The sequence below is a fragment of the Equus quagga genome, chromosome 1, assembly GCF_021613505.1.
Source record: "Equus quagga isolate Etosha38 chromosome 1, UCLA_HA_Equagga_1.0, whole genome shotgun sequence".
In the NCBI taxonomy this organism is placed as follows: Eukaryota; Metazoa; Chordata; class Mammalia; order Perissodactyla; family Equidae; genus Equus; species Equus quagga.
The window spans coordinates 139,456,094-139,528,182 of record NC_060267.1 but is presented as its reverse complement, the minus strand read 5'-3'; the positions used below and the strand labels follow the sequence as shown (position 1 = coordinate 139,528,182).

At 44.4% G+C, this 72,089-nt stretch overlaps 2 protein-coding genes across 2 annotated transcripts; one reads left to right on the top strand and one right to left on the bottom strand.

Moving 5' to 3' along the window:
* Positions 1–353: 353 nt before the first annotated feature.
* On the bottom strand, positions 354–6,655 carry LOC124234684 (C-C chemokine receptor type 1-like). The gene is made up of 2 exons (XM_046652042.1): positions 6,350–6,655; positions 354–2,848 (listed from the first exon to the last, which is right to left on the bottom strand). Exon 2 carries the CDS (start codon positions 2,783–2,785, stop codon positions 1,718–1,720), a length of 1,068 nt encoding a protein of 355 aa, XP_046507998.1. The 5' UTR covers positions 2,786–2,848; positions 6,350–6,655; the 3' UTR covers positions 354–1,717.
* Positions 6,656–31,058: 24,403 nt separating this feature from the next.
* CCR3 (C-C motif chemokine receptor 3) lies at positions 31,059–45,638 on the top strand. The gene is made up of 2 exons (XM_046642923.1): positions 31,059–31,167; positions 44,210–45,638. Exon 2 carries the CDS (start codon positions 44,221–44,223, stop codon positions 45,298–45,300), a length of 1,080 nt encoding a protein of 359 aa, XP_046498879.1. The 5' UTR covers positions 31,059–31,167; positions 44,210–44,220; the 3' UTR covers positions 45,301–45,638.
* Positions 45,639–72,089: the final 26,451 nt, after the last annotated feature.

The following is a 72,089-nucleotide window of genomic DNA, read 5'->3' as shown; positions in this document are numbered from 1 at the left end:
GAGAAGCCAGCCCAATGGTGTCACCGTGCTGTAAGGGGACATCCATCCACTTAGGGTGCTTTCTCACTAATGGACTCCTTCCTCCCCTTTGCTGTCCTGGCACCACGGACTCCATAGCAGCCCCACCCATCCATCCTGGGTTCTGATGGCATCCCTGTGCCTGTCAACATCACAGAACGGACATCCCACCTGCATCTGTGTCTCCCAGAGCTCAGAGAGCTCACTTTGAACGGAGCAAGTCCTCAGTCGTGGTTGCTGGATTGAATTGATTTGTGCAAGCAATCAGGCGGAAATGGGTGGAGTAAATCAGGGTGCCTCCCTGGTGTGGAATTCAGTGCAGGCACCAGAAACAATGCTTTGGAATGATTTATTAGCCTGGAAAAGTGATCTCAACATACTAGTACTTAAAAACAACAACAGCAGAAGAGTGAGTACAATTGGAGTCCATCTTTGTTACAATCATAAATATGCATAGGAAAAAACTAACTAAAAGAAAATACATTAAAAAATATACAGTGGTTGTCTTTGGGTAGTGGGATTATAGATGATTCTGCTTTTTCCCCCCTCTGTATTTTTAAGCTTTTTTGGAAACAATTTTTGTTATTGGAAAAATAATTTTAAAAGAAATATATGTCTGAGGAAACAGGTAACAAAGACATGATAAATGAGAGATCCTTGGTGAGAGATGAAGTGTTAAGGACGCTAGAGTAAATAAGTTCCTTTGAGCTAAGGGCTCTCTTATCCTTCTTAGAGATGGAGTCCCCAGCCTTCCTGGTAGGCATTCTCTTGCTTCCCAGCCTCAAACACCATCAGCCTGCACACGAGGCAATTTTTCGCTTATGGGTCCAATGTGGCAGCCCGAACCCTGATCCAGAAAACCAGAAGGCTTGGATGGAGAGCCAGAGGAAGAGAATCAACTGTCTCCTTTTGCCTGTTAGTGATTTCTGCAATAAAGCTGTCAGAATTTACTGCCACATCACCCAACTTATAGGGAAGGGAGATTCTGAAAAATATTCAGAAACAAAGGAATGGTAAATGGAAATAATGACTCTCTGTCCTCTATAGCTATTCAAGAAGTACGACACAATATATATAAGGGCTGTGTCTGGCCCGCTGCCTGAACTGTGGGACTGTAGTGAATATAAAAATTCTCTCTCAGGGCTTTCTTAGGTCTACCACCAATAGCAGTTCCTCAATCCTGCTTCCCATTAGGTCTCGAGCTCTTCCATTATGAGTTCTGTGCTCCTCAGGGTTTCTGAGAGCCTGACCCTGCAGTGGGGTTGGGGTGGGTGGGTGGATGGAGGTGGCTGTGGCTTCTGATTGGCTCGGGGCTCAGAGTGGAGTCAACCATGGAAATCACTGCTTCCGAAATCATTGGTGGTAGGGTAGGGTCAGGGGACGCTACAGTGGCTTTGTTTACAAATGTTAATGTTCACAAATTTGAAATCCTGTTTGGGCCCAAGACATTCCCTGGCACCTCTTGTCCCATTTTGCACATTTATTTCCTTTCCACCGGGGAGAAGTTCGTGGCGAGGACTCAAGCTCCAGAGGCGGTTTAGTCTAGACCACCTTTAAGCTTCCTCAACCCTGGGTGGTGCAATTCTGTGCTGCAGCAGGTGTCGGAATCTGGCAGGGACAGCCAAGCTGCCTCCTCTCTGGCCAGCATGCCTGGCAGGTCATTCTCGCAGGGTACTGGATGGGCCTCCAAGGGCCTGAGTCAGAACCCAGCAGAGAGTTCATGCTCCCCGGTGGAGGGGGACATGGAGCTGGCCCTGTCCAGCCTCTCTATGGAGAGGAAGGGGAGCCACTTAGCCAGGTGCACGGTCACGAGCCTGTGGAACAACTGGCGCAGGTACTTTCGGAACCTCTGGCCGACAAAGACGTAGATCACAGGGTTGACGCAGCAGTGCGTGTAGGCGATCACCTCTGTCACTTGTATGGCCAGGTCCAGCTGTTTGCTCTGCTCACACTCATTGGTGAAAAAGAAGTTTTGGAAAGCAGAAACAAACACGGTCAGATTGTAAGGGGTCCAAAACAGGAAGAAGATGATCATGATGACAAAAATCAGACGGATGGCTTTTGCCTTCTTCTCATTTGGCCGTCTGAGCAGAATCTTTATAATCCCTGTGTAGCAGAAGATCATGACCAGCAGAGGCAAAACCAGCCCTAAGATGTTCATCTTCAGAGCCTGGAACTGTTTCCACCCTTTTAGGCTTTCAGAAGGGAAATGAAGACTGCAGGTGTAATGAGAGAATTCCCCCTGGGTCTTGGAAAAGCACAAGCCAGGGATGGAAGCCAAGAGGGCCAGGACCCAGGTGATGATGCTGGTTACGATACCGCAGGTGACAGTCCGGGCCCGCAGGGCAGACACGGCATGGACGATGGCCAGGTACCTGTCGATGGTCAGCAGGATGATGAAAAGGATCTCGCTGTACAAGCCTGTGTAGTAAAGCCCTGAGAGCAATTTACACAAGCCATCACCGAAAACCCAGTTATCCTTCAGCTTATAGTCAATCCAGAAGGGCAGCGTGAAGAGGAAGAGCAGGTCAGAAATGGCCAGGTTGAGAAGGTAGATGCTGGTCATACTTTTGAGCCTCTTGTATTGCATGAGGACCAGGACCACCAGGATGTTGCCGACCAGGCCAATGACAAACACCAGAGAGTACAGGGGGGGCAGCAGCTGGGCCCCAAAGGCCCTCAGCTGTTCCTTTTGGCATGGAGTTGCAGCCCCGTAGTCAAATTCTGTTGTCATATCATAGTCGTTTGGGGTCACTGAAATTTCCATCCTGGCTTCTCCAGGTCAAGAAAATGGTTTCTGTGTTTACTTTGTTGATAAAGGCGGTGGGCTCTGGACAACAAAGACAAGGCAGTGATTACATGTCTTCAACCACTTGACAACTGCTTACTGAATGCCTATTGTGTCCTGTGCCCTGGGACGCAACGGTAAGCAAGGAGGGCCCAGATCTTCTCTTCCCTTGTGGAACTTATAGTCTAACTGGGGATGCAGGCAATAAATAAATGAGTACACAAATCATTAATTCAATTGCTTTGGCAATGAGTGTTGTGAAGGGAAACTCCAGTGGGTGGAGAGCATAAACAAAGGAAGATCTCACCACACTACTCATAGCCAACATTTCCCAAGTGCTTCCCATGGACTCGGCATTGGACTTAGTGTTAAACAACCCTTGGAGGGGTGCCATTATTGTTCCCCATTTTAGAGGTGATGACATAGAAGTTTGGAGTGGTTAGGACACATATCTGGTGAGAACAAGAGCTGGACCTCAAACCTAGGTGGGTAAGCTGTCTTGTGCCCATTCCTGAAGCGACTTGGCTTTCCTGCTTCCAATCACAGAGCAATGGCTTTGCACTGTGGGGTCCACAGAAGGATGCTGAGAAGGAAAAAAGTTCTAACTGAGGGTTAAAAACTTACAGATGGATCTTGATGGCTTTTGGAGCTGAAATGATTCTCAGCCAGGGGTGACATAGCTCCAAGAAGGTACGTGAAAATGTTGTGTGGGCATTTTTTTTCTTTTTGGTTGTCTCAGAGATGGGGGCAGGTGGCAGTGCTATTGTCATTTGGCAGGCAGGGCCAAGGGTGTCCTGCAATGCAAAAATTATCCTACCCCAAACATCAATAGTCCTGCCATAGTGAAATCCTAGAAGGCCAACTCCATCCCTTACTAGATGAGGACACTGAGGGCACCAGAGTGGGCTCAGCCTGCCCCACGTCACATTGCCATGAAGGGGCACAGCTGGGTCCACTGGTAACTCCGTAGACCTCCTGTGAGAGCTGTGAGGAGGATTCAGAGGAAAGTACAGGCCAGGTGGAGTGGAGCGGCCTGGTGAGAAGAAGTGGGGAATCCGGGGAGGAATAGCACAGAACAACCTTGAGCTCAGCGACCAGGCGGTAGCCAGAGTTCTGCTGAAACAAGCTCTTAGGTATTTTTACCTAGGGCTGCCTTGAAACAAACAAAAAAGAACCACTGGATAGCTTGCTTTTGTAGGACTTCCCCCAACCCTTTCTTTTGAGCACTCATTTTCAATTACTAATTGAATACACCTCCCCAAAGATAGCATGGGCTTTGGTGTAACCTACCAGCTATGAGACCATGGACAAGTTAATCTACCTCTCTGAGCCTCAGTTCCTCCTCTGTGTTGTGGGAAAGTAACTCTTACCTTGCAGGGCTACTGTAAGGTAATGTAGGAGAAAAGTGACCCCCTGGCTCTTACTGGGCCCTTAGTAAATATTAGGGTACCTCCTTCCCTGCAGTGGCCCTTCTCTGAGACCTGTCACCACCAGGAATGTCCCAGGTTCCAATCCTATTCTGGCTAATCTACCCCACTCCCCAAGTCCCCCCACCAAGTCTCTCTGTAGTTAATCTGGAAAATGAATGCTACTTGGCAATGATGGACAATGACAATCCCTCCCATGTGAGCTGCATTTTGAAATTTTCAATATATTGCCATCAGTCGGAATTGATTTGAGCTAAACGTCAATCAGTAAAGTAGGTGGTACCTACATCATAATTCCCATCTTGAACCTGGAGTGTCTAGTGCTCTTCCTTCTACACTGCTTAATGAATGTTTCCTGCTTAAAAAATTCACATTTCTGCATGGGTTGTTGGAAATTAGGCACATGAGGCACATGAGGAGTGTCGGGCACCCTGGCTAGGGGACTGTCATTTCCACTCAAATCCATCCCTATGGCTCACTCCTCCATCCCTGGACTTGCTTCTACCTGATCAGCTCTCTTTCTGGAGAAATCCAGGCTGACAGTCACTAACCAAGCTGCGTTGGCGATTTCTGATTTCTGCTTCCTCTGCCAGTGCTGACAGTTCGGCTTGGCGGTCAGCACTTTTGGGTGAGCTGGCGGGTTTATCATGGAAGCAATAAGCAGCTTGGAGGCACAAAGTGCAAATGGTGCAACAATGAGCCTGTGGGTCTAGTTTCTGGAGAGTTTTGGCAAAGGTGAGGGCAAATTGAGTCAGCATTGTCAGGCACTGTTTGAAAAGAGAGTCTCCTCCATACCCCCTAGCCTCCAACTCCAGTCACTATTTTCCCAATTTGTCAGGCACCACACAACAACTCCAGGGTACGCTGCTCCTAAAGGGAGATCACTGGGTTGGGACCTTGGAGGAGAGGCCAAAGGACCATGTTGCCATGCAATCTGCCAGCACTGTTGTAGTCTGTGGCAAAAGTCTGCCCCAAGGTCACTGCACAGTGATCAGCTGTAGCCCTGGAGCCTGGAACCTTCCAGTGTCAGCATCCTTTAGCATAGGAGTGGGTGAAGTCTCCGAGTTGAGAAAGGACAGTCTGTGACGGTGGAGTGCCGAAGCTGGCTTACACTCGTTCATAAGAGCCAACAGCGGGCATCTCTTCCCACTTCTGCATTCTGCATGATGGTAGCTTGAAATTAATCCATGAATATTTACAGAAGGAAAACTGGCAAACATTAGAAATTAGGGCTCTTTTTTCAACATTGACCGGTACGTCAATGGCCCGCAGTCTGAATAGCCTAGAGCTGTCCTGCTAGTCAGCATGGGGACTAAAGGGTCAGTGAGTGGCACACAGCCTGGTGGCAGGCTGTGCAAACTTCTCGGAATTTCTAACTCTGAAAATCTGAGACCCTCCAGATTTTGTGGAGAAACAGTAGCCCCCTATCCCTCTGTCTTCAGAACAAAATTCTGACCTGCCTCTTTGTTAGTAGAGCAGAATGCATGCATCCCAAGAAGCCATCTGGCCAGCTCCCTGCCCACAGGTGGGTGAAATTCTACCTCCTCCCAAGACAGCCCACAGTCCTGATTTTGAGGATCCTTGGTTCTAGTTTTCTTAAGAAATTGATTCAGTATCTAATCATCCTTGCCTCTGAAAAGTTTTTTCTAATTAGTATTTCCCTCTTGCTATGATTTCTTCATATACCATGTTTGGTGTTCATTTACATGGGGAAATTTGTCAAGTAATTTCCTCTTGAGTAGCTTTCCACAGAAATTGCCTCTTGTCCCTTAATACTGGGCTGACTTTCTTAATCAGTCACCAGCAACCAATCATTCAAGAAAGCTCTCCCTTTTTTAAGCAAAAAACCTCTTATTTTGCATCTGAGCACACAGCCTTATAAATCCACGCAATCTCAGTCTTGCTATACAATTAATTGCTTCACAGATGCATCAATGAGCTCCTTAGACATTGGCCTGGCCCTCCAAGAATTCCCCACCTTTGAGGGGACACACAGGTAGACAAGTAATGCCCTGCGCAGGAGAAGGATGACAGCCTTCCCCAGCTGCATACCTGTCTTCAAAAAAGAGTGCCCTTGACAGCAACCAACAAGACAGAAAAGACAAGTGCCACTTACTCTGGTTTCAAAGGATTTTGTCCACGAAGTCTCTGTTTCTGGGGCTTTTCGAGCCTGTATGACTTCAAGGCTCAAAATCCTGATTGAGTAGGAAGTGCTCACTTCCTGTGTGATGATGAAGACAGGACTCTGGGGTTCTCAGTTTTTCAGAATGACAAGAAAGGAACAAAGTTCTTCTTTCTGTATGGTTGGATGTCCTTGAATGGCCACAACACCTACCAGTGGCCAGTTCCTGGAGGCCAAGTTCATGCCAAGGCTGTCTCTGGTCACTGGGCTGCACTTCTCCCTGGGAGCTCTGCCTTAAGGGGATTGGGTAGGATGGGGTTGGGTGGAGCTGAGTGGGCTGAGGCGATGACAATGAGGAGTACCAGAACTTGTGAAGCAATCAATTGAAGGCTAGAAACGTGTGTGGGGGTGGCATGGGGGCAGGGCATACAGTTCTTGTGATCAGTGACTAGCCTTTTTTTTTTTCTTTTAAAATTGCAAATGAGAGGATTTAAACATAACGCTGAGTCTTGTTCCTCAAAAAGATCTGGCTGATACGGTCTGAGAGAGGCTGCAGCTTCTCTTTGGCGCCCCCTATGTCCTCCACCTCTGACCGCTCTCTGTCCCCCTCTGCTCCCTTGTGTCCACCCCCCAAGTCCCACAGAGCAGTTTTACCTCGAGGAACCTCCAGCCTGGAGTGAGTACAGGGCTGTTGGTTGGGTTTCAGCCGTCCCTCTCTGGTCCCCGGCTCCTGTTTTATGCAATGGTCCGACACAGGCCGTGTTCACATCCCAGCTCTCCGCTGCAGACACGGGTGGATCACTGTGGCTTTCTCAGCCTGGTTCCCGCTGTGTCAAATGAGAGCACTGACTCCTCACACTCAGAGGAGGAAGCAGGAGGTCAGCTTGTGCATGAAAAATGCATGAGTGCCTGGCACGAGGAAAAACGTCTGACGAATGATGCTTGTTATGATTCTACCCAGAGCTCCCAACACCTGCTCTGCCCCTGCGCTTGTGTCCCTCTGTTTCCATTTCCTTTCCTGTAAAATGGAGACTCTGCCAACCTTCCTCACAGGATTGCTGCAAAGCACCATTTCAGAAATCATGCATGTGAATGTGCCTTGAAAATGTCACATGTCCTTTCCAGGCTCAGTTTCCTCATCTGTAAGATGAAGACTTTGGATGAGGTGGCTCCATGTCCCCTTTAGTGGACCATTCTGTGAATCTTCAGGGTCGGGTCTCACCTCTTTGTCAGCCTGTCCACAGAGAGATGGTGCAAGGAGGAGGCAAAGGGTAACTAGATAGACAGGCAAAGGGTAACTGGACCTAGGAACTGGCTGCCTTTGCGCAGGGAGTAGAGCACGAGGAGAGCACCAGCGATGGATGAGCCTGGCAAATCAGACAGTCCTGTGTTCAGACCCTAGGTCTACCTTTTACTGACTTTGCACGTGTTATTAAAGTTCTTGACTGTCTCTTTCCTCTTCTGTAAAGCGAAGTTAATAATGTCCACTTTATAGAGAAGATTAAACGAAGATTATATACGTACATGTGAATGACTGATTTGGGGGAGTGCTCGAAACATTAAAGATGCCTGTCTTAATTTGGGCTCTCCCTTCCAGATGCAAAAGCTGAGACAAGGATGCAGGTGCAAGTAGTGTATTTGCAGGGGATCCCAGGAAACACTGCAGGGGATGGGAAAGTGGGACAGGGAAAGGGAGAAGCTGATGAAGGGCGTGTTATTGAGCCCCTGCCACTGAAGGCAAGCAGAGCTCCATCCTTGTGGGGAACTCAGGGGCCCCCTCAGAGTCGTCCCAACTCCGGGGCCAGAGGGGTGAGGACACCAGGCGCATATCCATCAAGTCTCTACCCACCCGTCACTGGTTGAGAGCTGCTTCTTGTGGTATTCTGGCTTGCTGTCTGCCCTGGCTGTGGATCAAAGCTGCTCCCCAGGCAAAAAGCCCCATGTTTTCAGGAAGCAGCCTCCGGGGTGTAGACGTGCGTGTTAAGGGATGTGGCCATGGGGCATTGACAGCCTCTATGGTGCTCAGGAAATTGAGGTGCCTGCCAGTGTTAGCACAGCTGAGCTCCCAGCTGCTTCCCCACCAGGGGACTCTGCCAAATTGACCACCTCTCAGCCCCGCTGCCAGGAGTAGTAAATGGGAGGTCTGCAGGTGCCCGGCTTCTCATAGTACTTTGCCAGCAGGTCAGTTTCCAGAAAATGGAGGCTTATGAGGCCTGCCTCTTCCTTGGTCATGTCTAAGGTGAGAGACGTGGTCAGTACCTCTAATCCCTGACTGGCCTTCCAGCTCTGCTCTATACTTCTGTGGGGCCCACACGACAGAGAGGACATGCCAGGTAAATATGCTTGTTCACTTAACAAATACTTATTGAGCGCACACCATGTGCCAGGTGCTACATTAGATGTTAGGGGTCTGGCAGTGACCAAGAGAAGCAGACACCATTCTTCAAGAGCTCACTGCTTAGCGAGGCTCACAGACTAAGTAAGTCACTGCAACAAGAAGCAACGTTTGTCACGGCCTGGGAAGTACCCTGGGCTGAGGGAGGATGCATCTGGGTAGGAGGGGATGGGAGAGCCCTCTAGAGCAGAGGTTCTCAAAGTGAGGACCCTGGACCAGCAGCACTGGCACCCCTTGGAAATTGCTAGTGATGAAAATTCTGGGTTCCTGTCCCAGACCTACTGAGTCAGAAATTCTGGGGTGGGGCCCAGCAGTCTGTTTTAACACACCCTCCGTATGATTCCGATGCACACTCAGGTGAGGGAACCATGCATTAGATTTTCGCTGGGCCTTTGGCCCAAAGTCCTATGTGATCTCTGTTCAGGAGAGCTGGGCTGGACCAGATGTGAGCTGGGAAGACTTCTTCCACTTTAAGCTTGAAACCTAAACAAGAGGCTGCTCAGTGGCCTGTTCTGTCTCACCTTCCCAACACCCACACCCAGGTACCCTAGGGCATGCACACGTGCACACACACGCACACAGCCTTTTTTTTTTAAACATAGGCGGGGCATATGATAGACACTGTTTTCCATTTGCTTTTGTCACTGAACATCATACACGGGAGAGTCTTCTCCACAGCACACAGGCCCGAGCATTTAGGCAGTGGCGTAGCGCCTGATGTGGTGGGCACAGATAGAAGTATCAGTAAGGTGCACGCCTTTTAACCTTGGCTTTGTCCAGGGCTCTGGCTCCTTAATTTGACATGCCCTCCAGTGTCAACCCCATGGCCTGGCCTGCTGGCCCCTCCTTTTTCATCTCCTACAATTCCTTTTTGTGCCTCATCTAAGAAACCGGACCCTGACTCAGCCCTGTTTCTGCTTCTCCTTTTCTGTGTCAACCTCTACATCCCACAAACTCTTGTGTTCTGTGTAACCAGGACAGAGCAGGGCTGGCTCCTTGATTGCGTGGGGCCTGGTTGTCATCGAGGCACACTTCAGGTTCGGCTGCTACACCAGCAGGTTAATTTCCAAGAGAGGGGACACGGTGTCATGATCATGCAGATCTCTCTGTTGCCTAATCCTGGGACACCCTGTCTGGCTACACGGCAGAAGAGGCTGCTTCTGACCCCTGGCCACTTTTCAGGACATGAAAGCCCAATTGGTGAGTGTCCCACAGAAGGACAAGGGGGGTTTTGGGAGACATAAGCAATTCCTAGGCAGTTGCCCACCCTGCCCCCTCCATACCACCTCCTTTTATCCGCTCTCACCCTCCTACCCCATTCCTCCCACCTCATTTAATTTCCTTCCCAGCCTCTCTTTCCCCCACCCCTCCCCACTCCGTATTTCTTCTATCCAGGTGGTCATTTTCCCTCCTTAATCTCTGCCTCTCCTTGCCCACCTGGCCTCTCCCAGGGTCTCACCCCCCAGCATTTGACAAACCAAAGGAAATGGGTCCAATAGTCCTTTGTCCCTCTCTCAGTTCTGCTCAGCTGCCCCATTGTGCTGGGTCATGTCCCAAAGTGAAAGAGGGTATTGGGCACATCCATGTCGGATTCCTTGCATCCTGCCTGGATCATCCAAGAAGCCACCTCCTCCCTGAAGCCCTCCCACCCTCCACAGCAGGGAATCAGTCATCCATGAGAGGCAGACAGTCTCTGAAGGTCTAAGCTTTTTGGGGGTGGTGGAAATTCCTTTGTTCATACCTAATGGTGTAGATTGGACACTTTTGACAATAAATAACAGGGCGATTCACTCAAAATAGCTCAAAAGAATAGAAACATTTTCTCACAAATCTAGATATTAGCTGTGGTCTTGTATTACTCTCTAACACTCTGTTGTAATAATTCTTGATGAGTTTACTACCCACAACATCTCTGTTTGTCTTTGCAACCTAATAACCTCAAAACTTAGGGGCTTAAATGACATTATTCTGTGATTCTGTGGATTAGGTGGGTGGTCCAAGGTGGCTTCGTTCCCATGTCTGGCAGTTGGTGCTTGTTGTCCATGAGACTGCCTCAGTTCTCCACGTGGTCGCTCATCCGCCGGTTGGTCAAAGTGGCTTCTCTGCACGATGTCTCAGACATAAGCAGAAACTGCAAAGCATCTTAAGGCATAGCCTCAGAAGTCACATAATGTTACTTCTGCCACATGCTATCAGTCAGAGCAAATCTACAGAGCCAAGCCACAATTAGGGAGTCAGGAAACAGTATCTACCTTTTCAGAAGGAGTAATAAAGTCACATTATAAAGGGCTATGTGTACCAGGATGGAAGGACTTTGAAGCCATACTTAGCCTCTACCCAAAAGGCTAAACCACAAGTTTCCTCTTGCTCCTTCACCAAGGGGTTCCTGGAACTCCTCTCCTCTAATGGTCTTGTTTTTCCACTTTCTCAGCCACTCACTCCCATGATCCTAACCTCCAGATCTTACCATCACCAACATCTGTAGCCTTCATATCTCGGCTCCTAGCCTCTAAGCCTCCGACCCCACCTCCACTTTACTGCTCACTCTCACTAGCACCTTGGTTCCAGTGGTTCTTTGACCCCAGTAGGACCACTGATATTTCAATTTTCCACAGATCCTCAGCCTCCTCGTGCCCTGACTTTCCATCATCCTGAAGTCCATGGGCCATCATTACTGTCCCTCCCTTACATACATCCTCAGTTCTTTTACTCTTTTCTGATCTTGCTGTGTCCACCTGGCAAAATTCCAGGCCTGGTGAGATCCAACTCCCCACCTGCACCCATGAGGTTGAATGCAGCTGGAGAAAACCACACGTGGCACTGACTGGGATCACTCTAAATTACTGATAGCCATATTCAAAGGGTCCTTGATGCCCACCAACTGCATTTTCCTCTCAGACATTACTTCACACCTTCTGCCTTTTCCTTGAACCTCCAAAACTACCTCTGTCATCCTCATTCTTCACTGATGACTTCGTTTCCTATGTCACCAGGAAAATAAGAGCCGTCAGAAGAGAATTTTTATGTGTCCCACCTCCCCTCTTGCCATCCATGCTTTCCCGGGAACCTTCTACTCTGTCTCCCTCTTGTTACTTGGATGGATTCTCCACACTGCCATCTAAGTCCTTCCATCGCCCTTTGCACAGGATCCCATCCTCTCTCACCCACTAAAGGACACTGCTCTAGCCATTTGCTCTAGTGATGATCAGCAGCTTGTCTTGCTCTCCCGGATTCTTCTCATCAGCACAGGCACACAACTTTACTTCTCCTATCTTAAATAAACAAACAAAAAAACAAACGAGCAGACAAAGTCTTCACTGATTCCACTTCCACCTCTGGTTACTGACCTGCTTCTGCAGTCCTCTTTATAATAATATTATTTAAAAGAGTTGCCTTTACTTGCGTCTGGTTCCACTCCACCCACGCTTTCTGGAACCCACTCTCCTCAGGCTCTGGCCTCCACCATGCCACTGCTCTTGTCAAGGTCACCAGTGACTTCCTTGTGGCTAAATCCAATGGGCAATTTTCAGGCCTCATTGGACTTGACTGCTCAGCACATTGACACCATTATCTCTCCCTCTTCCTGACAGTCTTTCTTCCCGTGTGTAGGACATCATACTCTCCTGGTTTTTCTCTTATTTCACTGGCATTCCTTTTCAGTTCCCACTGCTGGTTTCTGCTCAGTGTTCCAATTTCTTAAACTTGGCATGATCCAGGGCAGAGTCTTTGAACACCTTCCCTTTCCTATCCACACCCATCCCTGTGGTGGCACCCTTCTCTCTCATGGCTCCAAACGTCAAGTTCATGCTGAAGATGCCCAAACGTAAATCTCCAGGCTTGCTCTCCTCCCTCAAATCCAGGCTCACATCCAGCACTCTGTTCAATGTCTCCACTTGAGTTTCTAAAAGGCACCTCAAATTGAACTCCTGAAATCTCCTCAAAACTCTTTGCTGGCACTGTCGTCCTCATCTAGAGGTAAATGGCAACTCCATCCTTTTCCTTGGTCCTACCAAAGCCTTGGAGTTGTACTTGACCCAACTCTTTCAAACCTGACACGTAGTGTCTTTGCAAAACCTGTTGGGTCTATCTTCAAAACGTTTAAAGAATCCAGTCCCTCCTCATTATATACGCTGTCCCTACTTTGGTCCAAACCACCGAAGGCCACAGTCTCTTTCCAACATAGCAGCCAGAGTGATTCTTTGAGAGTTATTTCAGGTCAGGCTCTTCTCCACCAAGTCCTTATATTGGCCTACAAGGTGGCGCACCACCTGGCCCTCATTCCCTCTCTGAACTCGTCCCCTGTAACTCTCCCCTTTGCATACTCTGCTCCAGCCAAACTGGTCCCTGGGATGTCCTTAAACACACTAGGTGCATTTCCACTTGAGGGCTTTTGCATTTGCTCTTCCCTCTTCCTGGATACTCTTCCCCGAAATGCCTGCAGAGCTTGCTCCCTCATGTCCTTCATTTCTATACATATATGTAACTTTCTCAGTAAGGTGTTCTCTAACCATCTTATTTAAAATCAAATCTCCTCCCCCGCTGCCAGACATCTAAGACTCCCTCCATGACTTACTTATCACCACCTCATGTATATGTATTTACTTAGTTAGTGTTCACTGTTTTCCTCCAATGTAATGCCAGCTTCCTGAGGGTTAGAATGTTCCCTCTTCTGTTCATGGTTCTATCCCCACATATTATGTGCTCAATAAGAATTTTTGAATGGATAAATCACGAGAGGTTCAGAGGTAGGAGGCTACAGAGTTGGTTAACTTAGTGGCTCTTCAGCTTCATCCAGGACCCTGGGTTCTTCCCATCTCTTGGATACACTCAGACCGGTTCTGCTCACGACTGTAAGATGGCTGCTGTGTCACATCCAGGCATGATGACATCTAACAGAAAAAAGGGCTGTTTCTTCCTTTTGTCAATTTATAGGAACAAGGAAGCTCAGAAGGGTCCTGGGAGGAAACAGCCACTTGAGAGGTGGATTCTCTGCAGTGAAACCTGGAGACGGCCCCTCCACTTGGCCTTCCCGGGCAGAGCGTGAGTGACAGTGACGCGGGGGAAAGCTCTGCAGTTCTTCTGCCACAGGAAGATGCTTAGCAGGAAGCAGACACTGGGGGGCAGGATTTGAGAGCCTACGAATGAAGGAAGAGCACATTATCTCCTCCCAGCTTCCTCACTCCCCCTCTCCCACCTGCCCAAATATGAGAGTGGGAGGGTGGGGGTTCCTGCTGGTAGAGAGCCCAGAGCATGGCCATTGAGCCTGCAAAAGCTCATGCTAAGGGCTGCTAAACAGACCGTGACAGGTCAGCGAGCCAGGGGCCCACAAGAACTGAATAGTGGCTCATTGTGGGTTGAGCCTGGTGGGAAGGCAGGGAGGAATGAAGAGGTTGATAATGATCCTTTGTACTTCAAATCCAAGCTGCAGACAGAGACGGGTACAGTATGCACCTGTTACCTCTGCTTTCTGGTCTGAAAGCTCCAAGTGACATGGTTGGCTCATGCTGGTATTCGTTCCCTTCTACCTTACTCATCACACATCTATTAAGTGTCCTCTCTCTCTGTCAACCATTGGTCAGTAAAAAGATAACTCAAAGATAAGTTAGATAAGTGGCTAAGTTTTCTTAAAAGTGGTTTAAGTTTCTCAAGTAGCTGTTTTCTCAGACCCATCAGAGCTTCCTGAAACTGGTGTTGGCTCAAAGTGAGGACTGTGGGCCAGCAGCATTAGCAACATCTGGGAATTGTTGGAAATAAAGATTCTCAGACCCCATTCCAAGACCTGCCGGAACACAAGCCCTGGGAGGGTGTATTGGACCCAAGAAGCTGTGTTTGAACAAGTCATCCAAGCATTTCTTATTTATCTTATTTATGGCTAGAGTTCGAGAATCCTTGCTAGACTCTTGCTGTTTCACGTGTGATGGTGAGACCTGAGCGCTTATCAGGAATGCTGACTCTCAGGTCCCACCCCGGGTCTACGGAATGAGAATCTGCATTTTTACCAGATTGCCCCAGGGGTTTACTTGCACATTACAGTGTGAGACATCCTGGTCTAGAAGGTGACGGTGTAGTGGGTGAGACTCTGTGCAGAGTTCAAGAGATACGCAGAGGGAGGTGGGTGGAGTCAAAAGTGCTTTGCAGAGATGTTTACCCTTAATCAGGGGCTAGAGAGGAGCTGAAGTCTGCCGGAGGACCAAGGGCAGGAGACGGGTGAACGATGCTGCGGAACAAACAGCTCGACACACTCCAGTGCCTTTCAGAGTGTAGATGTGCAGTAAACATTGGTTGATTGGTTACTGGGTTTAGGGAGCACATTCGCTGGGCTGCCCAGGTAGATGGAGACCTCTAAGACCCACACTGAGGCTTAGTGGGGACGTCGTGGGTGCTGGAGTCAGACCCCCGACTTCATATCTGGTTCCCACGCTGAGTTGGTGAGGCTGTGGAGAAAAAGCCATGCCTGCTCATTGCTGGTGGGAGTGGAAGTCGGGTGCCCCTCCACGGAGGGCTGTTTGACCATGTCTATCAGAATTCAAAACGTGTACATCTTTTGTTCTAATTCCGCTTCTAGGAATTTATCTTACAAATACATGCAGCAGAAGAGAGAGGTTACAAGGCTGTTCCCTGTGGTGTGGGGACTGGTTCAGGCCCATGGAATACTATGCAGACTTCTGTATTGGTACGAAATGCTCCCAGGCTGGAGTGAACCAGCAAAGGCAGCGTGCATGTGCAGGATGCTGAGGCAGGTGACCTGGGGAGGCTCCAGTTGGAGGGCTCCATGTCTCTGGATGGAAGCACGATGCTCTGCCAATACTTGTGGTCTCCAGTGAGAGAACTGGATGGCTGGAGGAGAGACAGAGACTTATTTTTCACTGGATGCTATTTTTTACCATTTGACTTTTGTACCAAGAGCAACTGTAATCCATCTAGCAGCTTAAGGACCCCTGGGGGTCCCCAAAACCCATCCAAGGGGTCCCTAATGTCTTTCTTTTTCCAACTATTATCTGTGTGAGGCTTGTTTTCCTTCATAGACTTCAACCAAAGCAATATATCACAATGGGCTGGATGCAGAAGCAGCTCTGGGGATCCAGCTGCCTCCTATTTAGCCAGGCAATAGAGGTTTGCCAAAATGGAAAAACAACGCCACTCTTCCCACTAAAACTTTTTCATTTTGGAACACATAATTATTTTCATGGAAGTATTACTTATGTTAACATGTTACAGTTTTATTATTGTTATTTTAAGTAAATTACTGAATTTTTTGAAGTTCTCAGTTTTAATTTCTACTGTAGTAAATCTTAGTAATCCGAATAAACAAAAATTCTTTGGTGTCTTCAATTATACTTTAGAGTATAAAAATTCCTGAGACTGAAAAGCTTGAGAACCACTGTTCTAGGGCAGACCAGTATATTTAATTTATTTTAAACTCCTGGTTCCACCAATTAGTACCCACTGACCCAGGGGAAGTTAACTATTTTTCTGAGCCTCACTTTTCTCTTCCCTGAGCAGTAATAAACGGAGGCACACAGAGCATTTAGCACATAGTATGAACTCATTGAACGTCGTTGCTATGGTTACAGAAACCCTGCAGGACACTCAGGCTTCCAGCTCTACCTTTGGTGACATTAAGTTGGCAGCTCGAGCTCAGCCACGGGGATCTTTATACTACGGAAACTGGGAACAAGCAAATGCTACACTTCAGTGCCTTTTTTGTTTTTTCCTCCCGGAGAGTGGATTGTTAAGCGTTAACTCACACACCCCCCCAGGGTACCTACTGACCACGAATGTACAGGGACGATATCTGCATCGCTTTAATCTTAAATCCTTGAGGGCAAAGGGATCTGATAACATAAATTTTGCACCTGAGTTTCCACAAACCTTTGGTTCGGGCACAGAGTAGCTTTGACTTAGCCTGCCCTTTGCACAGCAGCTGGGGCCCAGTTCCCTGACAGCAGGGGAATCCCCTTGCGTTGGCCATGTGCCCACACACAAGACTGCCACGAGCCGTGGGCCCTGCCCTGCTGCCACCTTGGGTGGGCTCTGGCTCCTGTCACACAAACAGAACTTCAACCTGCGGGTGTGTGCCCTCGCTTGAGGCATCTTGCACCCACTTCATACTTCCCTTTTCTGGACTTTCTAGTCTCGTTGCTGTCTTCCTTTTCCCTCTGTGGTTTTTTTGCTGGCGGAGTGAGGAAGGCGGGGTTGGTGTTTTGTTCTGTTTTCTGGCCTTCATCTGGGCTGCTTACTCTCCCCGAAGCCCCCACTGGCAGTTTGCCTGTCACCGAAACACACGTTCAAAGTTTTCATCTGATAATCCTGTATTCTGCCACCCTTGCAGACCAGACTTCCCCGGATCACTGAAGACAGCGCAGGGGCGGGTCCGTGGAGGGGTGCGTCTTCTGGGGCCCCTGACCAGCCTCTTCCATCCTGTGCCTAGCTCTGCCGGGATTTCCTCCTCCAGGGCACCCCCGGTGAGCACCCCCTTTCTGCTCCAGTGCCTCTGCCTCCCTCTTCACTGCTGTCCAGACAGTGCTTCTTTCACATCTGTAATTCCCATTTTGAGCAACCATTCCTCTTTCTGATACTTCCAGTCATGCCTGTTTCACGATGTCTCTGTAAAGGGGACCTGGAGCCCCTACAAAGGCCTTTACAAAGACGGTCACTGGGGGACCTCCACAGGGTGGGTAAACTTGGCCTCCTTACTCTGGGCTTTAGTTTTCAGTGGCCTTGGTGAAAGAGAGCACTGGAGAGGGCCTGCTCTTGGGAGAAGGAACAAAGAGCTCTGGTTCTTCTTCCAGAAGCTCAAGGAGGGAGTTCTATCAGTATGGCCCACTGGGGGTCTGACCGCTAAACAAATTACCACACAGGGAACTAAGACAGGGTCAGTGGACTGCCCCTCTCAGAGCTGTGCGTGGGGTAGAGAGGACAACAGCTCAAGGTGCGAACGGCCATGACTGCCAGCACCTGCCATGACCCAGTCCTCCCCAGGGCATTCTTGGGCCTTGGCAAAAGCTTTCTCCAGAGAATGATGTTCAGGATTCCTCCTGAGGTCTGGACTGTAGCCCAGAAAGTCAGAGAGGCATGGCCTCCCGGGCTGTCCCTCTCTCTGGGAGAATGGGGGTTGGCAGTCTCCAACTCAAAGGGCTGACGTCTGAATTCCTGTTTCAGAACAGTGAGACAAGAAGAAGCAGGACTGGTGCCACACCCCCACCACCAATCCACGCCAACACGGCAGCCATGGCTCCACTGCCCACGTCCCAGAGAGTGGCACGCCCGGGGCATTCTGGATAGACAAGGTGGATGTGGGGAGATAGAGGTTTCACAGGGGTAGATGAACTTCCAGGTAAGCTGAGCAGGTGAGAGATCTGGCATATAATTTGGGGACGTTACAGGGAGAGACACTGACTGCCAGCCTGGCTGCATTACTTTCTCTTACCTAATTTGCCTCCCTCTTGCTGCTGCCTTGTCTTCTGAAGCCACCAATCAGGCAGCCTTAGGCTTCCTCTTGAAGGGCAGCCCAGGCTGGCAGAGAACTCAGGGGAAAAGCCTCCAGGGCCCCTCTCTCTCTCTGGGTGCCGCCTCATAGATCTGGTACCCCAGGGCCTGGGCTTTAGCCTCTGCCATCATGAGTGTCCAGGCACACTGTGGCCTCCCTTTGTCCGAGCAACAGGCAATGGCACTGTCTCCTGGGAAGCAACAAGCACCCTAGCATGGGTGTGAATCACGGCTCCATCAGACGCCAGCCACATGACCTTCGGCGATTTTCTTTACCATTGGTCTGAGCCTCAGTTTCCCCACCTATAAAATAGGGATAATAATATTTCCTTCTCAGGATTGTTGCAAGAATTGAATATGGTTTCATATGTGCCTGGCACTTAGGCATTCAGCTGATGGGGGCTATGTAGCCATCTATTTCTTCATCCCAAACCTCAGTGAAACTGCCAAATACGCATTGAGTGCCTCCTATGTGAAGGAAAGCTGTCCAAGATGCCCCTGCCCACCCCGTGCTGAAAAGAGGAAGGAGAGAATATCTCAAGGAAGTGCTCTAAAAACTTCCCGTCTGGCTCCAGCCCAAATTAGCACTTACGGTCTTGCATGCCTGGTTTTAAAACTCTTTGATTTTGAACTTGTTTATATACCAACATGCACTATTTTATTATATCATGTAACTTGTATTACATCTTTTCTCTCCAACTAGATTGTAAGTTTCTTGACAGCTGGACCTAGGGGCATTCCTTCTTTGCAAATTTTCCACAGCGCCCAACACTGAGCCGCTTGCAGAAGAGGTGGTTGATATAAAAGACTTGCTGGTTAAGGTTGATGCTACTGTGTGTGAACACAAGTGAGAGTAGAGTCTGATATCTTTTATTCAGAGTGACAGACATTATCATGCAGCTACTTGATATATTCATTTTCCCTCTTCATCCTGCCTCAGTTTGGTTAGAAGTGAAGGGATAAATGAGAGAGGCATTTTGTATCCTGTGGCGGGCCCAGAATTTGGCCAGGGGCAGTGTGGCGCGAGTTGGAAACATGGATGGCGGTATTGGAGAATGGCTGGAGACTGGAGCACGATTCAAAAATGTAAGCCCAAGGTGTTTGCAAACAGAATCACCATCAGATGTGACTGGAGGATGCCAGGAGCGGGGTAGATGTGAGCAGGAGTGCCCATAGCCAGAAACAGGTCAGAGATAACTCTCAGATAAAGGTCTTACATACAGAACAGATTTAAAAAACTCCTAGAAGTCAAAATGAAAATAACAAACAATCCATTTTTTTTATATAGGCGAAAGACTTGATTAGGCACTTCATAGAAGAAGATATTCAAATAACCAAAACATAGGTGAAAAGGTGCTCGACATCATTAATCATTTGAGAAACACAAATAAAAACCACAATGAGATAGCAGCACATTCCCACCAGAATGACTAAAGTGGAAAAGGAAGGAAGGAAGAAAAGAAGGAAACCCTAGTAACAGGCAACACCAAGTGCTGGTGAGCACGGGGAGCAACTAGAGCTCGCACACGCTGCTGGGGGAAGCACGAGTGGGCACGGCCACTTGGAAAGCCGTGTGGCAGTACGCGAAGCTAAATGCATGCCTCCTCTGCGGCCCAGAACTTCCACTTCAAGCTATAGGCCCAAGGGAAAGAAGAGCATATGAACCCAAAAGACGTGGACAAGAATGTTACTAGTAACTTTATTCATGATATCCCAAACTGCACATTTTAAATTCCTATCAACAGTAAAATGGGTGAATTGTGGTATATTCATATGATGAAATACTATACAGCTATATAAAAGAACAATCTCCTACTATTGCTACATACGGTATGACTCCATTTATACTGAATTCAAGAAGAGTCAAAACTACTCTACAGTGACAGAAATAAAATAGCAGTCACCTCTGTGGGTACTGACTGCGAAGAAGCACTAGGCGACATTTTGGGCTTCTGGCAACGTCCTGACTGGTGGTTACATGCAAAAACTCAACATTACTGTACTTTAGGCATTTTACCATAGGCACGTTACATTTTAATAAAAAAATTTAAAGTATTTTTTCAATTTTGAGATAAATTGCCCAAGAATGTGATTGCTGGCTTGTATTGTAAGCATGTGTTTTGGTTTTATAAGAAACTGCCATACCCTTTTTCCAGAGTGGCTGTATTATTTGATATTCCAACAGCAGCGTATGAGTGATCCAATTTCTTCCCATCCTTGCCAGCATTTGATTTTGTCACTACACATCTTCCTCTCCTTATGATGGGGTTACATCCCGATAAACCCGTCAGAAGTTGAAAATATCGTAAGCCAAAAAATGCCTTTAATACACCTAACCTACCAAACATCATAGCTCACCCTAACCTACCTTACACATGCTCCTGACACTTACATTAGCCTACAGTTGGGCTAAATCATCTAACACAAAGTCTATTTTATAATAAAGTGTTGAATATCTCATGCAGTTTACTCAGTACTGTACTGAAAGTGAAAAAGAGAATGACTGTGTGGGTACAGAATGGTTGTAAGCGTACTGGTTGTTTATCATGATCGCATGGCTGACTGGGAGCTGTGGCGACTGCCACTGCCCAGCCTCACAAGGGAGTATGGTACTCTCTCTAGCTAGCCCAGGACAAGATCAAAATTCAAACTTCTCAGTACGGTTTCTACTGAATGCCTATAGCTCTCGCACCATCGTAAAGCTGAAAGATTGTAAGTTGAACCACCATAAGTCTGGGACCATCTGTATTTTTTATTTCGATCTTTCCAATGGATGTGTGGTGAGATCTCATTGTACTTTTAATGTGCATTTTCCTAATGGCTAATAATATTGAACATCCCTGCATGTGCTTAGTTGCCATCTGTACGTCCTCTTCAGTGACATGTCTGTTCATGTCTTGGCCCATTTTCTAATTGGATTGTTTGCTTTGGAGTTTTGAGAGCACTTTATATTTTAGATACAAATATTTTGTTGGACATTATGTTTGCAAATATTTTCTCTGAGTCTGCAGCTTGTATTTTCATCTGTTTAACAGAGTGTTTCACAGAGAAAAGTTTTTAATTGTGATGAAGCCTAATTTATCGATTTTTCTTTTTATGGATGATGCTTTGGCATCAAGTCTAAGAAGCCTTTGCCTAGCCCTGGATCTCAAAGATTTCTCCTTTGTTATCCTCTAAAGTTTTATAGTTTTACATTTAACAATTAAATCTGTGATAATTTTTTTTTTTGAGGAAGATTAGCCCTGAGCTAACATGCACCACCAATCCTCCTCTTTTTTTGCTGAGGAAGAGTGTCCCTGAATTAACATCTATGTCCATCTTCCTCTACTTTATAAGTGGAATGCCTGCCACAGCATGGCTGACAAGCAGTGCATAGGTCTGCACCCGGGATCCGAACCAGTGAACCCCAGGCCGCCGAAGTGGAACGTGTAAACTTAACCACTGTGCCACTGGGCCAGCTCCTAAATCTGTGATAAATTTTGAGTTAATTTTTGTATAAGATGTGAGGTTTAGGTTGAGGTTTATTACTTTTTTTTCCTGCCTCTGGATGTCTAACTGCCCAGCATCATTTGTTGGACAGGCTATTATTCTTCTTGTTGAATAGCATTGTACCGTTGTAGAAAAGCAGTTGGACATATTCGTGAGTCCAGTTCTGCATTCTCTATTTTGCTCCATTGGTCTATCTGTCTATCCCTCTGCCAAAACCTCACTGTTTGGATTACTGTAAGTATGCAGTAAGTCCTGAAATCAGATAAAGTAATCCCTCCTACTTTATTCCTCTTTTTCAAAATTGTTCTAGCTATTTTAAGTCCTGTGACTTCCCATGTAAATTTAAGAATAATAAACTTGTCTTTGTCTACAAAAAATCTTGCTGGGGGAGCCGGTCTCATGTCCTAATGGTTAAGTTCAGTGCACTCCACTTCAGCAGCCTGGATTCATGGGTTTGGTTCCTGGGCATGAACCTACACTACTTGTCAGCAGTCATGCTGTGGCAGTGACCCACATACCAAAATAGAGGAGCTCAGGGTGAAGCTTCCTCAGGTAAAAAGAGGAAGATTGGCAACAAACGTTAGCTCAGGGCAAATCTTCCTCAGGAGGGAAAAAAAACCTTAATGAAATTTTGATGCAAATTGCTTTAAACCTACACATCAGTTTGGGGAAAAACTGACATCTTTACTATGTTGAGTCTTCCAATCCATGAACATAGTATGTCTCTCTACATTTATTTAGGTCTTCATTGATTTAGTCATCAGCATTTTGCAGTTTTCAGCATACACGTCCTATACCTGTTTTGTTAGATTTATACCTAAGTATAATCTAATAGCTTTTTCATGCAATTGTAAATGATATTGTGTCTTTAATTTTGGTTTCTAATTGTTCATTAATATATAAAAATATGATTGATTTTTGTTTGTTGGGTTTTTTTCCTGCAACATGGTTGAACTCACTTATTGGTTCTAAGAGTTTTTGGTAGATTCCATGGGATTTTCCATGTAGACAACCACATCATCCTGATATAGGGACAGTTTTATTTCCTCCTTTTCAATCTGTATGTCTTTTCTTTCTTTTTCTTCCTTATTGCACTAGCTAGGACTTATGGTTGGACAGGAGTGGTGGAAATGAACATCCTTGCCTTGTTCCTGATCTTAAAGGAAAGCATTCAGCCTTTCCCCAGTGAGTGTGATGTTGTCTCTGGGCTCTTTGCAGATGCTGTTTATCAAGTTGAGGAAGTTTTTCTCTATTCATATAATTCACTGAGAGTTTTTATCATGAAGGGGTGGAATATTTTGTCTAATGTTTTCTCTGTGTTAATATTCAATGAATTGGTCCATTTCATCTAAATTGTTTCATTTATGAGCATAAAATTATTCATAGTTTTCTCTTATTATCTCTTTTAATGACTGAAGAATCTGTAGTGACATCCCTGTTTTATTCCTGACATTAATGATTTGTGTCTCCTCTCTCTCTGGCCTTCTCTCTCTCTCTCTCTCTCTCTCTTCAGTCTTGCTAGAGTTTTATCACTTTTAATTATTTCTGAAGAATCAGCTTTTTGTTTCATCGATTTTGTCTATTGTTTTTGTTGTCAATGTTATTGATTTGAGCTCTTATCTTTGCCTTTTCCTTCTTTGCTTATGTTGGGTTTCTTTTGCCCTTTTTCTAGTTTCTTGAGGAAGAAACTTAGATTATTGACATGAGATTGCTTTTTTTTTCTAATGTAAGTGTTTAGTGGCTGCATATTTTCCTCTCAGAACTGCTTTTGCTGCATCTTACATATCTTGATATGTTATATTTTTTGTTTTCATTTAGTTCTATGTATTTTTTGTCTCCTTCGAGACTTCCTCTTTGACTCATGTATTATCTAAAAGTATGCTTTTAAATTTTCAAGTGTTTAGAAACTTTCCTGTTATTTTTCTGTTATTAATTTTTAATTGGTTCTATTTTGGTCTGAGAATATATTCTGTATAATTTCAATTTTTAAAAAATTTTCAAGGCCCTGGCTATGGTTTATCTTGATGAATGTTGCATGGGTTCTTGAAACATTTACTAGTTGTGAAGGCATCAAAATTCTATGTTAATTCCCTTCCTGCCCAAAATACCTAGAGATTTTTTCATGGCCCAACCTTGACCAACATGGGAAGCTTACAACCCACCCTGCACAGCAACACTTCCTAAATCCCTTCTGGACTTTCTGTCTTCTTTTCCCAAACTCTTTCTCACCTGCTGTCCCATTGCTAGATGTTTTCCTTTCTCTTTTCCGGCCCCACACAGCCTTTCCAATCTTCCTAGTGCCAGCCTCATCTTTCTTCCAAGATTTCATGTCACACCCACACCTTGTTCCATTTCTACCTAGAGAAATTCTTTTTCTCTCTGGAATTTAAAAATTTGGCTCTCCCCCTCACCATCATCTCATTAAGAATTTTCTTTGTGCTCCACTCTCCTTAAAATGCAGAGGGGATGGTAAATAGCGAATAACATTCTCCATCTCCTAGGGCTGAACTTGACCTCACCCTTTTATCTGTGGTGCAGCTGTCTTCTTGGCCATCTGGTCTGAGGTCTAGGTTGTGGGAAGCATATTCTCTAGTCCTTCTAGAATCTTTGAATAAAAACAGAATCTTGATATTCCTGATGCCATGGGTTATTTTGAAATCTGCTGTTGATATTTCATTGCTCCTCTCATGGAAGGGAAAAAATGCTGTGATTGATTTGTTCTCCCACATGCTAACAACAGAGGCTTAGGAGTCAAGAAAGCCCCAGACACAAATCTATTCTCTGCCGCTTGATAGCCTTGAAATCATGGTGGGTCATGTAGTCTTACATTGCTTTAATCGTCATCGGTAAATTGGACACTTAGAGAATTGTGAGGATAAACGTAATGAAACATCCAAAAGCACTCGGCATGGAACTGCTCAAAAGATGTTAGCTTTTCGTACCATGTGTTACCTTGTTGTTATGGTGTTGCTGCTATCGATGACAGTGATGTTATGTGTCAGTATCTCTTTTCTCTTCCTCTTTCTGGCTTTTCTGTGTCTGGTCAGAAAGCTACATGCATATACCTGGGAGCATTAGCAATTCCTGGGCACACAGATAGACTGCATTTCTAGACTCTCTTGCATTTATGTGTGGTCACATCACTGAATTCTAGCCAATGGAATGTGGACAGAAATGACATGAGCAATTTCCAGGCCTGTTCATAAAGTCCTTATATGAGCATTCCTTCATACTCTTCCTCATTCCTCTTGAGTGACACAGCTGCATACACTTTCATCTTGTTTGCCAACTTCAGCGATATCAGCCTCACAATATGTAAGATGCCTAGGTCCCCGAATTAATGCATAGAGGCAGACCGCTACCAATTAGTAATCCTGATAAGCTGTACCTGATCAAGAAATACACTCTTGGGGCTGGCCTGGTGGTGTAGTGGTTGGGTTTGGACACTCTACTTCAGTGGCCCAGGGTTTGTGGGTTCAGATTCTGAGCATGGACCCACACACTGCTCATCAAGCCATGCTGTGGTGGCATCCCACATGCAACATAGAGGAAGATTGGCACAGATGTTAGCTCAGTGACAATCTTCCTCAAGCAAAAAGAGGAAGATTGACAACAGAAGTTAGTGCAGGACCAATCTTCCTCATCAAAAAAAAAAAAAAAAGAAGTAAAAAGAAAAACTCTCTTACATGTTTAAGCCCATTATCCATTTTGGAGTTTGTTAGTAGCTAGCATTTTCTTAACTAACACATAAATTGGGACCTTGAAGTGGTGCCATAGAAAAACCTGAAATATATAGCATCAGTTTAATGTTCAAGCAGTGGGCTTCAAAGAAACTGATGTTAAGAACTGGAAAGCTGTGATTGCCTGGAATTGGGGGCAGGGAGGGATGGACTGCAAAGGGACACAAGGAATCTCTTGGAGGTGATGGAAGTGTTTCATATCTTAACTATGGGAATTGTTTCCCAGGTGTATACCACTGCTGAAATGTACCAGATTATAGACATAAGTTGATACAATTTATTGTCCAAAAATTATATCTTAATAAGTTGTTGGAAAACCCCCGCAACTGCCATCCATGGTAAACTCCCTATCTTCGATCAGGTTCCCAGACCCTGAGGCAAGAATTCATGTGTGAGTGATTTAGTAAATGAGTGCCCTCAGAAAAAGCCAGCGAGGGAGTGAGGAAGCAGGACAGGGAGGGAGGAAGCCAGCAGGAGCGTCCCCGAGGGCAGCCTCTGCCTGAGCTCAAAGCGGGGCTCTGGAGCAAAAGCCTCAGAGTTTGTCCTGCCTCAGCTCAAGGAGGAAGGAGGGGTTCCTTCTGGCTGTCTGCACATGAGGGTAAAATGGCTCCCGTAGCTTGAGGACAGCCCTTTACTGTCACAGGTGTAGGGGGCCAAGTAAAGGGATGTGGAAACTGGGGACGGAGTGCACAGAAATGGTTGGAGGGACTCAAGAGGATCTAGCCGTGCGCCACCCATGTCCGTTACACCCTCCTAGAAGGAGAACTCATTCCTTCTTACAGGGAAACATAATGTGTGCATTTTCTTCTGGTTTTTTAAAAAGAAATGTAGAATTAAAGCAAAGGTGTTCTGACATAAAAATAAGCTGCTGAACCTTGGGCATGGGCCACTGGAATAGGAGGGCGGTCCAGCACCAACGGAAACACTCCTCCTACCCAATGCCTCATGCCACCCGGCCATCTGCAACCCCTCCAGCCACATCCATAGACCTCAAGGGAGACTGCAGACCCAGTTAGGGCAGGAACTAGAATCAGATAGAAGCCATTCCAGGATGAGCTCAACCATTTTCTGGTTGGGTGATCTTGGGCTGTTGCTTAACGGACTCTCCTCAGTTCCTCTTCTGAAAGATGACAAAAAAAAAAAAAAAAGCATTTACCTCACAAGGTCACCAAGATGTGCATGCTCACAGCTACCACACAGGTGGCTTGCTCCATCCTTGGTTTAATTCTGGATTTGAGTTGCAGGCCAATGCAAAGCTAGACTCTGCTTTTCTATTTTCTTCAACTCTTGAGAGGTCCACTGTCTCCCCAAATAACATCGCTTCCACATGCTCACTCCAGTCTTTCTTGTAGATTAGCCTATGAGGGGGAAAGTCCTTCTTGTAAAGGCTTGCTTCTGTGGAGTTTTGAGCTTCACAGAAGGGCAGTGTGCTGTCAATGGAGGGAACTCAGAAATGCACTTGACCACCCATGTGCCAGAGGCAGGCTCTGCTGGCTACATAAGCCTTCCATGAACTCCACTGGGAAAATGTTAATGAAAGGAGGCACATGGCTCGAGCCCAGCCGTTCTACCCCAGGTCGGCCCAAGACCCTGCACCCAGGAGCAGGTGACAGAAGATGGGTGTAACTAAAGCGAGTCGTGTACTTCTCCCTAATGCTCTGGCAATCACTTCCTTTCACATGCTCAAGGCCGTGGTTGACCTGTGCTGTCCTGCAAGAAATTCGTGACCCTTTCATAGCTTCTGAAGGTTGTTTGTTTTTCCTTCAGAGGCTCCTATACTCCTAAACTGTCTTCTCTTTGGTTTATTGTTGTTTTGGTTGTTTCACCGCCGAAATGTTTCTGATTTAGTTAACGTGACATTGAGAATCTGGAAGATGGGAAGGTATTAGTATTTGGGGTCAAGTTTTCCCATGTACCTTAGGATACCTGTGAGCTAAGTGCCTTGAGTAGCCTGAAGAAAGCATCAAAAACCTCTTGCCCATCCTGTGAAGAGCCAGGCAGAACAAGCCACTCTGGACCTCGGGGAAACCACCCTGGGTTCTGTCTTTATCTTTGGTCACAAGGCCATCCTCAGCTTCAGCTGACGGACAGTAGGCTCTTGTCCTTCAGACAGTGGTATAGTGCAGGGAAAAAGAGTACTCAGTGGACAGTCTGCACTTTGGGGTAGAGCCCAGCTCCGCCCTCCTTGGGCTTTTTGCCAAGTCCCTTGCTCGGTTTCGGTTTCCTCATCTACAACATGGTGTACGAGAGCATCCCTGCCCACCTTGTGGGGCTGCGATTGAGACCCCTGTCAAAATGACAGACAGCAGTTTGCAACTGTACCATGCTGTGTCAGTGTGCTGACCAGTCATCAGACCAGCATCACCCAGGGTTCTTCTAAGGAATCCTTGTCTTGACAGATGTTAATAGGTATTATTTGAAAAAAGAAAAAATTTTCTACATTAAAAATAGCTTTGGAATGTTAGGTTAACCAAGTTAAAACTGGTTCTGCACTGCGGGATTTCTCAGAGAATTTAATGTACTGTGAATCTCCGTGAGTACTTTCCAAACAGTGTGTGACAGAATCACCTTTATGTAGAAACCTGTGGGGCTCCACACAACACCCTCTATTAGAAAGACTAGATTAGATAACTCAACCATCTTTGAGTGGAGGACGTTTCAGATTTCGTGCCAACAATAATGTTAATGTTTGGGTTATAAGAGACATCAAATACAGTAGGACAAATTAGTTAGTTTAACCAAGAGATAGTTAGAAGCTACAACCGGAAAGACCTAAGGCTCCTGATACCAAAAAAAGCCCAGGAGGAATCCTTGATGTGTGTGAAGTATCTGACCAAGATCTCTCAGAGTCACTACGTGCCCTTCCAGAGTCCGCACAGGCTCCTGAGTCATACTTCTACCAAGAATTGTATATGATTGTATTTATCCTCACATAACTTAACCCTCATCTTAACTTTATCTAAAGCTTAATCTCTCAATGGATGAGAAAGTGTTGCCCTGACCAGAGCACCCAACTGAAGCATTCCCATGATCCCTGGCTTTCATGCGGAGTACACAGTAGAGTCACTCTCATGAAGATCTGAGTCACTGCTGGATTCAACACTCTCCCATTAATTCATCCCATACTTCCATTTTCCTCCCCAGAACCATCACCCTTTTAGATCACTTCATTTTAGCTTTCCTCCACAGCCATTTCTAGTGCTTAGCTTGTTTCACGAGGTAATGAAGTTCCTTGGTTGTTTAAAACATTTCAGGAGAATTCCAAGTCCACAATGAGTGGTAAGGACTAAGAGGCAGTTGACGAGGTCCATTTCCTAGATAGAGGGCTCACTCCCATACACAGCCCTCAGCCCTGCTACTCACCGTCCTTGTCACAAGGGAAACCCACTGTGTGTACACCAGGCTTCCACCTCCCCTTTGCCAGAGGTGGAGTGACTTTTGAATTAGTAAATTTGGAAAGAATAGCTGGGAAGACTTGGCTCAGCCCCGCCCTTTTTCCTCTTGAAAGAGAGCTGCCTGTGGGTCTTGGTGTTGCCTTTGCATCAGTAGATAAGTTGTCCAGTTCTATGGTTTAGTTAACAGGCTCTTTTTTGGCCTCTCAATTTCTTAACTTGCTCAGAACTAGGCAGTAAAGTGGGTAGAGGGTAGCACTTATTTCTCCCCAGATGATAGTGAGCACCAGAAAACTAAGTAGGCCATAGATGCTGCAGGAGTTAGAGGAGGAGGTGAGCACCAAGGGCCTGCTACATTAAGACATAGCTAATCATGGTTTGTGCTGGTTGAGTACTTCCTACAAGCCAGCATTGTGCGAAGCACTTCTCCTGTGGTACCCTACCTAATCCTCACATCAGGGTGGGTGCTATAATCTCCATTTACAGATGAGGAAGCCAAAGCACATTGCTAACTGACAGGGATTGGAGTCCAGTCTTTCTAAGGAGAAAGGGATATCCTCATAGGGAAGGCTGGACCTTGACTGAAGATAAGACTCAGACCAGCAGATAAAAGAGAAAACTGAAGGAGGTAAATGAGCAAACATGAGATGGTGGAGCTACCCAAGGCATGTCTGGGAACCAGTGAGTACCCCAGGTGACCTGAGTGGCTGAAAGATTTTGTGGGGATATATGGCCCAAGAAATGCAACTGGAAATCCTGGAGTTGGGTGAGGCCTCTGGAATTCTCTAATCCAACCTCTCACCTGTGAAGTAAGTTTTCCTTATTCTTAAATAAAAATTGTATTACAAAAATGGCAGTGGTCCATTATTCCTTCATTTGTTCAATATGTATGTACCATATGCCAATAGTGTGCAGGCACGGGGAGGTGGCGGCAAGCAGGGAAGGCCTGGTCCTCAGCCCTGGGGAGCTGTCCTCACAGGGGTGGATACGCAGCATGTAGAAGGCCACATGGGCTGTGCTTCACCAGCTCCAGCAGTGGGCTCTCAGGATGGCCCCCCTCCCTCTCAGGGAGACCCTGCAGAGACTGCTCTTGTTCACTGGGGTAGAGGTCCGCCTCGCTGTAACCTCTTTACCCTGGGTTGCCTCAAGGAACCCCTGGGAAAGGCCAACTCAACAATAATGTAAAACAGCCAAGGACTTGTTGTCTTCTCTTTTTCAGACCAGAGGCTTCCAGTTCCTCTAACTCTTCTGACAGGCGTTCTGCCGATTCAGCTGAGACTGAATGCTGGCTGTCAAGCTCCCTCAAACTGGAGCCCCCATGATGCCCATGAGCCCTCCCAGCAGTCTTTATCCTTTCTTCCTATCTTTTCTTTATCATTTGAAGCATATAGTACAGTCCTGCATCGATCGCAGATGTCTGATAAATACTTGTTGAATTTCATTGACTTGTCCACTTAGCCAGTTTATCAAAGATCACACCATACATAGTCAGAGCTCTTCCCACACATTGAGTGAGCACCTGATCTGTGCCCAGCACCATGCTAGGTCTCCTGGACACATCAATCCATAGAGCAGGGACATGGCTCTGCTCTGTGAAGCTTATGTCACAATGATACTCTACCCACAACTTATGTTTTCTTAGCCCTGTATATTCAACAGAGCCTTTTTACATATTTGTTATCGTAGTTGGTTCCATGGCAACCGTATGATGTAGTTATTAGTATTTCCGGTTTACAGATGAGAAAGCTGAGGTCCAGCAAGATTAAATGATCACCCCAAGGTCACACAGCAGTGGGTGCCACAACTGAAATTCAACTCAAGTCTTCTTGGGTTGTCCAAACCTATGCTACAATTTGCCTCATCAAAGTCTATGAAGAGCTCTATAGAATAATTAGGTTATCCCCTAGTTCTCATTCTTCCTTCACGGGGAAATTTCAATTTCATTTTTCATTTTGCTTCCCCATGGGTCAAAGCAATGCTTCTTCAAGAATTATCCCCTCCTTCCAAAAAAATAAACCCTGCCAGGAGAATGCAGAACCCCTGAAATAGCTGCTGAACATCAGCAGTGTTCTCAAGGATTTCTCAACTGAGTGTTTAGTGTGTTCTCTCAGTCATAGAAAAGAAGAACTGCACCAAACTTGCTATCTTTCTGAAAACTTGCAAAACCTGAGAAGCTAGCCTGTTTAAAACAGGAAGCTGTGTAGTTTCCTACCTTACTAATGTCTCTGATCAGATGGTATCTCCGGTCCATGAGTGGCAAGACCTAAGCTATCACTGGACGCATAAAGGACTTTGCTAAATTAGCAGGTACCTCTTGTTTTCTTTTTGTTCCCATCAGGGCAAGAACTTACTAAATGCAACAAAAGTTGTTTATTTAGAAGTGACTTCCAGGTAGACTGTTATGTTTCTAGGAAAAGGGAGACGAAGCGAGGGGTCTGGGCAGGTGGCAGCAATACCTTGGGTCGAGGAGGCAGAGGAGAGGAAGGTCCTCCACAATTTAGTAGGTAGAACGAGGCCAAAGAGGGGGAGCACATTGTAAAATATGTCCTTTTTCTTCTTGCTTTCCTCCATTTTCCCTTTCTTTCTCCCATCCATACGATGATGTGCTTGCCTCTTCCACTCATCCAAACTTGGCCATTGACACCTCTTCAGCCAACATGACCAGCTGTGCCCATGACCTTCCCTATGTTTTCATAAATTCTCAACTATTGAGGATAGGACCACGGCAAAAGAGTTACGCTTAGTAGTTTTGTGTTTATTCACATTGACTTGTAAGAAACAGCCAGCGAAAATATAATTTACATATGTGTGTAGATATATTTGTATATTACTTTTGTATATATATGTATATATTTCAAGTTTTCATTGAAATTCCAGTCTACGGCAAGCTATTAGGTGAATCAGTCGATGGATCGCTTTGGTGTATTTTTGTCTGGCTCCACAAGGTAGACTGCTTGCTTTCCCTGGACCTGCATTAGAGGGTAGGGATAAAAAGCCTTCCTAATCTTCTGGAAACCTTGGATTGGTTGAGGATGGAAGTTAACTGTTCTTTGACAAGTGTTTTGAGGGAAGGCGATGGGAATATGGGGTCTTTGGCACATGGAAGCCGTAGGAGTTGGAGGGTATCTGCAGCTCTTTTCAGAAGGTGGCATGATTACACTGAATGGTGCGGGCTGTTACTTCTTCTGGGGGAAGAATGACTCAATAAGAAAAAAGCAGATATACCCAGCAGAAGAAAATGTGTAAAGGGCACAAACAGATAATTCGCAGGAAAGGAAATACAAATGACTAATAATTAAAGTTAAAAAAAAAACCCTCAGTAATTAAATAAATATTAGTTACAACAATGACTCCCTTTTGCCCATATAATTGACCAACTAATTTTTTTTTTAAATCTTCTCTGTGTTGATGGATGCTTGCTGAGACTGGCACTGTCACCTACTAGTGCCAAGAGTAAATAGATTGTGACACACTTTCTGGAAGCGACTTGGCAAAATGCTTCAAGAAATATGGTTACAGGTGGAAATTATGCTTTGGGAAATCTACTTTAAGGAAATAAAAAAATTGCAGACAAAGATGTTTGTTGCAGCATTATTTAATAAAAGTGCAAATTGGGAACAACTTAATCGTACAATGATAAGACAATGATTAAATAACCATGAATACCTATACAATATATTGGAGTCATTACAAATTACATTTTCAAATAATTTTTAACTATATGGAAGCAGGTGCAGGATATAAAATTTAAAATATCATAATACAAAATGATATACAAGTGTGATATCAATTATAACAAACATGGTACCTGAAAAAGAAGCAGTGTTTCTCTTTCTATGGCACAGGTGGAGGTGGAAGTAGCAGGGGCCAGGAAGCTGAGCCCTCTGGTCACATTGAACACCCCCTAACCGTGTTATTTTGACTGCGTGGGCGTACCTTCCCTATGAAAACGTATACTTCACGATCATCTCTTTCGAGTAAATAACATATCAGCCTGCATACAGATACTAAAAATCAGCTACATTTGAAACACCCCTATTGAAATATAAAGAGTAAGTCTAATCTTTGGACAAGGAAGTCGTAAAAATATCCAAAATCACTTGACAGGTGGATGAAACCAAGCCACTTAAAATGCATCACCCACACTCCCAGAATGGGGTGCAACTTTTGCTCTAGTAACTAATCATAATGATTAGCAGCTGTGGAGGTCGTGTGCCGCCCTAACATAGCGATGCTGGGATATGTCGGCAGCTGGGAAAAAGATTGTATTTATTCATGATTTCAGCTTCGGGAGGTTCCTGTGCGTTTCCAGGGAGGGAGCTCACTGGCTCACCAGGCAGCCCATTCTGTTCCTGCACAGTTTGGGCGTTCTCAGCAAGCTCTTTCCCCCAATGTCATCAAATTTCTGCTCTCTGGAGGGTCTACTCCCTCTTTTACAGAAAAAGTTAGCGTATCATAGACTTTTCTGTCTCAAAGGGACTAAAACATTGCCTAATCCAATCCTTTAATAAAAAAAGATTAGATAACCAAGGATGTACAAATAGTGGCCAAAAAAAAAAGGAACTAAAATAAATCTGAAGACTTTTCATTTTTCATACAAAACATTCAAAGTTCTTCCAACTGTGGCTGATGTTTCTGGAGCTTTATCATCCTAGCCTGTCCTGTACTCCAGGTTGACACTAACCCTCTTAAACTGTGGTACCTGAGATAGAACATAATGTTTCAAGTGTATAGTCTAACGGTGAAAAGCAGAGTACAAATTATTCTGCTCCATCCTTCCATCCATCTAAGAAGTATTTATGAAGCAGCTATCACTTGCCGGTAGCGTACTGGGCACCAGTCCTGCACTAACATGGGGACTGCCTGCCACTTGCAACTGAGGATATTCTTCATTCTACCCCTAAAATTCCCCTTTTCTTCTCAACTAAGCTTAAGGAAGTTGGAAGGTATGTAACTTGGAGATAGAAAACAGATTCATAAAATTTAGGAGGGACTTCATGTCACCTAGTCCAGGAGTTGTCAACCTAGGCTGCACATGTGAATCACTGGGGGAGCTTTAAGAGTCACTAAGGACTGGGTCCCACCTCGAGAGATTCTAATTTAATTGTTCAGGGGAATGGCCTGGCGTTGGGATTTCAAAAGCTCTCCAGTGAGTCCCGAGTGCAGCCAGACTGAGAACGACTGCTGTAGTCAACCTTCCTCTCACTGTGGAAATCCCCTCCCGCAATGTCCCCGACGGGCAGCCAGGCAGCCTCAGCTTGAATTCCTCATCACACCTTGCTCAGGGCCTCACGAGGCACCCATAATTTTGGATAATCCTGCTCAAGCTCTTTCTTATGTTATGGTTGAATTTGCCTCTTTGAACTACCTCCTGCTAGTTCTGGGGGATGACCCTGGGAGTCAAACATAATTCTGATTCTCATCTACACAGCCAATATCTTGCTGTCTCTCCTACCCACACATCTCTTCTCCAGGGTGGGTACCTCGGGTTCCTTCAAAGTATCTTTGTTGGATGAGGTTTCCTCTCAACTGCATTTCACTTGGGCAATGTTCACATTAAATGTCTTGCCTGGGACCTAGCACAGTGCTTTGGTTATAGTCTCAGACCACTTTAAAACCCCATCACATGCTAATCTGTAACTCTAGTTAACCATAGAGTCAGTGTGTGATGGGGTTTTAAAAGAAACCCCTGCTGCATATAAACTTAGATTAAATTAATAGATGTGTTGTATATAGATTACGGGAAATGATCATTTCACAGGATCCTAAGGTGGTCAAAATTAAGTGCCTAGTAGAACTCTCCTTTATTCCTGATTGTCTTTAATTTGCCTGGAATTCTACCTCTCTATCCACCCATTTACTACCTACTTGTCCTCTTCGTGAAAGGTAATTCGACCTCTCATGTCGCTCCATTGGACATGTCAGTAAATAAATGGATTAATATAATCCTGGTTTCCCATCAGGTTATTTAATTTGGTTGTGATCCAAATCCATTTGTAGAAATTCAAACTCCTCATTTACTATAACTAAAGAATTTAATGAAGGCTGAATCGCCTTGTTAAAACAAATTTTGGCTACTAATCATTTGATAGGTTTTTCTATAACCATGGGTGGTGGGCTCTGTAGCCCACTGGTTATTTGTGGAAACATAAAAACATCTCTTTAGGCAGAAAAGATACTTCCTCCTCCAAGGTCGTCTTGTACTATCTTGGACAGGATCTAAAAAATTTGGCATACCTGAGGACACAGTCCTTACTATCTACACTTCCTTTTCTGGTGCTCTTATCAATGTCATGGCTTTAAATACCATCTATGTGATGACAAATGTCAACTTTATATCTTCAGCCAAGAGTTCTCCCCTGGAGCTTTATATCCAACCACCTACTGGTCCTCTCCACTTGGATGGCATAGAGGCGTCTCAGACTTGACATGCCCCAAACCAGGCTTATTTTCCCTCAGCCTTCTTCAACTCAGTTAATGGCAACTCCATCCTTCCAGTTGCTCAGGTCAAAATTCTTAGGGTTACCCTTGACTATTTCTCACCGACATCCTGTCTCTCAACAAATCCTATAGTGCTGCTTCTGCATTTATACAGATTCCATCCACTTCTCACCCTTTTTACTCCTACCACCATGTCCAATCCAGTATCATATCTTGCCTGGATTATCACATTAGCTTCTTTACTGGTCTGTTTTTTCTAAGTTTCCTTCCGCAGTCTATTCTCCACATGGCAGCCAAAACAATCCTTATAAAATATAAGTTGGATCATGTCACGCCTTTAATGAAAACTCTCCAATGGTTCCCATCCCATTCAGAGAAAAGCCAAAATTCTTCAGTGGCTGCATGGCTACACTGGACCCCTGCCCACCTCTACCCCATACCTCTCCAACACCTTCTCCTGATACTCGCCCCTCACTCATCTTCTGGCCACACTGGCCTTCTTTCTCTTCTAAGTACACGTCTAGCAACTCTCCCATCTTAGGATATTTTCACTTGCTGTTTCTTTGCCTGGAACTCTCATCCCTCAGATACCTGTCTGACTCATTCCCTCACTTCTCTCAAGTCTTTTCTCAAATGTCACCTCAGAGGGCTCTTTGTTGACCCCCCTCCAATTTAAAATTGCACCTGTCCAACCCCACCCTACTCCCTTTCCCCATCTCCTATCTTATCTTTCTCTGTAGCACTCATGGCCATTGAGACAGTGTAGTTTTTAGCTATTTGTTATCTGTGGCCCCAACTCCATGAACCTCCATGAAGTCAGGAATGTTGGTCTATTCTGTTCGCTGACATGCCTGTGTCCCTGGAGCAGTGCCTGCCTGTCATAGGTGCTAATAAGTGATTGTTGAATGAATGACTGAAGAACCCCATGAGGCAGTAACTCTTCTCATCAGCACGTTACACGTCAGGATTCTGAGGCAGAGATGCTAAGCTATTTGCTCTAGGTCGCACAGTCATTTCTTCAGACCTAAGAATTAAATTATTATCCTACACTGAGGAGGACCAGGGATACATAAGAAAGAAAAGTCTTATGGCTACAGATTCCCTGGCACCAGATACCAATGAAGCCAAAAGTACCTAGGGCCTTGGGCATGGGACATGATCTTAACACCAGTGCTGTAGGAATGATCACCACTGGGAGTCACCTTCAGACAGGGCTCTGCCAGATGGGCAGGTAGATTGGGAGTGGTGAGCAGTGACTTCATATCTGCTCTCTTCTCTATACTCGTTGGATGATTTATCAAGTTCACCTGAGGGGCTGATCCCCTCAAAAAGACTAAGCACTTAATTAAACACACACACACACATGCACACACACACCCCAGATTAGTGATTTTACTAATCTGGGATACCATTTAGCATGTGGTCTTCTGTCACTCATGCCTGATCTTAACCAAATTCTCGTTATTGTCAAGGATCAGCACTGTTCATTATTAGGCATAGTGGTTTTCCACTTTAGCAAAGTTTTAGAATAAAATGGATTTTAAATTAATAGTATCTTTTTTCTCCTGTCTGACAAGAGCTTATTGACATTTACTTCTAAAAACATTCAGACTAGTTTGAGAAATATTGCAAATGGTTAACTCAGACTATCTCTGGCTTTGGCTGCCATAGATGGATCACATGCTATGGCACTGTTATTACTGGGTGTCATGACTTCTACGTAGAGTAGATGTCCACAGTGAGGAAATGGTGCTGAAATTGAGAAAGGTGTTTGCCATCAGACCACAGGTCCGCATCCAGTGGGCTGATGCTGACAGGCAGGTGAGGCTCCAGAGAATGTCTAGGTTTCTTTGAGTCCAGAACACCTGGATTCAAGTTCTAACTTAGCCATTTGCCATCTGTGTAATCATAAGTTATGGAATTGCTCTGAGCTCAGTTTTTTTAGCCGTAGAATCAGAATAATAAAAATATCTACTTCACACTGCCACTGTGATAAATCATATGAAGTAAGTTTCTAGAGGGGAACATCAAACAAGCATCTACTCAAAAAATATTAATTTTATTATCCCTTAAAGATAAATAGTATTCAGAAAACTTCCTCTTTTTATTTTTTCAGGCTTATACCCAATGATTTAATTTTTGAATTGCCATTCATTCTTGAAGATTCAAATTCTTAAGGGCTTTTATTAAAATTAGGACTGTCTTAAAGAACAATGAAGGGCCTATTAATTAGTCTGTGCTTTGGGGCCTTTGAAAAGTCAGGGGGGCGTCCTATTAAAATCAGGAACCAGACAAAAGTACAGATACCACTGCTGTTTAACATCACTGTGGCAGTTCCAGCCAAAGCAGTAGGGCAGGAAAAACAAATGAGGAATACAAGAAAGGAAGTTCTAATCTTATCACTGTTTCACAGATAATAGGATTATCTAGGAGGCGGCCCTGTGGTATAGTGGTTAATTTCCCACGCTCTGCTGAGGCAGCTGAGGCTTTGCAGGTTAGGGTCCCAGGGACAGACTCATCAGGCACTGCTCATCAAGCCATGCTGCGGCAGCATTGCACATACAAAATAGAGGAAGATTGACACAGATGTTAGCTGAGCAACAATTTTCCTCAAGCAAAAAGAGGAAGATTGGCAGCAGATGTTAGCTCAGGGCCAATCTTCCTCACACACACACAAAACAGTTATCTACCTAGAAGTCCTAAAGGAATTTATTTTTACAAAACAGTAAGATGGGGCCGGCCTCATGGCTGAGTGGTTAAGTTTCTGCGTTCCTCTTAGGCAGCCAAGGGTTTCGCAGTTCAGACCCTGGGCGCGGATATGGTACCACTCATCAAGTCATGCTGAGGTAGCATCCCACATGCCACAACTAGAAGGACCCACAACTAAAATATACAACTATGTACTGAGGGGCTGTGGGGAGAAGAAGAAGAAAAGAAAAAAGATTGGCAACAGATGTTAGCTCAGGGCCAATCTTAAGAAAAAAAAAAAAAACAATAGTAAGATGACCAGCTTAAAAAATATAAAATAATTTTCTTTCCTGAATACCAATAACTGGTCAGAAAATTTATTAGGGAAAAATATCTCATTCACAGTAACCTCAGATATATATAGGTAGATAAAAAAATACAAAGGTAGGTAAAAGCAATAAGAAATGTGCAAGACTAGTAACTAAAAGAACTCCAGAAAGTAGAGTAAGTAAACATATCAAGTTCCAAGATATAAAAACTTGATATTATAAAGTTACCAATTCTTCCTAAGTTTATTTACAAATGTAATATAATCCCACTCTAAATTATGTTTCTGTAAGTAATTGACCAAGTGATCCTAAAGTCTGTCTAATAGGACAAATGGCTCTAACAGGTAAGACATATGTGAAAATAAATAATGAAAGGGAGTGGCATAATCAGATAATCTATATAAACAATCTAATAAATCTATAAAAGTTAAACGAGTGTTTCTGGCACAGAAATAGGAGGTCAATGGAGTGGAATGTAAAGTACACAAACAGAATCAGGAATACTAAAGAATATATGACGAGGCGATGTCTCAAGCCCAAGGAGGAGAGGGTGGTGGTTTACCATATGGTGTTTTTAAATTGGCCAACCATTTCAAAAGAGAAGTAAAACGGAAATGCACTTCATGCCATCTATCAAACTAAATTAAACATAGATTTATATGTATAAAAATTGAGCCACAAAGATTTAAAATATGTATAAACATTTATGTAACCTTGGGATGTGGAGGCTCTTACTAAATGGAACCGTCAGGCAATAAGAGTGTGGGCTTTGGAGCCCAAGGACACAGGATCGAGTCCCAGCCCTGCTGTGAACTAGCAGAATAGCCTCAGGCAAGTGACCGAGCCTTGCCAAGCCCCTGTTTACTCATCTATAAAATGAGGATGTAAACACCTACCTTGCAAAGTTGTGAGGACGGCCCAAGGAAGACCAAATTATTGTTGACTCATCTCACAGTGATTATGTGTAAAGAATGTAAACTTTCTGACCTCAGAGACTATTTTCTTTTCTGTATGTTGTCCCTTCCCAGATGGTTGAGGACGATAAAGAAACAAAATACATCATACAAAGAAAGTTTTTGACCATATCATGCATTATTTGATTCATGGTGAAAATGCATATTTCTTCCCTTCAGAGGCACTGTGTGGACTACCGCTCAGGACCAAGGAGTTGGAGTCACAGTGCACTGGTTTTCTTTGGGGTGTCTTTGGAGTTTAAGAAGCCTCTCTGAGTTGACGCTCATTAGGAAGGGCTCTGGCTTACATTTGGGGAGGCATTTGAGGGTGCAGGGAAATAGTCTCCATTTCTTCAAAGACAGGGAGGTTTGAATTATTGGAAACTCCTGGAAGTGCCCTTCTCGTGTTCCCTCAGGGATGTCTAAGCAAAGTGCCCAGCCACACAGGCTGAAGGTCTGGGGCCCAGCAAGAGAAGAGCAGGGGCCTTGTATTTATCCTCCAACCTCAGAATTTGCCAAAAACACTACGATTTGTAGAGTAGCAAGGAGAAGAGAAAATGTGGGTGTGGTCGTATCACACACTGGATAATTTGGAGGCATCCTGGGAGCTGCTGTCCCCATGTCTGCATGGAAGTGCATGCCATGGTCATCTGAAGGGCCTTCTCAGTGTTCCCGTGGAGGCTGGCTGAGCCCCCGCCTGGGCAGGTCCCAAGACTGTAAGAAAAATCTCCCTTCCCCGGTCTAGTAGTTGGACGTTAGCCCCACCCAAGATCAAAGAAGAGACTCAAGCTACCAACGTTTCTAAACTTCAAAACAAAATTCAAATGCTTTCCCTAGTGTGGCCTCCACCTCAAGTTTCTTAGATCTCAGTTTGTGGTTTCAAGTTCTCATGAGTAAACCCTTCAACTTGTGATTTACCTAGGTTTCCAACCCAATTACCTTAAGAAAATGTATTCGCCAAATCTTCCAGCAGTCCCTGCTTAAAAGCACTTGCTTTCAACTACAATTTAATTGATAAAGGAATATTAAAAAAATTTTAATTTGACAACTTTAAAAATTATAATCCTCTTTCCTGCCACAGTTATCTTAATTACGTGCTTATTGCCTTTTATATGTACATATAGTTTCATGCGGTTGCAATCTTAATTTATACACTTTACGTTCTCTTCATTTTTCATAAACATTTGCCTGTGATTCTATCTCGTCTCCAAAACTAGTTTCAACGACTACATAATCATTTCTTGTATAAATGGACTACAATTTATTCAAAATACCTTTCATGTATCAAACATTTAGACTATTCCCACATTTCTTTGTTTCTTTCTATTATGAAAATGATGCTGTAATGAACATCTTCGTGCACATTGTGTTTTGGTTTGGTCAACTTTTTCCCCTTAGGGTAAATTCCTAGGAGTAGAACTATTGAATCAAAGCCATGTGTATCTTGATGGTTCTTCCTATATATATAATTTCCAAACTTATTGAATCAAGTTACATTGTATCAGCAATAAGACCTCCAGATTGGCTGCAAGCTCATCAGCATTGAGTGTCATCACCTAAGTGTTTTTTTGATAATTAAAATGGCATTCCTAACTTAAATATATTTTCTAAAGAAGGGTTCCAATTCTAGATGTTTATTCTCAACTCAACTTTGCAACATTCATTAAAATTTAAACTTGGTGAATGTAAAACTGTGCTTGTTAACATGGAGAGGTATTCATTACACATTACACAGTGAAAATGGAGCCTGCATATAGTTAGTTGGACCTGGCCGGACAGGAATTGGGGGAGAGGGCTCCTCTCCTTCTGACTCCAGGAATTGCAAGAAAAGAGAGAATGGTCATGGAAGGAAGCAGTCACACCTGTGGGTTTCTATCTCCTCATTCAGTCTTTGACCAGAACTGGGGGGGTACAGGGGGCTGTTTGATAAACTGGGAGGACCCCCAAGAAGATGTCTCTCTTCAAAACTCCTGACCCACATGGAGTGGCCGGTGAAGTTCAGTTGGTGATCAGGCAGAAAAAAGATCTAGTTTACACTCTTGAGCATCCCTTGGTTTGTACATGACATGAACATAGAGTCAAGGAGGAGCATGTCTGCCTAGGTGCCTGCCAGTTCAGGAGAAGATGCACAGCCTGGGCCAGGACTCTAGTGGAGATGTGGCAGTAACAGAGGGTTCTCCATTGCAGCCAGAGCTGAGGGAACACTCCATCACTCCATCACCTGGGAGATGTCCAATGCCCAGGGAAGACTGAGAATGAAAGGATCATGAGGCCATTAGCTACAAACCATTGCAGCACATGCCAGCAAAAGGCTCAGGTTTCAGACTAGTTCGCCCCACCTCAGCAGACACCAACCACATAAATCAAGTACCAATAGGAGACCAGAGCACCCCTCTCCACTCTGCCTGTGCCTCTGGTCATGCTGGCCCCACCCCCATACTTCCACTGCCAGCTTAGAGACGACCAGTGAGAGAAGAAAAGAAACTGAAGTTATAAGCTGGCAACATAAAGAGGATGAGTAAAACCTAAAGTCATCATTCAGATGAACCACTATGGACTAAAATTTGTGAATCCTTTTTCCTGCTACCCAGCAGGGGGGAAGCTGCTACAGAGATCCAAATAGTTTCAGAGACTAAAGAAACCTCATTTACACTGCAAAGTTGAGTTGTACTATGAGTAATTTTAGTGAACTAGCTAAAGTAGTATAATCTCATTTTTGGTAAAACTTGTACCCATGTCTGCATATCTGCATAGAGAAATGTTAATAGTGGTAAACTTCAAGGTGAGATTTGGAATGGTTTTTACTTTCCTTTATTGTTTATTTCCTATTACCATCTCATTTTTCTAAAATACAAAAAGCCATTTTTAAAAGTCTAATTCAAATCTCTTGACTATTTCAGACCTAAATATTTATTTTGGTTAGGACTGTGTAGACAGTATGTGTATGAGAATCATATCTGTTTTCATATCTCTGACCTCACGTACCTAGTAATCAAGGACTCGGCTTCTGACCCTAGAGAACCTGCATGGTTTGCTGTGCTTTGTGCTCTAGAGCTCTCAAAAGATTCTACAATTTTGTCGTACTGATCATGTTGGTTTCATGGAAGTGACACAGGAGTTAAAGGCATGATCCTCAAGTTGAACAAAATTTTAGTGAATTTTTTAAAAAGTTTAACTTGTTTTTAGATCGGTCTGGGAGAAAAGGAAAGAAAATACGAATGATTAGTGATAAGTAGAGGCTATGATACCTTTGCTGTCCGGAGCAAGCAGCTCTGCTCCTTCCTGGCTTTAGACACTGAGGTTTAGAGGCTCACTCTCTGTGACTGTAAATGCATAACAGACAAAATGATAGGCATTTTTTCTCAGCTTCTGTGGAGTATGCCAATAGGAGTAAGAATGCTAATAAGATCATGCAAATCAGTTGTTTCTCAATTCCGTTTTCCATCTCAAAAGCCTCAATACGTCAGTGGGTGGTGTGCCAGGACAGAGCCATGAAAACAGATCAACAAGTTCCAGCCAGAGACCCTACTTTTTTCCTAATTTCATGTGAAGTGGCTTCTCATCGTCTTTCTTTCACTTCTCTTTCCTACCAGCTTTACAGATTTTTTGAGTTTGAAATATGACCTGACATACACTCTCTCATTGCATCTTCACCACAACCTTGAGTGATACCATGACCCTTATTTTGGAGATGAGTAAAGAAGGCTCGGAGTTAAGGGCTTGTCCAAGCTGGTGAGAGGGATGGCTTGGGACGTTTCTGCATCTCCCATCTCTACTCTCACTTTGCACAGAACCCTCCCAGGTGCTGACTTTTGGGGGCTCTGTATTCCATTAAGAAGCAAAAACAATTCCTTGCCATGGCTTCAATTATTGCATTTCGAAGACTTACCTTGAGAAATGCCCATTGACTTGTACATTCATATCCTCACATGTGTCCCCTGCTCACAGAAAGGAGAAAGTCAGGGGGACTCCATCCAATGAAGCAGTGCAGAGATTAACTGCCCTTCATGGGGCTCCTTCCTTGTCTGTTTTTCTTCTCCTCCAGCAAGTCTGTGATCTTAAGAAAAGCAGGCACTGGCCCTAGGGATCCTGGGCTAAAAATATCAAATTTAATAAGAAATTCCATTGGCCTACTCCTTTGGCTCAACTCCTTTTTGAAGGAGAAACTCTAAAGGGTTTACTGTTGGCACATGACCATCTTGTCTCAGCGTTCTCAGGAGCAGGAAAACGGAAACAACCTAGCTTAATGCTGCTTGCAGTTCTAATTGTTACAATAGTTAATAAGAATTATAATAGCTAAGTCTTCAAAAGTTAAGCTTAAAAATCACTGCATTTGAATCTAGTGATGAGGTAATTGGACATAGACACCAAAGATCTAGCCTGAACTTTTGCACTTACTTTCAGAGGATTTTGCGTAAATTACCAAATTTCCTGAAGGTTCAATTTCCCATTAATTATGACGAACAGCACATTGTTATGGGGCCATGGAGAGGGGCAGTTATTTGTAATAATAACAATCACCATTATTATTATTACAAGCATTTGGTTTTTAAACAGGCAAGATGATTTTGAAAGTCATATATAAAATGTAAAACATAAAATGGAAAATGCCTTAAAAGATACAGTAATAATAATAATTATTATATTATTATCCAGCCTGGGTTTTTTTGTTTTGTGTTTCCTCCTTCAAATGCTTTCAGAAGCCAATATCCCCATTCTTCACCACCATCCCCAACATTTCTGTTTCTTTTCCCATCATGGGTCATGTTGACTTTCAAAACTTCAGCTCTTTCATTCCTGACACCTCCCCTGTAGCATCTCTGATATACTTTTTGAAGTACATGCTGAAGAACCTTTAAATATATAGGTTGTTTATCACACGTAGTTTTTGTTGATCATGCCTAATTCTGGGGTTGTTTTTCTCTTCTTCTTTCACAGAGACAAGGAAAATGGCGACCACATTAGATGGGACTGAGACTGTGGGTGAGGCTGAAGGAACCACACCTTATGACTATGATGGGTCACTGCCATGTGAAAAAATCAACATCAAGATGCTGGCGGCCCAGTTCCTGCCCCCACTGTATTCTCTGGTGGTCGTGATTGGTCTGCTGGGCAATCTGATGGTGGTGGTGATCCTCACAAAATACAAGAGGCTCCGGATTATGACCAACATCTTCCTGTTCAATTTGGCAATTTCTGACTTGCTCTTTCTTTTCACTCTGCCATTCTGGATTCACTACGTTTGGCGGGATGAGTGGGTTTTTGGCCATCACATGTGTAAGTTCCTCATTGGGCTTTGTTACACGGGCTTGTACAGCGAGATCTTTTTCATCATCCTGTTGACGCTAGACCGGTATCTGGCCATCGTCCACGCTGTGTTTGCCCTTCGAACCCGGACCGTCACTTTTGGCATCATAACCAGTGTCTTCACCTGGGGCCTGGCAGGGCTAGCAGCCCTCCCTGAATTTATCTTCCATGGGTTCCAAGAGGAATTTGGTCAGTATGTCTGCCTTCCTTTCTACCCAGAAACAGCAGAAAATATCTGGAAGAGTACCCATGTTCTGAGAATGAATATCTTGAGTCTCGCTCTGCCTTTGCTCATTATGGCTGTCTGCTACTCAGGAATCATTAAAACACTGCTGAGATGCCCTAACAAGAAAAAGTACAAGGCCATCCGGCTCATTTTTGTCATCATGGTGGTCTTTTTTGTTTTCTGGGCACCTTACAACCTGGTTCTCTTTTTCTCCACTTTTCAAACAACCTTCCTTGGGACCAGCTGTGATCAGAGCAAACAGCTGGACATGGCCCTGCTGGTGACAGAGATGATCGCCTACACGCACTGCTGTGTCAACCCTGTGATCTACGCATTTGTTGGCGAGAGGTTCCAGAAGAACCTCCACCACTTTTTCCACACGTACGTGGCCATCTACCTGTGCAAATACATCCCATTCCTTCCTAGTGAGAAATTGGAAAGAGCCAGCTCTGTATCCCCATCAACAGGGGAGCAGGAACTCTCTGCTGCATTTTAGGTCAGATGCAGAAAATCGCCTCTAGAAGATGCGCTGGGCAGATGAAGCAAACACATTAAGTCAATCACATTGACCTCTACGCCAGTCCTTTGAACTTCCAGTGCAACACTGAAGCACTTGAAGACATTAAAATATGTACACAAAGGTGGCAGTGTATTTATGCACCCCAAAGTCATTACCAAAGGTCAAAGGCTGGGCAGTTGACTAATCATCAACCCTTAAAAGTAGAGCTTTGCTTGATTCTCTGAAGATTTACAGACATTTTAATGCATCTGAATGTTAGATAGTTACTATATGCAGCTACAAATGGGTAAAACTCTTTATATTTTAAAACTTCAGCCAACTATCAACACAAATGAAACATACTTCACAAAATACAATAAATCAATTGCATTACTTCTTAATGTGCCGTGCCTAGCTCTTTCCTTGCTTGATGAAAAGACTCTTTTAATTTTAGTTTACAGATTTGTACTATCAAGCAACATAATAGCATGTCATACTTGCTCCCAATATTCTTGACAGTGAATTGATTTCCTAGTCACACAGAATGACCAAATTTTCCATGAGTGACTGCATAGAAGAGCAATTTGGTATTTTCACCATAAAGAATAAAGGTCCTACTCATAGAAACTTCTCAGAGCCCTGAAATGTGCGGACATAGCCTCCCAAACCCCAGTCTCACTGTTCATCCAGCAACTGCGTTTAGGTGACACAGACAGAATGCACACACATTGCTTTAGACTAAGTGAAAGATGCTAAAATGTGTAAGATAAACACAATCCTTGTCCCTACGAAACCTTCTGTCTAGTAGGGGATGTAAGACAGAAACAACCAGCTCCAGTGCAAACACTCAATGCTACGCCAGGGCTGGAAGGGAGCTGAAATCTGAGGGAGGAAGACTTCATGGAGGAAGTGGCTTTTGAGAAGGTGCTGAAGGTGGTGCAGAATTTAGAGAGGATTTGGGGGAAGGTGCCTTAAGCCAACGGAATGGCCAGTACAAAGGAAGAAGGGAGGGCACAAACATTTGCGGGCAGTAGAGTGCGGTGGGAAGATTGGGATAGGACATGCACTTCAGGCAAAGCATCTTGGGCTTTGTTTGGAAGGCAGGGTGAGCTATTGAAGGGTTTAGAGCAGGGAGTAAAACAATCAACATGGTGCATTAGGAAGATGACTGGTAACACATAGAGGATGGAGTCGAGGTTCCAGAACCATGCAGGGAGGTAAGTTAGGAGACAAGCGCAAGTGTGGAGACAAGGAAAGATCAACAGCTGATAACGGAGGTGCCAGGAGCACCCAGAGAAGAATCTGGCCAAGACACAGCATGAAGGATCAAAGTACCAGGAGCGATATATGGTTGGTTGAAAAAAACAAACGGCAAAACAGAATGCATCATATGCAAAAAAAAAAAAAAAAAGGAGATACACACACACTTTGCATTGTGCTTAGATGCATGAACATCTCTTAAAGTGCACAAAAGAAGGCAGCAGCAATGGTTGTGTTTGGGGAGGGATATGGTTAGAGAACAGGAGAAAGAGTGCAGTGCGACTGTTCTCCTAATACCTTTTGCGCCTTTTGGACTTTTAGCCATGGGAACATGTTATCTACTCAAAACGTAGACAATACTTTAGAAGTATATATATATACATGTAAAAATAAAAGGGTAGGCTGCTATTCAGATGTAGTATCCACTTACCAGCTTTAAGGACATTAGAAGCCACCTGCCAGGAATTAACTCTGCCGCCTGGTCTGATCATCTCCAAGCCCCCGGGTAGCCCAGGTAGACCCACATCTTGCTAAAGTATTAGGAACTGGCTGCTCAAAGTGTACAAAACAGATTGTAAAACAACGAGGAAGGTGGGGCAGGGCGGATAATCCCACAGCATCATCTCCCATTGGCTGTAAGACCAAGTGTATTCCCATTGTTCAGAAAGGTGTACTTAGATTTCATAAGTTCATTCATTCATCTGGTCACTTATCATTCATTCATTCAGTAAATATTTGCTGAGTACCTACCATGTTCTCAGCTAAGTCCTGGGCAAACAAATTTAAATACATCGTGGGCCCTGTATTTAGGGAGCTCACCATCAGACTGAATTGGACACTGTTCTTGTCCTGCACTGCCAGAGTTCAAAATCATATCTTAAGAAAATTGCCAATGCCAAATGAGAGAAACTTCTAGTTTAAGAGCAGGAAAGATTCAAAGTCCAAACATGGCACTTCCTAATCAAATGTGTGGAGAAGGGATATGCGTGTTCTTGGCCATCCATTCCATCCAGCTTTGACTGCTGGTGAGTGGCCTTGACTTCTCTTACCTTCACACTTGTCTGAAAGTTCTTAACTCAATCTGACCCCTCATAGGCAGCACAGGATGTGAACCTGGAACACTAAACCACGTAACACGAATCTCAATTTAGCTAGGAAACTTTTAAGTACCTTTTCTCTTTCTTGTGGTTCAGTCAAAATGTAAATAAAGCAATCATTTAAAAACTTATCTCTACCTCACTGGTTCTCTCTTGCATTGTGAATTAGTGTCTGCCCTCAGGTAACCACAAGTGCAGGATATAGGTGCTTGTTCATACTCCCCTGGCCCCTGAAAGCTTTCAGGAGCTTTGTCACCCACACAAAACTGCTCATAACCAAATCATGGATTCACTGTGCTCCATTTTGCTCCCCAGCCCCACACTGTCCAACAGAACAATCTACTGTGATACAAATGTTCTATAGCTGTGTTGTCCAATATGTCCACCACTAGCCACATGCAGCTACTGAGCGCTTGAAATGTGGATGATGCGACTGAGGAACTGAATTTTTAATTTTTATTCACTTTTCATTTAAATAGCCACATGTGGCTAGTGGCTACTACACGTAGTTAGTGGCGCAGCACTAGCCCCTTCAAACCTGCCCCTTCATGTCTGTTCTACCAACGCATCAAGCTTCTGGTAGTCAGCATACACATCGTGAACATTGCATGACTGACTAGGGAAAATGCCAGTGAAGCAAAGATGAGTAAGATCCATTTCTAGAAAACTCATTCGCCATTCTGTGGAAGAGGCCCATCTGACTCAAATGACTATAAAGTGATGGGGGCCCAAAGGCCTGCTAAAGAAAGTAGATTGGAGAAAATGAAGAAATGTACACAGAGAAAGTGACATTCTGCTCAAGAGCAGTTCCTGAGCAAGAATTTGAAAGCAGTTTATTTGGAAAGTGCAGAAAACTCTGGTAGGGAGTAGGGAAGTCAAACAGGAAGAAGAAGATGCCAGCAAAGGGTATATTATCAAGCTGCCTTCCACCAGGGCTGACTAGAGCTCAAAACTGTTAGAAAACTCCAGGAAACAGTGTGACTCACAGTCTTCGTTAGCTCATCCGAGGGGTAAGGGAGTTGGGGTATTTCCGTGCCACTGCTGTCAGTCACTGGCTGATGGCTGCTCCTGGGGGATGTTAATTCACCAGCACCTCTGGCTTGCCTGGCTCTGGCCTTCCCAGCTTTGGGGAAAGCTCCTGGGCAGTAAGATGCAGACACTGGACGCTGGCAGCCAGCTGGGCACACTCAGTTAAGGCTTGAGCGATAAAGCATTTGCTACATAGTTGAATGGGTTTATGAACAACTTTTTCATGAAGCAAAGGGTAGAAGTGAGAGTAGTGTCCAGGCAGGTGGGTCAATTTGTTGGACGGAACAGGGCCATGGAAGTGCACTACAGAGAGCTTGCTGTGGGTGAAGCCTAGAGTGACCTTGACAATGGCAGGTGGTCTTGAACGCATGTCGACATTGACTTCCCTGCTCCTCCTCCTTTTCATTGAGTGTCATGCTCTGCTAGTTTAAAAAAAGATGATCCTTCTTCAGCTTGAGTTTCTGAGGTTTTCTTCAAATTCCAGAGTTAAAATTGTAAAGTCCTCACATCACCTGAACAAAGCAGTTTCCTGTCCTTCATAGTCATTGGACTTTCAGTGACTTCACTGAGGTTTTCTTCCATTTCTGCCCCAGTAAATCCCAGTAAATGGTTAGGGTCACCATTCATCTCTCTCTACTCACTGATCTAATCCAGAACTCAGTGAACTGTAACCCATGGGCCAAATCTGGCTCACTGCCTGCTCTGTAGACGGAGTTTCACTGGAACACAGCCATGCTCCTTTGTTTATGATTGTCTGTGGCTGTTTGTAGAGGGTGCCTGGTGCCACCTACCTTGGATGGGAAGAGGACAGCATGGCGGGTGCTTGTCTCTCACCTCAAACCCAGTAAGAGCAATGCCAGTGGGACCACTGAGAGCATGATACAAGGCACTGTGGTTAAAGAGGCCCCGTGCATTGGGATCCGACTCTCAGCCAGGAAATCAGCAGACAAGAGACTGGCCAGCCAGCTGCTTTGAGGGTGGAGTGGAGGAAAATTGCCACTGTCTCGGGATGGATCTATACTTCCAGAGTTGATTTTGGCGGGATTCTTTTCTGTGGACTACATGAGAGAGAGCCAATTGGAGGATTTCTAATCTCGTCCAAGAAGACTGCCTGGATGAAACTTGTGTGTGGGACCCCACAAGAAAATGTGTGCACAGTAGACCGCCAAAACAACAGAGGACAATGGGAAGTTGTGAGCCAGCGTAAATGCCTTTTTTAAAATCACAGGAGTCATGTTGACTATTCCCAGGGATGTCTCCACGACTTTAAAAAAGCAGCCATTAGAGAAACAATCAACTTTTAAACAGGTGCCAGTCCCAGGGGAGTGACATCATCTTATGATAGGGCCAGTCAAGCAAAAACTTTCCTAAGCCCAACTTTCCTTCCTTTCCTAGTGCCCACCCAGTCGGAGCACCAGAATCCATGGTTGGCAAGCTGGGGAAGGAACAGAAATGCCAGGAAGGGGGTTGGCGCTGTGGCCGAGTGGTTAAGTTCGTGCGCTCTGCTTCGGCAGCCTAGGGTTTTGCTGGTTCGGATCCTGGGCGCGGAAATGGCACTGCTCATCAGGCCATGTTGAGGCGGCATCCCACATGCCACAACTAGAAGGACCCACAACTAAAAAATATACAACTATGTACTGGGGGGATTTGGGGAGAAAAAGCAGAAAAAAAAAAAGAAGATTGGCAAGAGTTGTTAGCTCAGGTGCCAATCTTTAAAAAAAAAAAAGAAAGAAAGAAGTGCCAGGAGGGAGAGACATTAGTAGGATGGCGCCCCCACTCCTCTCTCTTCCAAGTGGTTCATCTCTCAGCTACCTGGGAGGTGGAGGGAAGATTTAAATACAAAATCAAGTTGAGTTTTGATATTCCTATGGGGATCAACTCTTCAATTTCTCAATTGAAACTCTGTCCTTTTGTGACCTCAAATGGTCACGGGATTGTACTGAAGTGTGATGACAATAGTCACGAGACTGCCCAAGTTTTCATTCAAGGCTAGAAGAACTTCAGCTTCTAATTCAATTCAAAGGGATATGAGACACAGAAGTAAAGACACTTTCTGTTTATACCCCATGAATCTTGTTGCTTCACCATATTGGTGGCAAATTCAAAGCTCCCACGGGCCCAGCCCCGTGGCCGAATGATTGGGTTCGTGTGCTCCACTTCAGTGGCCCAAGGTTTCACTGGTTCGGATCCTGGGCATAGACACGGCACTGCTCATCAGGCCATGCTGAGGCGGCATCCCACATAGTACAGCCAGAGGGACCCAGAGCTAGAGTAAACGACTATGTACTGGGGTGCTTTGGGGAGAAGAAGAAGAAGAAGAAGAAAAATGATTGGCAACAGATATTAGCTTAGGAGCGAATCTTTAAAAAAAAAAATCAAAGGTCTCAAATTTCAGCTCCCTAAGGTCCACATAGAGCTTACATGAATTTGCAGGACGGTCCTGCAGGATTTAAATGGATATTAGAACCCAGATCCTGGCTGGCAAATAAGACAAAGGAAAAAAAGCAAAATTATCTTAAATACGCATGCAGTCACACACTGCATAATGACATTTTGGTTAATGACGGACCACATATATGACAGTGGTCCCATAAAATTAGTACCATATACCTAGGTGTGTAGTAGGCTATTCATCTAAGGGTTGTATAAGTACACTCTATGATGTTCACATGTCAACAAAATTGCCTAACGACACATTTCTCAGAACATGTCTCTGTCTTTAAGCAACACATGACTGTATAGATATAAATATAGATATGGATATGGGCTTGAATATAGAAATACCTAATAATGCCTTTAAAATCCTATATAGCTAGATTTTGCCTATTTTCGTAGTTAGCTTTTTTCTGGCTAAGTGAAAGCTAGCCCGCTGGCCACAGCCCAAGGCTGTCAGAAGGGCTGCCTCTTGCAATCTAGACTTTCTGCACTGAGAAAACCTCTCAATTTTCAGATAGGCCAAGCCTCTGCCTAGCTCACTTTAACATCCTGGCAAATTGGCCGCAACCCTCAGATGGTCCCTTGGTAACACGAGCTTCAGTTACAATTGCAGTGAGAAACATGAACACTAGAGGGCCTTCATCCGTGCTGGAGCCGCAGCTAGGCCTGTGCAGAGTCATTCGGTCAGCAGAGAATCTGCCCATACACTGGGCAGGAAGTGAGGTTTTGATGATATTACAGCAAGAAACTCAGGAATGCCTATGCCTGATGTTGTCTAACTGTGTTGCAAAACTCTGGGGCTGCCATTTATAACCCTAGGAATTGTGCAATGCAGTGGCCAGGAGGGAGCAACAAGATGGGCAAGGCAGCTCCACGTTGTTATTCCCTGGGCTGACTCCTGGTTCCCTGACATTGGGCTTTGGTCAACTGGTTGCAGTTCAAGGCTTATGAAATTCCACTATCTCTTCTTAAAGCAAGATTCAAATCTTATTCCAGAGGGCCACATCCAAGTCCAAAGCAATGGGTATTGCTGAAACACGTGTGAGGAGAAGAGAACAGAGGAAAGTGGGATATAGCACCTGCCCCTATGAGGACACCCTGACTCAACATGCTGCTGCTCAGAGGGTGAAAATAGGCTAGACCTGTTGGGGCGTGTGTGGGGCCTTTCACCTACAATGGCCCAACTGCTAGGATATGTGGCCCAATCCATGTTCTGACATCTGATCATCAGAACAGCAAGCCCTTTGACCTGGGGACAAGTGCGAATGGACAGAGAGACAGACATTTTGCCCATGATATGTTGTTCAGTCAAGATGCTGCTCATCTGTCAAACCCCAACAGGCCACATTTACTGAACATCTACAATTGTCTTGGTCTTTATCGGGGGAGGTAAAGAAAATGGTAAAACAAAAACATGGTTGCTGGCCATAAGAAGATAATTTATCCAATGAAGGAGTGTGGGGGATATTCTGTCGCCCCTGCCCAGATCCACTCTCCACCCTTCTCTACCCTGCTCTGTGCCTGAGAAGCTGCCCTGAATGGACCACGCCAGTATTCTCCCTTGCTGTCTAGATTAAGCCCACGGGGGACACCTGAACAAGAAGAAGGGAAGGGAGTAAGATCAGCGTATTTATTCCCCCTGCCCCTTCCTGCAGCAGCACTGGGGCCTGGCTGCATTCCCCGACAGCAGGCCCACCTCCCAGCTCCAGACCTCTCCACGCGGTTTCTCCCACCCCTCACCCCTTCAGGCCTGGTAATAATTCCTGCTGTTTCTCGTCTCAGGAGACTGCAGTGTCCCTTCATCCTGCTATCACTTTTGCAAATGGTCTCTTTATTAAACTCTCCTCAAATTGTCCAATTTGAGTATGTCAACTGTTTCCTCTTGGGACTCTGAGTGACATGAGGAGACAATATATGGCATAGGAAAACAATTTGGCAATAAAGAAAAAATATGGTAAGTGTCAAGCAAGCATTCAAGGAAGCCTTCCTGAAGGAGGGGCTAGACTGGGTCTTAAAGACAGGAAGCTACCCTCTGAGGAGAGCCGAGGGAAGGGGTTAAGCAAGGGCAGAGTTGAGAATGTTCAGGAAACAGAGACTAACAGTCAATGTGGAAGGGAGAAACTGAGCAGATTAGGAGTGAGAGGTTTGGAGGCCTCTTTGATGCCTGAATAAGAACCTCAAATGCCAAGAGTTTGAATGTACCCTGTTGGCCACAGGGAGTGACACTGCTCTAGACACAAACTGGGGGGTTTGCTTGGCTCATGATGATTCCTGTAGTGACCATCACCAGGCTCCTCCCAGCTCCCTCTCGACTTTTTTGATCCAGGGGTGATTGATCCTAGCCTGACCTAAGCTTGGCCAGTTGGGATTTGAAAACTCAAATGAAGACACACAGAGATGGGTGAAACTGATTGACCCTATGGCGATGGCCTAGAAAGAGGCTCCACGACCTCCTCCTGAGGGCCAGTGGTCCTTCCTTCTTCCACTCTGTGAGCTGTCCAAACCTTGCTCATACAGTTATCCTTGGCTGAAGTTGGCGTTTGTTTATAAATCGAAAAGACTAATTGGTGTGGAAATGAGTGCTAGAGAGCAGGTTGCAGACATCAGACTGCCAGGGAGGTGAGATATCCATCCATATTCCAGAATGGGAAAGTGGTAGCCCATGTGATAGAGAAGTAAAACAATTAGTCTGCCCACTGAGAACAGTGTCTGGCCAGGGATGGGTCGTGGGTGGCAGGAAGATGTTACTTATTCACCAATCTAAAGGGGACCAGGAATGGCAGAGCCAGAGCGTAGGATGGCTGCTTCTGAAGGCACTGAGCAGCTTAAAGCAAGAAAAAAACCACTCAAATACTGAAATTTTCATCTTCAAGTTAGAGTGAAACAGAACCTTTCTGTGATCGTGTTGAAAAAACTCTTATTACTTGAAGCTGTCCAGTTCAGACTATTGGAAACCAATTCAGAGCCTGAAAGGGCAGGGGTCTTAATTATAATATGCGTTGAATTCACATATTTGCCAAAAAGCATGTATAAGCATTAGGGCATCAATTGAGACAGACCGAGAACCAGTGGGAATGGGGATATCTGGAAGGATGCAGAGGACCCTGGCATAGTGATTAAGTTTGCATGCTCTGCTTCAGTGGCCTGGGGTTCATGGGTTTGGATCCTGGGTGCGGACCTAGCATTGTTCATCAAGCCATGCTGTGGTGGCATCCCACATAGAATAGAGGAAGATTGGCACATGTGTTAGTTCAGCGACAACCTTCCTCAAGCAAAGGGAGGAGGATTGGCAACAGATGTTCACTCAGGGCCAATCCTCCTCACCAAAAAAAAAAACAAACAAAAACAAAATCTAGGTTTGGATTTGAGAGTGCTTAAAAGTGGGCAGAACAGAATTTTGGATTGGGCTGAGTTTATTGATATGTGCACTCATCAGAAATACTGAACTCAATGGCTAAGGTTCTAAGAGTTTGCTGCTTGGGCTAATACAGACTTGAACCAAAGGCTAGTCCATGCTAGGTGAGTGTGAAAGGCCAAGGATCCCTTGGAATAACCTAGAGGAAGACCGGAACATTCTATTATCGCTATCATATGGGTTCTGAACCTCACTCTCTCCAGGGCAGAGAAGAGCCTCCTCTCTTTTGTCATGAAAACAAGATTGGGGAGGGAATGTCATCTGGCATGGTGATGGGCGGAGCTATAATTGAAATACAATCCTTGACCTCAATGAGGTAAAGAGTGTACTAAGTGTGGGTGTTTTATCTGCCAGAAACAGTCATTATAAAAGTCAACAGAAAAAGGATGGTGATTGGGGCTCAAGGAGTGATCTGACATCCAGAAGTCTGTTTTCATTCATTGCCGGGAGCCGTGAGCCTACAAGTTAAGCCTCTGCCTTGTGACACGGTCCGGGAGAGAGATGAGGGGACACACGGTGACCCTCAAGGGAATCTACCAGGCTGTCCCTGCAACAAGTCTCCCTGGTACTTCTGACTTTCCTGCTTCTTCTCACTCTGTTCTGCACCTGGGATTATTTCAAGGGAAGTCAGCCCGGCCCTGGGAATGAGAATGATACAATGCAATATTCTAGGAAAGTTCTGGGGAAAAACATATTCTAGGGAAAGAACATTCTGACCCGTCCTTTGGTTGGGTGAAGCGATGGGAGTGGAGAGGGAACAAAGAAATCTGTAGCCCCCACAGATCTCTCTGGGAGGACGGTGGTTGCCATGGCCCATTGAGTCAGGAGGCCGCTGGGGGTAGCCTCCTTGAAGTAAAGAATTACAGAAGCTTGACTCCCCCCAGGCCTACACACAATCAATTGCTCTTAGGCAGAAGCTTGACTCCCCCCGGGTCTACACACAATCAATTGCTCTTAGGACTACTGTCTACCTTGCAATCAATTACTCTTAGGACTATTGTCTACCTTGCAAAAACCTGCTTACGTGAGCCAAAAATATGTACTGGAACTGTTTCATCAAATCATCCTTGCATATCCTGAGCCCTATATAAATCATACATACACAAAATAAAGTTAGACTTGGACCCCAAACTCCTTGTCTCCCTGCCTCCTCCTTCGCCGACGCCGTCCATCCCTCAGGAGACCCTGTTCCGGCTGGGGCTGGACCCCGGCAATTCATTACGGGGATCCCAGGAATGAAATCATGTCTTGCTCAAGAAAATTTTAGGTCTGGCGAAAACCAAACCTGTCTTGAATTGCTTTAGTAAAGAATGTGGCCTCTCTCCAAATTCTCGGAAGTGAGTCATTTCACGAAACCCGGGCCTCTTGAATGATAAGGAAACCACACACCTTTGAGGAAGAGCTTTACAACATTGCCACTCATGAAAAAATTCACCCCAGCCTTGCCCAAACGGACGTGCAGCCAATTTTGCTGGAATAACACACACTGGGAAAAGAAATACCCACACTTTTCAGGTCTCATTGGATTCCAGTTGCAAATTACAGTAATTCCAAAAGACCCAGGAAATTGCTGTGGCCAGCCTCGGAGTAGGTGCTCATGAGAGCCAGGTGACAGAGTTTTGATGTGACTTTGTATCATTATAGACTGAATAGGGCCCTGAATGCCCTGAGATTGTTTTCACTAGTTCCCCAGTGCAGTGTGGGAGGATATACTCAGCAAAGGCTGGGATTCCCACACTTGGCTTTCAGACAGTAGAGAAAGTCTACCATGAGAGGAGGGTCCAATTAGAAGCCAGTGGAGGCCGCCTGTCCTCCCAATCAAAAACAACACACTATTTGATATCAGACTTGAAAGGATCTTTTCAAATACCATATCTACTCAGACAAAGGAAACAAAAGAAAAAATAAACAAGTGAGACTTCATCAGACTAAAGAGCTTCTGGAAGGCAAAGGAAACCAAGATCAAAATGAAAAAAGAACCCTCCAACTGGGAGAAAATATTTGCAAATTATATATGTGATAAGGAGTTAATCTCCATAATATATAAAGAGCTCACACAAATGAACTACAAAAAAACAAGCAACTCAATCAAAAAGTGGGCAGAAGACATGGACAGACATTTTTCCAAAGAAGACATACAGATGGCCAATAGGTACATGAAAAGATGCTCAACATCACTAATCATCAGGGAAATGCAAATCAAAACTATACTTAGACACCATCTTACAACCATCAGAATGGCTATAAATCACCAAGACAAAGAACAAATGTTGGAGAGGTTGTGGAGCAAAGGGAACCCTCACCCACTGCTGGTGGGAATGCAAGCTGGTGCTGCCCTATGGAAAACAGTATGGAGATTCCTCAAAAAATTAAAAATAGAAATACCATATGACCCAGCTGTCTCGCTACTGGGTATTTACCCAAAGAACTGGAAATCAACAATTCAAAGGGACTTATGTTCATTGCAGCATTATTCATAATAGCCAAGACATGGAAGCAACCTAAGTGCCCACTGATGCATGAATGGATACAGAAGATGTGGTATATATACACAATGGAATACTGCTCAGCCATAAAAAAGACAAAATCATCCCATTTGCAACCACATGGATGAAGCTTGAGGGCATCATGTTAAGCGAAATAAGCCAGACAGAGAAAGACAAACACTGTATGATTTCACTTATATGTGGAATATAAACAAACTTATGGACAAAGAGAATAAATTAGTGGTTACCAGGGGAAGGGGGGTGGAGCGTGGGCACAAGGAGTGAAGGGGTGTACTTACATGGTATATGCAAACAGTAATGTACAACTGAAATCTCACTATGTTATAAGCTATTATGACCACAATAAAAAACAAAAACGAAAATGACACACTATCCCAGGAGGAAAATAGCAGAGATTAGCATCCCATCATAGATAAGAAAGATGCAGACATACTGCTTCCTATCATTCCTCCTTTTAATTCTCCAGTTGGCCGATATAAAAAACTGGAGAATAACAAGTAGCATATTATAACTAAATCAGATAGTGACTTCAATTACGTGTGTTCTTCTAAGTTTTGTTCCCTTGCTCAAGAAAATTATTACACTCCTGGTATTTAGCATGTAGATATTAATCTAGAATATGGGTTGGTAACTTTTTCTTAAAGGACCAGATAGTAAATATTTTAGGCTTTCAAGCAAGAGGGTCTCTATGCAATTACTCAGGTCTGCGGTTGTAGCAAGAAAGCAGGCAGAGACGACACATCGATGAATGGGCATTGCTGCGTTCCAGTAAAACTAGTCACAAAGACAGTCAGCCTGTGGGGTCTTAGTTTGCCAACCTCTTATCAGGAAAATACATTTTCTTCCCTCTTAGTACAGAAGGCCAGCAGAAGAAGCAGTTTGCTTTCAGCCATCAGGGGCAAAGTACACTTTGCCATCTTGCCTGGGTTATGCTATTTTCAGGCAATTGGCCTCACTCTGATCTGTAGGGACCTCACAATCTCACCATCCAACAGAACATCACTTTGGTCCACATTGTTCTTAATATTGTGTTGAGAGGCCTGGAAAGCAGGAATAGCCAAAACCCCTAGGTATCTTGATAGAACATATACTTGACAGAAAGTGGGAGATAAATCCAGAGAAAAGACCAGGGTCTCTCACCTCAGGGAAGATCGTGGGGTTCAGTGATCAGGGCCATGTGATAAAGCCTTTCCCTCTGAAGGGAAGGACAGGTTGCTGCATTGTGTTGGTTATCTACGGCCGTGAAACGAATAACCCCAAAACTTAGTGGCTTAAAACAATGGCACTTAGTTATTATTTCCAGGTCAGGAATTCAGACAGGGCACAATGCAAACAGCCTGTTTCTGCTCCATGATGTCTGGGTCCTCAGTAGGAAGATGCAAAGGCTAGGAGCTGGAATCATCTGAAGGCTCGCTCACACATGTGTTTGGCAGTTGATGGTGGCTCCAGTCAGCTTAGGGCCTACCTGGAACTGTTGGCCAGAACACCCACGTGTGGCCTCTCCCTGTGGCCTCGGCTTCCTCACCAACATGGCATTTAGGTTTCAAGGACAGCATCCTGGGAGAGAGTAAGCCAGGAGGAAGCTGTACCCTCTTTCTAACCCGGCCTCATAAGTCACATAGCATCACACCCAGCCCACATTCTGAGGGAGGATACTTAGACTTGAAGGGAAGAGTGTTAAAGAATAGAACACATATTTTTAAACTGTCACCTATACTCTATATCCCACCATTAAAGGAATATCAATATCTGAGGGGTCTTTTGGATGATGGAGCAACATAGACCATATTTGTGTGTTCTGCTCTACCCATTTGATGGGTAACCCCTAAAGCTTCCACTTTTGGAGTCCAGAGCAAGAGAAAGTTCTAAAGATAACCAGGGGTGTAAGTCTACTGGCTCTGTCACTGAGCCGTTACAACCCATCAGGTAGAACACTGTGGGAAGTGCATAGAGCACATCAGGATGTTGTGTGGAGCCCACAGCCAGCCTGGATAGGCACATGGCAGCAGCCCCTAGGAGAGCAGGGTAAGGCCAGGCCCCCTTCAGGAAGAAAGAACTCCTGGATTCTTACCGGATGCCGGGGGAGACTAAGAGTTTGACTATGGGACACTAGGTTACCAGGACACTCAAGTTGTTTATTATAAACCAAATGCCACCTGACCTACTTAGCTGTAAAGAGGGTGACCTATTAACACTGCATCACAAAGTGGAAGTAGTATATGGAAGACCTAATCTAAGCAGGTTTGAAGGAATTATGGGCAGGTTACTCATATCCGCAGCATCTCTAATCTTGACAACCTGCCACCCTCCTCCCTCAGCCTGGACCTATGATCTCACGGGAAGTCCCCTCTGACTAGCTGACTTAGGATGAAAACAGTCATGCCTGGCTTATGGTTAGAGGGACCTGGACTTTGCTTAAAGGAGCAAGAAGTAAACTGTGCCAGCCACAGGCCCTCTCAGGGAGGCCCTAAAGGACAGTAAAGAAGATTTCTCTCAGGTGGTAGAATTCAATGAGTTTATCATATTGTCCACTTTGCCCTTAAGTAAAGATCACCTAGGATCAATCTATACCTATTCCTGGCTGACGATCTGGCCAGAGGTTGAGGGAAGTGGAAGGAATAAGATTTGAAACTGTTGTCAAGAAAGTTTGGAGGAGCATGTCAATGGACCTCTTGGAAGGAGCCCCAAACCTAAAAATATTCATATGTCCTCTGAATGCTTAGCAAAGGCCCCCACAATGGAAGAGGTTCTAACGATATGATATGCTGGGTTGTCCTCCCGATAGCAGCCAGATAATTTATCGAGGGCTTGTGAACAAAGTAAACAATGGTACAGGGAAGGAGACAAAACAAGGACTGAACAGCATGGACTTCCACTCACTGAGGCTATCTTGGTTTCTACCATGGCTGTGTGCCAATTTTCCTATAAGAACAATCAACCCAAACCCCAAATATGGCACCATGCTTAAAGCAAAGCAACCAGCGTCCAGCCTGCATCAAGGTTGCATCGACCCAGTTGCATCGAGGGTTGGGGGGAAGGGATTTGTCCTCAGAGCACTAACTATTCTGTAATTGAATTGTTTCCCTTAAGCATCATCCTTCTGCTACCCCCATCCATTCCTAGACCTCCTGAAGGCCTGACACATCATCGGATTATCCTAACCAAAGGCAAGAAGTTTATTTCACAGCATAAGGTAGAAGGTAACAGCCTGATGCCCAGTGTGGCCTCTTGGTCTTGATATGAACCCACAGTCATTTAGAATCAACTGGACCTACAGATGGTGGGTAGGCCTATTGAAGAACTTGCTAAGAACAATGAAAAATAAGCCAGTTGAGCCCTTCAGAACTTTGGACATTCTTGAAACTCAGAGGTACCAAGTACTGTGGAAGCTGGGATTAAAGCTCAAGGTTGAAAACAGGGCAGTTAGTTAAAAGTCTGCATAACGGGTAGTTAGATGCCCCCACCCTTCCCCACCCTGCACAGGCCAGGTGACCATCCTACCCCATCCCCACAGGAGACCCTCATACATCTCTGGAGTAAATAAATCTGAGGGTCTCCACACCCAGAGACACACAGTGGAGGACGGGAGTGAGCACTGGAGTCAAATCAAGTGGTCAGTGCATTGTCTTGCACCAAATATGAAGACTGCCAGCTGCTTCCTTGGTCCCTTCCCAAAGCTCTGCAGCCAGGCACTAACTCCCCAGGCAGGAGATTAGAGGATTCTTCTCTGCAGACACAACAACCTCAGAGAAAAATATCTACGGGTGCTGATGTGCAGGGGGTCACCCAATAAAGCCCAGCTCACTATCTAGCCACCTATGGTGAAGCCGGGGGACAATCTGGGGGACAAGCCCTGCCCCTCAGTGCCTCCCATTGGCTTTAGGGTCTCCCTCTTAAATATAGATGAAGGCCAGGGCTGCCAGACACCAGAGGACAACTGTCTACATGCAAGACAGGAATTCAATCTAGAAGAAAAGGAACTCAGAGGAGAGAGAAATATGGGGGCATAAAAAGCTAAAAACAAACAAACATATAATAGACATTCTCAGAGAGACAAAAGAAGAACGTGGATCTCTGAAGCAAAGAGAAAAGGAGGAGGGGAGAGAGAAAACAATCAGAAAACAAGAAAACGTTCTTGGAAATGAAAAATATATCAGAAATTTTAAAAGAAAAGCTAACAGAAGGTTTGAAAAATAAAGTTGAGTAGAAAAACTAATAAGAAATAAACAATAATAACAATTTTTATTGTTTTTCAAGGAGCTGATCTAAGGGCTTTGCACCTATTAACTCATTTCATCCTCATAACAACCCTCGCCAATAGGGATGGTTAACCCTACTGCACAGTCTGAAAACCAAGGCACAGAATTTAATTAAACTTGCCAAGGCCTCCCAGATGGTAGGAGGCAGCCAGGATTTGAAACCAAGATATGGCTCCAGAGCCCAGACCCTTACTGCACAATGGGAGGTGCGGGAGCAGGCGCAGTAGCCGCAGTGATTCAGAAAAAGTTCCCAGAGCGGAAGTCCACAGGTCTCTAGGATGAAGGGGCACCAAGTGGCCAGCACAGTAACTGGACACGGACCTTCTCCAAAGCACATCCTTATGAACTTTCAGAACAGCAGGGATGGATAAGCATGTTGAGAGCTTTCGAGGAGAAAAAACAAGGCAACAGAAAGCAGCAGAAATGGACCTGGCCTCGGCCTCTCTACAACAACAGCGTCTGACAAAGACAGTGCGGCGGGAGCCGCAGGATTGTGAGAAAATGTTACGTTCCACCTGGAAATCGACACAGAGCTGAAGCATTGATGTAATAGGAGGCTAGACTACAGACACTTTTAGACATGTAAGGACTTTAAACTTCACCTCCAATTTACTCTCACTCAAGAAGAGACAAAATATGTGCTTCAGCAAAATGAGGGAGCATGCAAGAAAGAGGAGGGCCTAGGATCCCGGAAACGGGGTTCAACTCAGGAGAGCAGCAAAGGGAACCCCAGGACCCCCAGAGCAGCCAGTCCAAACCAGTCTTGAGAATGCAGAATTTGTGGGTCTTGAACATTTTTGAAAAATTATTGTTGGGCACTAATTGACAGATCATATTGAACATGTTGGAAAATTGGCTATAGGTATAAAAAAACTAAGCAGATGGGAAAGAAAGAAAAGAAAAGAAGCCACTATCAGCTCCAGGAACACAACACATTGGCTCCACAATGAATAATATTTATGTAGTCATAACAGCATGCGGACTAATTAGTGACTCAACCAGAAACCGGAAAATAACCATATTGACAGGATATAGGGAGGGGAAGGAAGTGTGACGGAGCCAAATCCTTACCCCCAAGAACAGGAAATCAGCAACTAATGTCTAAAATTGATACACCATGAGGCAGCAGTGTAAGCACTTCACTTAACAATGTGTAGGTAAGTGTCAGAAAAAATAGCCAATAGAAATGCAAGTGGTTGCCTGGGAGAGGTGGGCGGGGGTGGGGTGAGGTGGAGCGGGAGATGCTGTTTGTAATTTCCTAACTATGCACTATTATAACTTTTATAAAAAGTAACTTTAAAGAATTTGATATTATTACAGGAGGAAAGAAGAGCAAAAAGAAAACGAGACTACGAGAGTAAGATTAAACCATAAACAGAATTCCTTTTTGCATACTCTAAGGGCCTGGTAATTGAAAGAGATGAACACAAACTTGATCATGTGCTTCTTAGTAACGCAAACAAAGAGCAAACATTGTCCAACAAGGTCACTAAAATACTATTAGGTTATTAAAACAGTATTAAATTAGAGGCCAATCAACACACTTTTAGCTAAAAATCAATATCTGGCCACAGCTAAGGCCCAAATCGATGGTCAGTATCATAGGAAAAATTGCTGGGATTTAAGAACAACCTGAAATCTTATTTAAAAATGTAATTATAACTGAAATTCTGTTATTAAAAGTGAGTGCTCCAATGTTTAAGGTTTGACATTGTGGTGTAGAGACAATCACTTCTCTGCACCGTCAGCGTTCAATGTCTCCTGTGGTCACTACGTGGCCCGCGTATGATACCACAGTTACTGGTTTCCAACCCAGGTTGGTGGAGGAGCAGGTTTTGTGTTTACTGTGCCAGTATGGGAAAGTTCTCCTGGTGATGTTGAGTTACTAAGCTCTCCTTTCTTTATCTCTCCTGGTAATCAGCTAAGGTGACAGTTTTTCTCCTCTTCAGCTCCTGGAATTAAAGATACCATTGCTGGTGATAAGGCAATTGCGTTCTACGTGCAGTGCTTGAAGAAGACGCCTTCTGAGTAGTATTCTCGGAAGGTGGTTATTTGGACACCTCTTCAGAGTCACTTCCAATCCTCTCGGCCTCTTCTGCTGGGGACTCCAGTCTCCCACACAGGTGATGGCAGCTTGTCTGAGCCCGGCCGTGCCTCTCACCACCCATCCCAGGACTCCTCCATTGACACTCAGCACCCACACATACAAGTTGGAAGAGCAGGGGACTTGATGTCCACTGGGCGAACCTTTGACCAATAGGAGATAGGAGCTGTTGGTGAAATGTGTCTGTCCCCATTCCCCAGATGGACAATCCCAAGATGCATCTCAGCTTCTTAGGCGGGTTTCGAGAGCTCTAACCAGCACCCGTGGTAGCGGCCACAACACATCCTTGTCCTGGCCCTTTCTGCTTCCCTGCTCACTACCCTGTCCCTCACCTCTGCTGCCTGAGATCCTATACCCCTGCACATAAACCCTGATCTCAGGCTCTGCCTTCTGGGGAACCCAAGCGAAGACACAGGATTAGGATTATTGCCTTCACTTTCATTTTTCAATTTCCAACGTTTATCCACGCACATGTGGTTCCATACCAGCACTTGAAAAAAGTTATTTCTTAAACTTTGAACCTAATAATGTGCATGGAACAATGTGAGTGGCATTAAATATTTTTAACAATCATCTCAGATTCCACCTGCATCTCAGCCTTCATTGCACACACACCTCTAAAGGGGAAGGATCTTTACAGGATCGAGCGAGAAATACTCGCGCTTTCTAGATGACTTCTTCAGTGGGTTCCAGGAAATCAGCTATCTTTCCACAAGTAACTATTGGCTGCTAGCAAGGTCTACGATGCCAGTACTGTCATCTGTAAAGTTTATTATTACACTTTCTTCTGATGAAGCCGCCTTTGTAACAAATCATGGATGCTAAGCCATGTGTTTGAGCATTTTGGATAATGAGTATCAGAGCAGTTTCGCTATCTTGCGTATGTCACATAGTCCACCCTCAGCTAAAAACTGAATAATGCAAGTGGCCTTTTACCTTTCTGCCCATGACCAGCAATTCTGTTACATTCTGCTGTGTTGTAGGCACTTTCTGAAAACACAACTGAAAGGTACAAACAAACATTGCATGCTCCTGATCCCTGAATCACTCATGGTTTCACCGTGTGTTTTCCATTATCAATGACAATTACAGAACGTTTTGCTTTATTGATTTTCCATTCATATATATTTTTTCCTTTGGATTCACTATGTTATTATCTCTTGATAACAAAAAGCTCTTGACAAGCAAATAAAGTAAAAGCATAATAGAATTCAATGTGGTTCCACTGTGCTCTCAAACTTAAAAAAAAAGATGTCTGGTTGTCTCCACTGTCTGAGTCTGCGGGGCATCAGACACAAGACCAGCACATTTGGCAGTAATCCTTCTGTGCACAGCAGAACGCACAGCAGTCAAATGTTTTCTAGGAGGGTCTTTGCATCTAGAATTCACAGCCTGGACAAATCTCAAAATCCTTCAACTTCTGATGGTCGACAATACCTAGCAATCATTTTAACAAGGTTTTCGTTTAAATTTTACCTTCTATGTTTTCAATTGTCTTTTGAAAATGCAGATTGTGTCTTTGTAAAACTCTCGTGAAGTAGATTGCTTCAAAGTTTGATTAGTGAGATAAAATAAGTTTCGCTTTCCCCTTTTCCCCAACATTTCCTTTTCTTCTTTATATCTTACGTTCTTTTTTATGTCTGGATCAAGGAAAGTTTATTATGGATGGTTTTGTAATTCTTCTGAATTCTTTTGGGGAAGTTTTGAGGTGGGAATTTGACATTCTGCTTTTAATTCATCCTCACAGGATGAGAAGAAACCTCAAATAGAAAATTTTCTGAAAAGATTTCTGGCTAAAATTAAATTAATAAACTAAAAATTAATTATAGGTCTTATAGGTCATTTTGTTTAATTTTATGAGTAATTCTAGCAAGTCAAACAACTCTACAAATATCAAATATCAAAATTATGTAATTGAGTCTCTATTCTTCTTCTTTTTTTTTTTTTTTGCTAAGGAAGAGTCACCCTGAGCTAACATCTTGCCAATCTCACCCTTTTTGCTAAGGAAGATTGGCTCCGAGATAGCATCTGTTTCAGTCTTCCTCTACTTGTATGTGTGAACACAAGCTACCAAAGCAAAGCAGGCTGAACTTAACCACTAGACCACCGGGGCTGGCTCTCTATTTTATTTTTTAATATTATTTATAAGTTTATAAATATCTCTCAGCCCCAAAGTGACACAATGTGCTTTGTATAGCATCCAAATAACATGCTTTAACTCCAAATTACTTGCTTTAACTCCATTCTATGTTTTTCTATTTTTCTAGCCATTTGAAATATCTTAATTTTTGCACATAAAATTGACAGCTTACCTTATCAGTTTTTGCAGCATTTTACTTTTTCAATATTCAATGTTCATTTATCTTTCAATTGGTTGATAGAATTTCAACATATAAAGCATGTAAGGAGATTTTTCACTCTAAGTTACATCTAAAAACTTAGTTATACTTGAAACTGAATATTTGTTATTTCCAATAAACTTACCCTTCTTTATATGTTACATGCATTATTATGATGGGGAGTTACATGATCACGTGACCATTGATCATGCATAAGTTCAGAAAACCCAAAAACGATTTCGATGCAGGCATCTAGCTTTTTGCTCTACCAATAATTAAGGGCAAAGCTGAAGCCAAAATCAGATGCTTTTAACCATATTTTTTATCTGCTTCATATTACCTCAACCCAATTTTTAAATGGCATTAAATCCTTACATAAATTATGTTCCTACTGGTACTTGTCAAAAATCTATGTGCAAGGGGGGCTGGCCCCGTGGCCGAGTGGTTAAGTTCGCGCGCTCCGCTGCAGGCGGCCCAGTGTTTCGTTGGTTCGAATCCTGGGCGCGGACATGGCACTGCTCATCAGACCACGCTGAGGCGGCGTCCCACATGCCACAACTAGAAGGACCCACAACGAAGAATATACAACTATGTACCGGGGGGCTTTGGGGAGAAAAAGGAAAAAATAAAATCTTTAAAAAAAAAAAAAAAAATCTATGTGCAAGGCCAGCCCACTGGCATAATGGTTAAGTTCATATGTTCCACTTCGGCAGCCCAGGGTTCATGGGTTCGGATCCCGGGTGCGGACCTACGTACTGCTCATCAAGCCACACTCTGGTGGCATCCCACATACAAAATAGAGGAAGATTGGCAACAGATGTTAGCTCAGGGTCAAGATTCCTCACCGAAAAAAAAACCAACAAAAAAACTATGTGCTATTTCGTCTCTTGTGACTCACAAGGAGTTAAAACGGAAAAAAAGAGAATGACATCTGTGTGGTTCTTTCAAGAACTATAGATATTTTGGAAAGTCTTATAAGAAACCTAAAGACGCATTGGTATAAGGCTTTTCGTTTTCTTACTGCACCTGAAAAGTCAATAGATTTTTTATATTATGTAAACATTTAGCTAGGTTACCAGCTGAGACCACATCTTGAAGACTGAGATGATCTAGCCTCTGAATCAGAGCCAGAATCAGGAATCAGGTCCAGGAATCAGAAGGTGGAGATGGGTGGGGAGAAGCATAGGGAAGTGACACACCTCACGTTTTTACCTAATGATCCACTCATAAATGTTACTTCTTGTGCTCACATCTCTAGGTTCCACTGGTCTTAAGGTTTTAATGCCCAAGTGACCCAAAAAAGTTCTTAATTGGAAACTGAGAATGCCACCTGACCATGTTGTCATTTCCTTGCACAACCAGAGAAATGGCCAAAAGAAAAAAAGATATATATTCTGGAAAAGTATATATCATATACATGAAATCTAGGGGAACATTTTATGCATCTCCTTATACTATTATACCCAAAAGTAGGAATTAGAAATAATTGCAATCCTATCCAGACAGGTCTATGGGTGTCTCAGATGGCTGAGGGCCACGGATTGGGCCACCTCAAAGGACTCCGCCCATGGTGGTGGTGGCCAAAGGAAAGGGGAATTTGCAGTAGTAGTGGAAGAAGGATCCCAAACACCAGTTGCAAAATTAAGATTGTTTCTGCCTGCGTTTCTCACCCCTCTTTACTTCTCCCATTATTGTGTATGAGTTATGTTGGTTATGGTTAAATTTAACATTTGGTTTATAGGTTATAGATTATCAATTTGGGCTCATAGTGAAACTCCAGTAGAAATTGACATCACTAGGATAGCATGGACTTGAATGACAGTAAACTCAAGAGCACATTTCTAGGTGCAGTAGTGGGCGATGACTTCGGGCTACTTCCCTCTTCCCCCAACCTCCATGCAGGTACTGAGTGCTTTTGCAGTTAGCCTGTTATCTAGGGTCACCTTTGGATAGTCAAGTGTGTGTTTGCATGCGGCCAAGGAGTGGACTATGATAATTATCCAAAGGGGTGTCCATCAGCTCACAGAAATTCCCTCAATGACCATGTGCACACCACTCACGCTGCTCCCTGGCAGTGGAGCTGACCCACGCTGAGTGATCAGATTTGAAATTTTCAAATAAAATAATTTTGAAACTTTGAATGAACCCATTCTAGGACCAAAGGTAGGTAGAGCTGAGTTATCGAAAGGCAGCTCTGGAGAGCATGTCCGTGAAGCCCTGCTGCTGAGGTCCCTAGAGTTTCCGCAGTTCCTGTTCTTCCTGGCACCAGGCTGCCCATCTCATCCTTCCACTCCATAAACTTCCTGTGCATCCTTCCAACAAATGCACTTGGCTTCAGTAGCTTTCTGAAGAAACTGACTGATGCGGACACAAAGGAAAAGTTATTTTAAGAAGTTTGATCTGGTAGCAGGGGACACTAGACTGAAGTGGAGACAGGGTCGATTCAGAGAAACTAGTGAAGAACTATTCTAGGGAATAAGAAGTGGTCAAGAGTGCTTTCAGGACTTAAAAATTCTAAAGCACAAGTGTTGGACAGTGTGTGTGCATGTGTGTCTGTGTGGTGTGTTCCAGGGCTGCATGACTAATGACCCCAAAACTTAGTGGATTCAGAGGACGAATTTTGTATTATATCTCACAATTTTGTGGGTCAAGAATTTGGTAAGGGCTGAGCAATTCTCCATATCCAGAAGGTGGCCAGGCTGTTCTAGAGGATCCAAGACAGCCTCCTCCACAGTCTGGCCCTTAGGAGGGGCGGCTGAGAGGCTAGGGTGGCTGGGCTTCCTTCTCTCTCCGGGTGGTCTCAGGGCTCCTCCATGTGGTGTCTCCAGCAGGCTAGCCGGACTTCTTATGTAACTGCCCATGCCTCTGAGAGCAAATGTTCTAAGAGAGAAGCTTCCAGTCTCTTAAGGACTAGGCCCAGAAACTGGCATGGTATCCCTTCTGCCACAGTCTATTGGTCAAAGAAGTGTCAGAGCTTGAACTCATGTTCAAGGGAGGGGACACAGACCTTGTCTCTCAACAGGAGAAATATCAAAGAATCTGCAGCCATCTTCAGTCTGCCCCAGTGCCTGTGGGGGTGCAAAGACTAAATATTGACTTTTGCTGCGGCAAGAATATCTCACCAGTATAGTCCTTAAAATTTTTATTGCAATCAAATTGAGAAGTTTCTTTTTATAGAAGTAGTCCAGGTAATAAATAAAGAAGAAACGATAGAATGATGATGTCACCACTTTGTAACCCCTAATGAATTAATACATCCAGGCAATGATCACCAGTGGCTACTAATGCCACGAGAGGGACAACCAACTACTATCGGTAAGTATCTGAAAAGCTTTCATAGAGAAAAGACCAGAAGCATATATTTTAAAATGTTAATAATAACCACTGACTAGTTTTACTTTCTGCCTTATGATTTTCTTTTCCTCTTTTGATGGCTTTCAGATTACAAAAATAATTCATACATGTTGTTGCAAGTGTATTACTGTGGAAAAATTAGAAAGGTAAACTAATATCTACTTTAAAAAAGATACCAGAAGTGGATGTTTTCACACTAAGTTCTACCTAACCTTTAAGGGATAGATCATTTCTATGATATTTAAATTATTGTAGCTCATAGAAAAAGATGGAAAATGTCCCGTTTAATTTTGTGAAGCCACTCTATGTTAAAGATAGAATGCAACTATGTAGCAATCTTACAAATTCGTAAGTAAAATCAAGCAGTTGTGAATGAGATCCAGCAGTCTACCAAAAGAGTAATAGATTATGGTCAAGTGATGTTATCTAAACACAAAAAGGTGGTCCATATTAGAACTCTATTCTCTTAATGCATTAGATTAACAAATTAAAGAACAAAACCAAAATGATTGCATTAATAAATACTGAACAATTATTTGATAAAATAGCAGCAATTATTTCCAAAATAGAGGAAATTGTGGAACTATTTGTGATCAAATTTGCTACCAAAATCCTCTAAAAATACCACCCCAAATGGTAAAATATTAAAACTAAACCGGTTAGGTTCAGGAACCATATATAGCGGACTGCCACCACCATTATAATTTAATATTATCTTAGAGGGTCTAACAAGCACAGTGAGTACAAAAAGAGAAATAATCAGCAAAACTTTACATGTTCGTATATCTAGAAAACCCAAGAGAAAAAACCCCTAACACAAAAAAATCAGTAGCTTTTCCTTATACTAGCGATAGTGACAAAAGAATCCAGAAGCTATAAAAGATAAACACATTTGATTACATAAATTTTTCAAATTTTTGTAGAATAAAACAGACCCTAGAAAAGCCAATATAAAAATAATTGTTTGAAAAAAATACTTGCAACAAGGATAGTCAATACAGTATTGATATCTATAACAGAGAGAGTTCTTTCAAATTTGCAAGAAAAAGACGAAAACAACCCAATAGAAACATGTGTCGAAAGTCACACCTTGATGAGATAAGGTACCGCAGATAGCAGGTTTCCCCTCAAAATGAGTGTTTCCAGCAAAGCAAACTGTGCTAGATTAACAATCAGATTGTAACTCTGCTTTCAGCACACTTTAAAAAATAACAGCGTAAAGGAGAAAGCATATGCACCTTGTTTCAACACCCTACCCCGCCTAAGATAGGATGTCTTCGAATTCTAGTCTTATACCTCATATCAGGTCATCTTCGTTGTAGAGGAAAGAGAAACTCTGGCACCCTTTTGGTCTCTGGAGCAGTGATTTCTGACTCTGGCTTGCTAGTACCCACTGTGAAATCTAGTTCATCTTTGTGGGGCTTGAAATCCTGCCGAGCTGCAGAGGATCCTCTCCCCTTGCTCTGGGTGGCCTCAGCCTTCTTTATACTCCTGATCCGCAGCATGGCCCCAAAGGACAGATCATCTGGATTTTGAATGCAGATTTAGGTAGCGTCTGTACTTTTACCATCAGGCCCCACCCACTGGACTGTGCTGTGTGGACAGAATCAGGAACCTGGGTCAGCACAGCCGGTTGGACCCTGTGTAGGATGCTCTGAATGACATCTACTCCTTCAGGTGCGATTCGGCAGCCCAGCCACTTACCCACTCTCTCCCATTATTTGTTGATCTACATGTGTTAGTTACGACAACTTGGACATTATCCAGTGACCCCGGGTGAGGTGAACAGCAATGAAAGGATAAGAGCCCACCAGTTTCTGAGCTGTATCTTGGCCCTGGTTGTGTGTATAGCCTCCACGATCTGTGAAGCATCCCCTTCCTCCGGGAAGTTGTGTAGGTCTCTGCAGAAAGTCCAGCAACACGAGAGTGACACTGAGGCCATGTGTGGACACAGCCAAGAAGGGGCAAGCAAGGTGTCTCTCTGCCCCAGAGAGGAGGTTGATGTGACAAAGCAAGGTGGGGTGTCTCTCAGGGAAACTGACAAAGCACCTGTGACACATCCCAGGAGTGAGTGGGCTTGGGGGTTAGAAGGGGACAAGGAGATGCAGACTTTCAAAAAGCAGAAGGAAAGATGAGTCATGCAGATAATTTAAAACCTGCGAGAAAGAAATTACTCTAAGTACTTATAAGCAAAGGTTGTTAGTTTCAATCCTTCTATAGAAGCTAGGACAAAAAGGTAAAAGAAAGGTGAGGAGAGGGGATTTCAACACAGGAATCGAAACTGAAGTGGCCTGGGGCACAGGGAGAGGCAAAGACGTTTTCTCCTCTCTCATTGCCCATGATCCTAGCTCCAATCCATGAAACTCTGAAGAATCAGGTTGGTTTTTGTGATTTTCTAATAGTTCCCATGGTGCTCAGCAAACATTTAGAAAGGAGTGCCTATGGATGCAGGATGGAGCTAAGCGTTATGGGATAGACAGGGGAAATGTAAGTCCTTTTCTTCGCATGAAACAATTGTAAGGCAATAAACAACAGTGCTAACTGGTTTTATGTAGGGCCTCTCTATTCAACATGGGATAGGTGGACCAGCAACAACTGCATCACCAGGCAGCTTATCAGAAAGGCCGAATGTCAAGCCTCACCCCAGACCTACTGAATCAGAATCTGCATTTTTAGCAAGAACCCCAGATGGCATGTAGTGTAGGCAAGTTAAAGTTGGAGAAACACTGAGAATGAAAAGACTGCTGGAGCTGGCGTTGCTACCGAAAGTTTCACGGACAAGTTGGGTCTTGGACAAACCTTGAATATGGATGTGCAGTGGACTCAGAAGTGCTGGGATGGAAGAACTGGAGGGAGCCTCCAAGGCCCATTTCAAATGCTTCACACATAGGAACTCAGGAGGACACATCCACCCTGCCTGCCCTCTCCCCAGCAGATCTCCCTGGGCTGTCTGAACCCAGGACATGGCTCTGGTTATCAGGCATGA

What these genes read in the sequence shown, in the direction of transcription:
- LOC124234684 (XM_046652042.1), bottom strand. Translation starts at nt 2,785, where the DNA reads ATGGAAATTTCAGTGACCCCAAACGACTATGATATGACAACAGAATTT.
- CCR3 (XM_046642923.1), top strand. Translation starts at nt 44,221, where the DNA reads ATGGCGACCACATTAGATGGGACTGAGACTGTGGGTGAGGCTGAAGGA.